This window comes from Pyxicephalus adspersus, chromosome 3, assembly GCF_032062135.1.
Source record: "Pyxicephalus adspersus chromosome 3, UCB_Pads_2.0, whole genome shotgun sequence".
Taxonomy (NCBI): domain Eukaryota; kingdom Metazoa; phylum Chordata; class Amphibia; order Anura; family Pyxicephalidae; genus Pyxicephalus; species Pyxicephalus adspersus.
In genome coordinates, this window is record NC_092860.1 from 154,943,601 (window position 1) to 155,015,689 (window position 72,089).

The following is a 72,089-nucleotide window of genomic DNA, read 5'->3' on the forward strand; positions in this document are numbered from 1 at the left end:
GCTGACGGAGAAGAAGAAGAAGGTGATCCCAGTAATAAATCCAAAACCAGGAACATTTTTTCCCAATGGCAAAAGAATAAGTTGATCCATTTTACTGGAATATCAGGTGAAAGAGGAAAGCCCATATTTGATTTGTTTCCCTTGTAAGATCTGTAGCAGTGTTTTAGGGATCTTCTACATTGAATTGCCAGAGGAGAGAGATCAGAGAAAACTTGGACCTGTTAGCGTTCCATAGAGAGTTCACATTGCATGCTGGCTGTACACATCACAGCCTCTTTGGAGGATTAGTAATGGAATTCACAATTACATCTGTTCTGCCTCTTCAGACTAAACCCTACAGTGTGATCTCTGTAACTTACAGTTGTGATGAGATGGCTGTAACTGCAGTCTTTGGTGAATTGGCTGACTGTGACTCAATCCAAAGGACACCTTGTAGATCTTGAAGAAGTTTATTCCAAACTGTGCAGATCATACACCGATGAACAGATGGATAGGTCAAAAAATCATGCTGTGAGCAGCTAACAGGAGCATGCAACTGAGATGAGGGTAGATGACAGAATGAAGAAGAGGGGAGGAGACAAGAGACTGAGCAGAAGCTAGGGGAAGAGAGAAGGGACACACATAATGAAAGGCAAACCATGCATGTGTAACATGACAACATCCCTGGGGGGTTGTGTCTTTTAGATATAGTGAGAGTCTTATGGACCCCGTTAACTTCCAAGTAAGTGTCCGGACACTTGGCCAATAAAATGCACGCAAAACATTTAGTAACATCCTCCAGATCCTGAACAGACTCAGACCCTGGATGCAAAAATTATTTTGTCTGGAAAAGTTTTGAAGATCATCCAATTTCAATATTAGTGAAACTGCATATCTAGGGCAAACACATACAATGGTGCCACCGAGCTTCTGTTCTATTGTATCCACAGAAAATCTGGGCCCTGAAGATCTTCTTTTGTGCAAACAGTGAAGGATTTTCATATGAGTGCCAACGTGCATTAGCTGAATCCAGCACAGGATATCATTGGGATCTATTAATAAAGCTTATATCTTGCTTGGATAGCGGGGGAGAGTGGTCACAAGAAGCTGATGCAGTGACTTTGGTTCTGGTGGGCTGCTAATTATGAATAAACCCCCTTATCTCTGCATTGGCTACTTCCAGAGAAATGTCATTTGTAGGTCAGATAGCCAAAGGGGGAGATGCATGTACTCTTCATTTTTACCAACATCTCCCAGTTCCAAGGAAATTGGTATTGCACAGCTTATGTATGGTAGGTATCATTTTTTTATCTTGTGCTGCTACAATGATGAAAAATGTACACGTATCGAGACACAAGTGTATTGATGAGATCTATTAATGGAGGAAAGCTGATATCTTGCTTGGCTAGCGGGGGAGAGCGGTCACCAGAAGCTGATGCTGTGACTTCCATTCTGGGCTGAGAATCTGGCATGCTGGGGCTGAAGTCTGCAGCACATGGGCAAATTGGAGGAGCCCTAGTACTGACCTAGCAATCCCTTTATACTACTCTAAACATGGGAACTCTATGAGGCTTGAGGGGATCCCTGGTCAATGCCATCATAGTAGAGCTGGGACCTAGTGCCATGGTACTGCTGCTTAGATCCATCATGGGGGGAAGGTGTAGTTGCTTGTCTATTCTGCCTGAGAAGTAGCTGGGTACTGCCTGGCTTAATGTGTCCACCATCAACGTCCACGCATGCACACCCAAAAGAGAGTTTTTATCTTTTTTTCACATGCTGTGCAGGCCAATACTGTACAATCAATAAACAGAGATGGCACAGAACTGTATGCACAACATCTGCTGCATGTCATAAGAACTTTAATTACAAAAATAAAACCATAATCATGCCATGGTATGGTATCCATGCCTGGCCTTCCGGCCCATTTTATTAGGGAGAATTTAATTTACAAGGCGATTATAAACAGGACATTTAAAGTAGGAAAGGTCTAAACAGAAGACCACCAAGACAAGATAAAATAGCATATGCAACATATACAGAAGTGATATTATTATGACAAAAGTGCAATAATGAAAATATGAAGTATTCATACATAAGACACAAAGAAAACTAAAACACAAGACCCAACAAGTAAAATGATCTCAACAATAAAATTCACATGATTTTTAGGAGATAGACTACATTTAAGACAGAATAAATATATTTAATTAGAATAAATAATCTTTAATAAGATTTAATAAGAAAACGTACAGTATCATGTGTAGGTATAACAATGAAAACCTTACATTTTTGAGGTATCTGTAAGGATAACATAAAGAAACAAGAGTCATATGTTTAATAAAGTGAATTAGCAAATTTGTGGTAGGAGCACGCAATGTTCATATAACTGGAGATGGTGGGAAAACAGGTAAAAGGTGGGAAAAATGGGAAAAAGAAAGGATAAAAGGGGATAAAGAAGTAGGAGAAAGAGTGAGGAAATGACGGGAAGAAAGGAGGAAAAAAAAGAGCAACATAAATTGCGAGAACACGAGATATATGATTACAGGGACAGAGAAGGTGACTGCAGGAAAGTTGTCGAAGTGTTTGTATTTATTCTAGAGGGCCAGAAATGTATCATAAGATTCCAATAAAATGCTATTCAACTTTTTTATTCAACCATGATAACCCCTAGGCGAGCAGCCCGAGCATGTAGCGGAGCATACCATAGATCAGGAGTAGTTTGTATGACTAGTTTGGAAATTTGATTATAAATAAAAGACCAGTAGAGTTTTATTTTGGGGCCAGACCACTATATGTGCAGCATATCACCTGCAGTATCCACAAAACTGCTTGAAGTGAAGGTCTGCAAAGGGGCCGAATATTGGATCATTAGATACCATGAGTATGGATATTATTGGAAGATATATTGGACCAGAATACCTTCCACCTCTCAGAGGATAATGTTCTACCTGAATCTCTTTCCCAATTGTTAATATAGGGTAGAAAGGTAGCTGTTGTATGAGAAGGGTATAGGTGGTACAAAGAGGGGTAAGAAACCAAATTACAAATTTAAAGTGCGTATGTGTATAGAGCAGAAGTAATCTGAATGCACGAAAGGGAAGAATAATGGCATCATTCTGAATCCAGAAGGTCACAAGGCAATAGCGGACCTGAGTGGAGAAATGGAAGTAGTGGACAGGTTACCTGTAAGTGAGTAAGGAGAGCTTGTCAATTTGTCATGGTGCTGAGGTCCATCAGGATCTGATAGCAGTATCCCTGAAACCGAAGGTCCCCCCAGTTATAGGCAGCTTATAGAATTAATTCTTTGGTGCCATAGAAGTTAGGTTTAGGATTACCATTGCAGGGCCTTCTGTCAGAGCCTGATGTACACAATTCCAACAATGCCGTGACAGTAGATGCTAAGTCTTCAACAGATTCATGGATGCCCCTATCTCTAATATTTCCCCCTAAGTGCTCTGTTTTTAGCATCTCCAAGGTGAAGAAGGATGGAACCCAAACAATTTCCAACAGTGGTAAATTGTTGCTCGTGTGTGTTGACTAAGGAGACATGGTAATCTGTTTTGTGGCCGAGGTTGTATGGTTGAGTACCTTGATCTCTTATATATTTGGTAAATTGTGGAGCTTACTGGGCCCCGTTTGTAACACAAGTCTATATGTGTTCAGGAGAGCCTGTAATTCATTATGTAAAGCCAAGTTCATATCCACTAAACTGTCATTAGAGTAGCAATCAAAAATGTAATGGCCTGAAAAAGATGAGCCAGAATTACCTCTGGAGAAAGCCGCAGCCATATTGGTTTCCCTTGGTGGGGGGGTTTTGAGGAGTTTAAGACTATTCTGCAATCCCGGCATTTAGCAGGCAGCAATGAGAGTCCAAGGCTGTCAGGAGAGCAATACAATTCGATAGACAAGCAGAGGTAGGTGTTCTGAATGAGATATTGTGGTGCCCGAACATTGAATCTGATCAATCTGTCCGAAGAGACAATCCTGGACTGTCCGCCATCTTGGATGTGCATGCACTTCCCACTTGCAAGTCTAAAGTGTCAAGTTGGGACATCTGTAGGAACAAAACCCATTTAGTTACCAAAGGGATCTGAGAAAGACTTTCTGGAGATGCTATTGTTGGTAAATGTTTGACAAGGGTTGACATGGGGGGTAAAATTTTATTGATATGATGATGAAAAACTTAGAGATAATAGGAAGCTTTTTAAGTGAGCATATTAAAGCATGTGGTAAGATGGAAGATCAAAATTACAACTAAGATTATCAAAGAGAAGTAAAGTACCATTGCCATCGAGCAGCTCAGTCAGTTGGCTCATTACCCGGTCCTTCAGGTGTATGCCCTAAACTTATAATAGGTGTAGTTTGGCTTGGCATACCTGGGGACAGCACCAAGTTTAACAAGATTTCCACAACTCCCACCATACTATCAGAGAGTCTCATGATACAATATTTTTCTTAAGAACCTCTGATATATATGCAAAACATTTTGAATGTAAAAAAAACCCAGTGGTGACCATAATCCTGTTACTCAGGTCAGTTCTGGAAATCTGTGTAAAGGAGGTCCCATGCAACCGGTCCCTAATGTATGTAAGTAAGCAGGCAAAATTATACCTGCAAATGTCTGGGATATTAGAACCTGATCGATGTTTGACCTGAAACCTTTGATTACACTAGGTTTTTTCCCAAAGCACTCCTAGACACAAATATTTATAACAAGGTGATATGATGAGATGCAAAACGGAATGACTAGGCACCAAAGCTGATAACATCCTGCAGCCAGAATGAACCCTGACGTGAAATCTCATTCGAGAAGTGAATAGTAGTATTGCCAGTTGACGGTTAAGCATTTCACCACCAATCTCCCTCAGGTTGCAATAAACTTTTATACAACCTCTTCCCCAGGTGTGCACAGCACAAGGTGTTGGCCTGACCGATACCTACATGGGAATTAATGTGACTTTGCTTAGCATGGAAACAGAGGTATCCACCATTATTTTAGACATTTATTTTTTAGTAAATGCCTTCTGTACGGGAGAAGGACAATGATTTGACAAGGTGAATGCCCATGTACAAAGCGTTCCCTCTTTGCAAATGAGCTTATCTAATGAATATGACATACATGGAATACTTAGGTTTGTGTGCCATAAGGCAATAGATTGGGTTAGGGAGAGAGGACGCTTTGCAGGGGAGCATGGAGTAAGTTAGAGAATGTTCAATGCAAGAAACAGAATCCAAGGATGGGATATCACCTACACACTAGGGAAAACCACACAGACATAATGGCAAGGCTGAATACAGCTACAAGTCACAAAGTTATCTGACTGCATGGAAAGAGATTTCAAGCAGGACAAGTGGTTCCAGACAAGAAAACAGGCAACTTAAAATATAGCCAGGCAAGCAAACATGAAAGGCTCATTGGGCCCAACTTAATAAAACTCTCCAAGACTGGAGAATACAGACTTAGGAGAACTGTGGGGATCCATCCAATCTGTAATGGATCTAGTCCAGGACTAAAATCATTAGCCAACTAATAGAAAATGATTTTTAATAAAGCCATTCCAATTGACATTGCCATTGATGGATCACCCAGGTTAGCCCATGACAGTATATCTTCTCCAGGCATGGAGCGTTTTTATGAATCGGGCCCATTGTGCTTTACAGTCTACTTCCCCGCATTATTTCCATTCTTCATGGAAGACTTGCAGATGCTAGTATGTGGCAGCAGTTGCTCTGGATTTGGTAATCTATATTTGTAATATTTGACAAAAGTCCGTTGGTTCAACAGAGAGCCATGTGAGGAGAGTCATAGGCTCAGGGGTGAATTTCTGTACATGCACATTCACACACACCAATTACTATACAGTATAGATAAATGTTTTCCATACTTACCTTCATATCAGAAAGACACCATTATGCAGGAAAAAGAACATTAGAATAGCAAAAATAATACAAATTTGATTTCCTCCAGACTCTGTGAAATGAATCGGAAAAGGACATTGAGGTTATACTTATCCCCTTATCATTATAATGAATAGCAGAAAAGTAAAGGAAAAAAGTAGACATCACAGATCAGTGTTTCTCAAATGTTTTAACTAGTGTTGGTGTTCCAACTCGGGTTGTCCTTATATTTGACCCGCATATGGCTGTTTGAATTCGGATAGACCCAACCCGAAAAACACGGGATTCAACTTTGCAAATTCGTGTGTAAAAAATGTGATAATAAAAGAGGCTTTAAAGTAATTTTAAGTAATATTAATTGTTATTTATTAATATAATAATATAAATAAAATATAATATAATAATATATAATAATATAAAAATAATATTAAATATTAATAATATTATTTATTGAATGTGTGTGATTTGTGTAACTAACTTTTATTTTTTTACAGGTTATCCCACAATGGCAGGATGATTACTATGAATCCTCCTGTCAGTGTGGGATCCCCGGGCACTAGAGGCTAAATGGGAACAAGTTTCCCCATTTATTCACCTCTAGTGCTCTGTGATTGGCTGAGGATAGGTAAACCCTGATGACAGCTCAAGCGTCATCAGGATTTCCCTTTCCCCAGCCAATTACAGAGCAATAGAGGTGAATAAATGGGGAAACTTGTTCCCATTTAGCCTCTAGTGCCCGGGGATCCCATGGGACTCCTGTGTTCTTGAATAGAGAATCTCTATCCAAGAACACATACTATAGTTATGCTAGGGGTGCAAGAGAAATCAGGGGAGCGGAGTAGTTAGCTCTGCTCCCGATTGCTCTTGCAGCTCTGCACAGTCCTGAAAAATAATCCGAATTTTCCCCTCATTGACTTTAATAGTGTTCGAATTAGACGTTTGATGACCCGAACAATATCTCCCCTATTCGATGGAATAGCTGTCGAATGGAATAGTGAGATATTCGACCAACACTTCAGGAGCCTCGACTTTAATTACTATATCCACAGCTCATAGTATATTAGTGTGGGTCAGTGAGAAGAATGCCTTTGCTGACCTTTGGGAAGGCTGCCACAGATGGCCAAAAATATCTTAGGGATCAGTTGAACTGACCAGAGAGAAACAAACTGCTCATTACTCAAGGAAGCCCTAGGAACCCTAGAGCCAGTATATCTTAATATAATATCATTTATCTGGTTTGTTGGATCACTAAGGTTCTCCCATGAACCCATTTACTCATCTAGCTATACTAACAAAACTTTGGTGCACTGTACTCCATATAAACAGACTGGAGGTGTCAGTGAGTATTGGCAGTGACATTGTGTGGCCATGTGTCTCACCTGGGGTATTAGAAATTGTTATAGATTTACTATCCTCAGACCACGCGTCATTTACAGTACAGATCAGAGCCACCTTCTTTTTTGGTCTGGGTGCAATGAATTTCTGTTCAGTAGACAAGATTTCGTTTCCCAACTTTTGTCGCCATTTGTAGGTCACATTAGGTGTGGAGGATGTACAATGCAAGGAAATCTCCTCCTTCGTACTCTGGTCTATGATAATGGGTTTTGAAACCCGATCTGTAAGAAAACAACATGACGTCAGATATTATTCTGAAAATCAAAGGCCCATTTTAATAAAATGAGAAAAGAATAGTTCACAATAACCAATCACAAAGCAGTTTCAGGGAAAATGCTGGGCCAGACATTGAGTGAGCAGAGAAGGACCAATGGGAAGCTTAGAGGGGCTCACAATTACTTTCTTGTTTGAAAAGTGTGTGATAGATAGGGAATTGTGATCCCAAGCCCACTACAGAATAAGCTCTCTTTGGGGAAGTAAGGAGAAATCTTTGTCTAGGAATAAACAGACAGGCAGGAGGCAAGTTATAAACACATTTATTTTTTAAGGTGAAATTGGGTATTTGCCCATTGATGTCTACCCTTGGATTGAGTTTAAAACTTCCCCAACCAAGAGAGAGACACTTCAGTAGGTTTAAGGAAGCCAAAGTATAAGTTCTTTCCCAGATAGACATCTTAGCAAACACATACCTACCCAAAGGTCTACAGGCCCAAGAAGAAAGAAGGCAAAATGTTGTTAAAATGTAACCAAAACCATGTCAAAACACAAGAAGGGACTTTTAAGGCCCTTAAAGAAAAAAACATAACTTTTAATTCTAAATTTAAAATTGATACAATTTACAATTACATATAAAAGACATTTTGACACAATAGCAGTCTGATTAAATTTTGACGCATTTCGCGGAAGTATCCACTTCCTCAGGAAACAATTGCCGAGACCTAATAAATACAATTAATATATATTTCAAAAAGCAATACTATCATCTTCAAATTTGTACAATTATCTCAAAATAGATACATTTTTTTGAAATTTCTCAATTTCCACTTAATGTGGACATTTCCTCCTACCAAATATTGCGCAGACTCATCAAGCGGGGGGTGGGGGGGGGGGGGGATAGAGGGAGCAGCCCTCAATGTAACAACTCCAGACCTGTGGGGGGCACATCGAAAATTAATAAGACTGCTATTGTGTCAAAATATGTTTCTTATATGTCATTTTAAACTGTATGAATTTTAAATTTGGAATAAAAAATTATGTTTTGCTGCTTAAATATGTTTAAGTGCCTTAAAAATCCCTTCTTGTGTTTTTAAGATGGTTTTAGGTATAATAAATTGGGATGTATAATAAATAATAAATTATTATTATTTATTATTAATAATAATAATAATAATAATAATAATGTGGCACATGATATATAAGTGAATACGTTTGTTTACCATTTGCCTGACCAATAGATGATACTTTGTGGTTGTTAACATGTAGTGGATAACCTCTTGATCTACGCTTCGGGGTTGGGACTATGCAGTCATGGAATACCAGTAGTTGAAGTACACAAGAAGCTGACCAGATTTAAAGTGCGTTTCTTGGAGGAATATAATGATTGTCCTGCTTTGTTCCTACCATATTGTACCTGTGGCCACTTGGAGGGGCATATAAAATCCTTGGCATTCAGTGCGCACACCTTCAATTGAAGCCCACCCACAGGGGAACCAATCATGACCGATGGGAGAGTTCTTAGAGAGAAGAAAAGGAAAAGAACCCCTAGCAATATCTGGAGGAACCCTAGGGTTCCATTAAAATCTGCTCAAGAAACACTGGAGAAGAAAACCTGCAATATAAACACATCATAGCAGACCTGGAACAGGTTTCCTAAAATCATTTGCTAATACTTGGCAGATATATTCAATCCTTGACCAGATCAATTCCAGGTTTACTGGATCAATCAGGTTCTCCCATGATAGTCCATTTTCTCTAGTCTTAGACAGCTTTAATAAATCAGGCCCATAAAGTGCACAACAATGATGACACTGTACTAATCCAAATACCAGAGATATCAGATGTCAGTTGTTTGAAAATCCCTTTCCATACTGCCAACGTTTCAGGACGCAGTGGTCGTCTTTATCAAGGCTACAAACTGAACACTCCGCAAACAAAAACGTGTTAACAATTAGAAACATCTTAATTTGAAATGGTAATGGAATTCCCCAACTAAGGGAACTCCCAAAATCACCATCTCTATACCACAAACTTCAGGGTTTTCTGATGCTGAATACATCAACGTTGGATTTTCAATATTTCCAGTTATTTCAGGTCTTTGGAAGATTCACAAAGTGTTTAATCCTGTGTTTTTCAATCTCATTGTATCTAGGGGTGCTAATAACATTTCTGTAGATTCCTCACTCATTTCCTTTATTGAGGATACAAGGCATTCTTTATGCAGGCTTAATTCAATTGAAAGACATCCGTTCCTTGTGCACCAACATTCCTAATGCAGAAAGTCTGACAGCAGTGAGATGATTCCTCTGAAATCACAATTTAATCATTCTTGAATGTGGGTGTGATGACATAATACAACAGTCGTCAAAGTAAAATTCTACTTTTTTAACATCGGGGAACCTTTTAAATAACTTTCAATTCTTTGGAGATCCCCTTCTTTAATTCCTATATCCACAGCTCACAGTATATTAGTGTGGTGGTCAGTGGGAAGAATTCCTCTTACATTGCTGGCCATTGGGAAGAATGTCACCCTTACAGACCCTTGCAAGAAGATCATTGGTGTCATATACACTGACCTGAGAGATTCAAACAGCTCAACGCTCAAGGAACCCCTAGCGCCCTCTGGAGGAACCCCATGGTTCCATGAAACTTTGGTTGAGAAACATTGGTATGTATTCATAGGACCTTTTTCACAGCCTGTTATGTTCTTGTTGCTCTATGTTTGGCTTGAGTAGAAAATACATTCCCTGATCATTTTCAGTTTTTGGGGTCCCTTCTGGATCCCGGGAGTGCACACCTTTCCCGTTTTAAAATAGCAGCAGGGATAGACATGTACTACTCACCGTTCACAGGGGGGAACAGAAATATAATTTTGTATCATTAGGGACCCTTGAGGCTCTGTAGAGGGATGGTAATTTAGGAAGTGACCTTAAGTCTATTATTGTATTGGGAAGTATATATTTAGGTAGAAGTTTTCGTTGGATGTTCATTGTTCTGTTGATCAGCCTTGGAAGATCTCAGTATTATTGTGCAAGTCTGATGTCACAAACCAGAGAGAAGCAGAACTTACCGCTCACAGATAATTCCACTCTTTTATCTCCATGATTTTTTTTATTGGCAGCTCGGCAGTAATAAACCCCCTGATCCTCCACGGTGACTCCCGTCAGGGTCAGTTCCAGGTTCCCCTGTGAGATGTTTCCTGACAGATCTGCCCGTCCTCTAAATTGGGAAGCTTGTATGGAGAAATCATTCTGACTATTCCAGAACTTGAAAACCTGCAAAAACTTTCCAATTTTTTCTTCTTTCGCCCAGACTACTGCCAGGCTTTCTAATCCTTGTATAAAAGGGAACTGACATGGAAGATGAGCATCTTCATTGATAAAAGAGTTTATTCTGACCTCACCTGAAGGAGAAAAAAAAATTCCAATAAAGTTTTTGGGAAAGGTAATTTGGTATTTAGACAAGCAACACCTAGTAGTCACATTTCAGCCACCCTTTGCTATCTCCAAATTAAATGGTGGTGGTATATCACAGTGATGCTACTAAGATAATTTCAGTGCTAACCCTCAAATATATAGAAAAGTCATAAAACAAAAGAGAGAAATTGAGCAGGGTTTTAGGCACAAACAGTGTATTTACATCACAAAAATGGTGAAACATAACATACAAAAAAGGCCACTATACAATCTAGTGGTCTATAGGAAAATAATTAGAGCCCTAGAGGGCAATGGATACAGAGAATTTTAAAATTTAGTTTGGACCACAATAATTTCTTGTGGTCTCACTTAGGCCCCAGAGGGCACTAGACATGCAGCAACTCATCAGGCATCTAAATTTACTTGCCATGTACAATTTTTGACCATAGAGTCATGTTGCTAGTAGTACCCGACGCGTTTTGCCAAATAGCTATCACCCAACCAATCACCTCTTGGCCACTCTATCCAGATACCATCTGACCACCTTATCCTCCCGCTTCCACCGCGTATAGAACTTACTGACTCCCCTCACCTCTTGTTTATCCCCTTACATTGTAAGCATGGAAGGGCAAGGCTTTCTCGTAGTGTTTCCAGTACTGTTGTATATATATCTATCTACCATTTCTATGTATTAAATACTAGGTGAGATGTTTGCTGCTTTCCGCCTGTAACCCCCTCACATACAACTTTCCAAAATCTTAGAAAATCTTGCATATATAAAATAAGGAACATCTAAATACACTTTGCAGGGTGTTTACCCAACTGGGTATTGCCTGTCTGTGTTTTGAAACCCCGGAGAAGAGAAATATCATCATCCTTTATGTAGCTAAGTGCCAGAAGAAGTCTGAAGGATCTTTAATACCCAACACCCCAACATGGGTTCCTTGGTATATGCAGTGCAGTTCAGTAAGGAATGCAAACACTGGAAAGACCAAACAATCTCACATTAAATAGCTGGCCAACACAGGAAGGAGAAATGCAGGTCAGGATTCCGCAGTCTTCCTACATCTTAAGTTGTGGCTTAACTTTGCATTCTTGCTGAGGATCATTCAGTCCTGCCATTCCCGGGATACTACACTGAGCTTTGCATGCACAAAACGTATCAGTTATAATGTAAGGAGGGTCCTAGCTAAAAAAAGACATTTGGGACCCATTGCATTTGATGTACCTTCTCCACCCGCACCCTAATCACAATATCAAAAGATGCTTCCATTGCCTATATGTCAAAAAGTCAAACAATATGGGTTGAAAACCTAAAGTCATGAGTTATACAAAGAATGTATACATAAAGCAAAACAATTACCCATCATAAAGAATCAATAACTATTGAATAGTTGAAACTATGTATTAAAATATTGTATTGGTAGAAAAGGGGTTTGGAAATGATTACGTGAACAGCTGAGTGGCACAACTGAGCTGAATGATAGAAAAATCTGAAAGCAGTCACACATCACTGCAGCTTTCTGCCTGTGTCAGAACAAGAAATAAGAATGAGAAGCTGAGAAACTGAATACCAGCACTGTAACGTTTCCTATAATGGAAATAGGAGATATCTGACAAAATACAGCATACCTATAAAACTAGGTGGAGTTAACAAAGTCTGGTGCTAAAACGCTGTACACACAGTCATAGAAAAAAAACATATAACATCATCCCATAATGAGCCAATTAAATCTTCTGATGAACACCAAGACATGCTATATTCACTGTGTTGTTATTTATTTAGCAAGGATTAATGGCTTGTTCAGGTTTTTGCAAGTGTTATTGAGCAGTTTTACCCACAACATCGGCCATGTGGTGGGGTAGAGGCCCTCTTTCCTAAAGACGACCCTTGGTAAGGGGGAATGGTTTTTCCAAAAGGGATAGTGCCACACGCTATTTTTCCCCTTTCGTTTTGGGACAACCATATAACTGAGGGCCTTTTTTTAGATAGGAGAAAGGGCACACTTGCTCTTTGCTCCATTTCCTATCCAGGAAGGTCCCAGACCTTTTAAATGCGTCTAGTTTCAGTATTAGAAGGCCACATTTGCAAGTGCCTGCAAAAAAACAGGTACAGATGTTCCTCGCTTAATGATCACGTTCCTTTCATGCTAGTTAAATAAGTTGTTTGTTAAGCGAGGAGCATAGGAAAGACAGGCGTGCAGGGGATCATGCAGGAATCAGGAGAAAGAAGACAGCTAGGGCCTGGAAGAGGAGATGATTATTATTATTGGACTTCTTGCATCCACATGTTGTGAGCCCCTTGCAGTCATTGGGTCGACCATGAACTTTTCAGCACACCAAAGTATTCTAGAATCAAGTTTGAGACCATCTGTGTGACAGCTAAAGCTTGGTCGAAGCAGCAGAACAATGATCCCAAGCACACCAACAAATCAAAATGGCTCAAAAAGAATCAAGATGCTGCAATGGCCCAATCAAAGCCCAGACTTTAACCCGATCTAAATGCTCTTGTAGGACCTCACGAGAGCTGTGCATAAGCAAACGCCTGCAGACCTCAAAGACCTGAAGCAATGTTGTTAAACAAAAGTGGGCCACAATATCTCCACAATAATGTGGGAGACTGATAAAGTCATTAGGAAAAATATGAAGCAACACAGCACATTACAGCAACTACTTAAAAATTCCATGAAAAAAGTAAGACCGTTTTAATGCATTAAAGGCCTTGTCTTTCCCCTATAAATTAATGGACCTATTTGCTCAATGCTTATCCCACTTAACTTTCCTTAAGTTGTCCCTTGGAGAGAAGATTGATTTCTTCTCTCCAAGATCAATGAGTATTGACCCTTTTGTATCATATCCACTAGTATAGAAACAGTGAAATGCACATTCACTATTAAACATTGGCATATAATGCCAGCTGATATGTATAAATATGCCATAGACCAGTGGTCACCAACTTTTTCGGGCCCACAGACCACTAAATTTACCGGGTCCAGAACGCACATGTGCGGGGAGCTGTGTGTCACTCAAAGGGGAAGAAACTTCCCCCATACTGACGTCATGATGCCAGAAGCTGCCCACTCAGACTCAGACCTGCAATGGGAGAATGGGTGAGTTATGTCGAGAGACACACCCCGGCCCACTTCCCTAAGCCTGCAATCCGTACGGGGGACATGGTCCCTAGCTGGTGCACCCTCCCAGCGGGGTCCTTCTCCTGACCCAGCTTGGGGTGCACCGGCCAGGGCAGCACACCACTGGTTGGGGACCTCTGCCACGGACCATAGAACATCAGTTAAGTGCTCAGCTTCAAGCTCTTTCTGGTTCCGAGACATCAAACTGCGGGCATAGCAGTCAATCAATAACAAGGGGTAGCTTAAAAGGAAAAGGGAGCTTGCAAGATGGAGGGAGAGGGTAGGTATCTCTCTGTTGGATGCCCTGTTATTGTAGAGGGGGAAGCTACTAGAGACCTCCATTTTTAGCTAACTATAGGCAAAGCTGTATACAATTTGCTTACCTAGCATTGAACAAAAATGGCAGAAAATACCAATGTTTACTTACCTTTAGAAAATTGTTCTGTCTCTTCCCCTCCCTCTGACATAACCAGAGCCCAGTGCCTGCTTTTATTCTTTCTTCTCAGTAGGTAACCTTAACCCACCCCCACTGTACATATGGAAAATATCATAGTAGAGGTATACTATGGGTATATACATATACTCTATGGCACACAGGGGGCGCTCAGCTTTCCATACTCACCCATACATCTGTAGCCCAACAGTAGGAGGAGCAGAGAGTTGCAGGGGAAAGTTCTGTTGGGGTCCGGTGTGCTGATCTTCAGCCACAACATCTCCACAGAATGTACAGGTCACGTCACCGGAGAATCTGTCAACAGATGATACAAAGCATTGGTTTTATATACAGTCAATAAGTATTGAACACGTCAATGTTTTCTCAGTGAATATATTTTTAATTGACATGAAGTTTACACTAGATGTCAGTTACAGCACAATGCTAAAAATAAAATGATGGTGGACATTTCAGCAAGACAATGATCACACGCAGCCAAAGAAACTCCCAACAAAAACGCTGGTAGAATAGCTCAGTCACCAGACTTGAATCTAATGAAAAAATATAGAACTGAAGATCAGAGTTCATGTAAGAGGCCCTGGAACCTCAAAGATTTGAAGACAGTTTATATTTTCTACTTACTCCCTAGCGGTAACCCCCAGTGTGACTTGGGGTAGAAAAAACTTGCTGAAAGCGGTAACCCCGAGTCACACTCGGGGTAAGTAAACCTATGGGAGGTAATAGTAAATACAGCACTTACCTGATCCGCCAGCGTCCCACGCCGCCCATCGCCACGATCTCCTTCTTTTTCCTTCTTCCTCCAGCCGGCTTCTGCACCCCGTGAGTCACCAGGGAGTTCCCGGTGACGTCCGTGCGTGTGTACATTGGCGGCGGGGTGGGGCAGGAAATTCAAAATCCATTTGTATTGTATTCAATACAAAATAACTATTGAATTCAATACGTTGGATTTATATGTGTAAAAGCAGTACATTGTTTTCAAGAACATTTATTTTACAGTATATATATTAGTATGAGTATATTTTGTATAGATTATATAGATAGAGATTTTTTAATGTATTCAATTTATTATTTTTACATGATTTTATGTTTCAAACTTTATTATACTCATATTATTATATTATACTGTAAAATAAATTTTCATGAAAAACAACGTACCGCTTTTAGACATAAAAAAACGAAAAGAAATAAACCTCTAGGGAAGTTAAATACATTTCAGTAAGCGTTTTAAATACTTAATCCCTGTACATGACTGTGATAGGGCAGGCCCGCAGGCCGTGCCCCACTCACACCTCCCCCCACCCCACCTCTTTACCCCAAACACACACTGAGACAACAACTTGGTTAAATGGCCCCTTTGGGCCGTTTATTAACAAATAACTTAAAATTTAACTCTTTTAATAAATAACCATAAATAACAATATATAAACACATAATCAACAAATAATAACAAATAACTGTAACCAATACATTCATAAAACATCCTTTCCTAAACACACCCCCTGGTTACTGGTCCTCGAAGGCCCCACTATTGTAACCCCTTGCACCTAATGGGTCTGCACCGCCCTGATATGTAATGCTCCCAGCCGCACCTCAAGCTCGGGAACGATACCAGCAGCACTCGCAGCCCTACCACAAAACAATTTAACACTCCCAACAACAACCTTACCGAGGGTCCCATACCATAGATGAGACCCTCACCCCCACTGAAACCGTCCAATACATCACCTTCCCTCAAGGACCTCACCGAAACACCTAAAAAAAGGGCGGGTGGGTGGGAAAAACTTCTTTCCTTCTTTCTGTCAAGCTGAAAAAGAGCCTCCCTTTCCGGCTCACCCCCCTTTTCACTTCTCTTCTCCTTCCCCCCTGCATGTTGTCACTTTGCATACAAATGGAGCAACTCCCCTCCTCTTCTCTGTGCTAACTCCTAACCCTTCCCCTACCCGCTCCCATCCCTTCCTAGTCATGCAGGCCCTTCACTGATTTTCACTTTTTTCACTTTGTTTCCTGCTCCAGGCCTCACTTTCCACTTTATAACACGTAACTTTATTTAGGCTTAGTCTACACGGACTGTTTCCCCAGCGTTTAACCTGAGGCTTTTAAAGCCCTTGTTTAAAGTCCCCATGCATTCCAATGCATTCCAATTGCTTGCAACGTTTAAAAATTTAAAACGCTGGTAAATCGCGGGAAAACGCGGGAAATCGCGGGAAAACGCGTCCATTGATTTTAATGGGAACGTTTTCCTGCGTTTATGCATGCTAGAAATAGTCAATAAAAAAGCTTCCATAGATTTCAATGGAGGCTTTTACAAACGTTTTAACAATGGTCTGTGTCCTGTGTCACTATTCTATGTGTCATGCATGATTAATTACATGTACTATGCTGTTAGGAATTACCACCTATGCCTGGCACGTGTGAAGATTGTCTGCCATTGTGTTTGCTTTTGGTGCTTTTCACACCTGCAAATGATGTCATTCATTATCACTTGTGTGTAGTCATTGTCTTTAATTGTGCTTCACTTTGCACTCTTTTCACTCTATTCAGCGTATACTGTTACATTAGTCACTGTACTCTTGCATGATCACATTATCACATGTATGCAGAGATGTATGTACTTCCTGTACTTGCAGAAATCACTGCCCAGGGTTACAATTTGCATTTCTACCAAGTGCTAAAACGCTTGTAAAATCGCGGTAAAACGCGGTAAAACGCGGATAAACGCGGCATAGACGTTTTTCAGCTTTTCCCAGCATTTAAAAAAAAGTTTTAAAACGTTAAAATAAATGCATAAAAACGCTTATAAACGCAGTAGGAACGTTTACATGCCTTTTTACAAAACGTCCATGTAGACCCAGCCTAAGTGCATAAAAACGCTTATAAACGCAGTAGGAACGTTTACATGCCTTTTTACAAAACGTCCATGTAGACCCAGCCTTATGGACATATTTGTTTGATTCCTTTGTATGTGAGGAGGACTTGGGTTGTAATCAACATCTAATGTAAATTTCATGTCAATAGCCCTATTAGGAATATATTTACTACATAAAAACATTGACGTGCTCAATACTTTATTTCCCCTGCTGTAGACAGTTTAATTCATGTATGACACGTGTGGTGGGATTCTGGAGGTACAGAAAAGAATTTCTGGGAAATGTTCCGGGGCTTTAGGAGAGCATCTATTTGGTGATGTGAAGTGTTGTATTTGTGCCAAATGCATTTTTTTTCGAAATGTGGCCAAAGAGTTCAACATTGGCCTTCCAACACATATTTAGGAGAATTGATGTATTCTTTGCCAATTTTAGCCAGGATTGTTTCTTTTTGTAGGAAAAGTCTTCCATCTTACATATTTCCCCATGGTGAGGCATGGTGGTGGCAATATTATTCTTTGGGGTTACTTTTCTTCAGCTGGAACTAGAACTTTATTTAGGATGCAGGGAATTATGAACAGTTCCAAGTACCAGTTACTATTGGCCCCAAATCTTCAGACCTGTGCAGGAAAGCTGAAGATGAAGAGGAATTTCAACACGACATTGACCCCAAGCATTATTATTATTATTATTATTTAACAGGATTTATATAGCGCCAACATATTACGCAGCGCTGTACATTAAATAAGCATACATCCAAATCAACAAATAAATGGATTCATCAGAAGAAATTAAAGTTTTGGAATGGCCCAGGCAGAGTTCAGACCTAAATCCAATAGAAAATCTGTGGGATGACCAGAAGAGGGCTGTGGACAAGAGATGTCCTCACAATCGGACAGATTTGGGAAACTTTTGCTAGGAAGAGGGTGCAAATATTACCAAGATGTGCCATGCTGATAGACTCCAACCCATGTTGTAATTAAATCAAAAGGTGCTTCAACAAAGAATAAGTTTAAGGGTGTATAAACGTATGCAACCAGCTTATCATACATTATTGTTTATCTTACAGCTTATCATACATTATTTGTTTGTTTTTCTATTTTTCCCTCTAACAGATTTGTTTTTTTTTCAATAGCATTGATTATAGGTCACAATAAATGTGGGGAAATTATTAAAATGATTTATTGTGATCTCATCACAAAAACAGGGGTGTGTACTCTTTCTATATCGGCTTTCTTTCTAAATTGCCCTGTGTCGTTTTATCACTATGGTAGATTGTGGGACCGTCAGTGACATGACTATGACATTTTTGCTGAATAATATGTAGATGCTATATAAATGCAATAAAATAATAAAGATGATAAATAGTAAATACTAGAACACAGACAGTCCATCTTCCATAACCTGGCTGAGTTGCAAAGTAACAGAAAGCTGCAGTTTTTCAGTTCATGAATCGGCTTAGGAAATTGTGCTGAGTAAGCGGGCGTATTCAAAGATGTCTTATGCAGCACAGCATGATAGCTGCGTAGTGTAGAATAGAATGGGAAGGAAGGCTTTCCCTGCAGATCATCCTTTTCTTCTTTACCTAACCACATTTTATATAGCCCCCTCCATGCACGTTATTATCCCTCATTCTGTGCTCCATTCTAGGCTCTGCACAGTATGAGATAGAAGGGAGTGGCTGGAGGAAAGTAAAATGAAATAGAATGAGATAGATCAGGTTAAAATACAGAATACAACAGACAACACTTTTGTTTTCTCTAATTGCATACAAGAGTGTATTGCATCCACTGCAAGCTGGGGAATTCTGTACAGAATGGAAATTTGCAGGGCTTTTGCATGGGATTATGTCAGCAGAATAATAGATAAAATTGTCATGCCCTCTTGTCATCCTTTTTAGTAAATGCTTAGGGAAATATTGCTTACCTGGGATCTGTTCATAGCCCAGATGTGTGTAGTAGCAGAATGTATAACAGAAAGAGAAAGGAGATCAGTGCTGACGATTATCCATTCTCTTCCCCTCCCAACTCTACGACACACCAGGACTGGAATTATTAAATTGTCCGTGCACTGCGTCACAGAAAGATAAATATTGTCTGCTACTTGTCCTAATCCATGTGTCCTATACTAAATCAAGTGCGCTGAACCCAAATCTCAAGTCCGATTTTGCCCAGGATTTCAGGATCCTAAGTTAATAAAGATGCGATTAGCTACATTCTTTTGTTCTGCAGTTACTTTGTAATCTCTGTACATAACTAACTTTTGCCTTATAGTTCCATGACATTACAAAAATGTAGTTTTATGCTGCAACAACATATACAATGACACATAATTCACCTTCTACACCACACATGTATACTTCAGAAGTTTTTCAGACACTTACTTTTGTGTTTGTGGCTCTCCGCTGTCTCCCAAAACCCAGCAGTAGTCACCCATCGTGTTGGGGTTGCACCGGCCTTGATATCTTGTTTCCATAACAGAAATGTCCTGGTGGAACCTCTCCTCTTGTTCATCACTCACATCACCCAAATTTTGTGGAAAGATCTCCAGATGGGAATGTAAGAAATTAATTTTAGGTGACATTCGGCAGCCAAGTTGATGGTATGCTGTTTGATGAGCATGTTGTTGTTCTCGTGTTCAGCATGGTTTTCAGCTCGCTGGTTGCCCAGAAAGTTTTGTTTAACTAGCCCAAATGAATCCCAAGCAGCAAGTTCAGTGGGTTGAGTTTGTCTCTGAATGTGGCATCACACATAAAATTGCGGATTTGAGGACCAACAAAATAACTGATTTCAGTTTACCATCTAATATAACTTTTCCAAACTTGTCCTTCAGACACTGAAAACCAATATCATCACGATCCATTGCAAAGACAAAGTTTTTCATTAATCCAAGTTTAATATGAAGTTTCGGAAGGTAAACTTTCTGTGGATCAATGAGTGATTTATGCTTCACGTTGTACTGGCCACCTGTGTGTTCAGGTCTGGGTGGCCATTCTTTCACCTTGTAATGGTTGCTGTCATCACGACTGTTCTACAGGCACAGAAAGCACTTATATTTTGTATATCCCAATTGTAGGCCAAGAAGGAGTGCCACCACCTTCAGGTCACCACAAACGTTTCAATTTCAAAATGACCTCCATGGATTCGTATGTCTCTTTCATTCCCTTGGCAAAAGCAAGAGGAACAGAAGGAATTTCCATGCATTTTTTTTTTCCTTTTTGCATGGAAGTTTGGAAAGAATTAGAGCACCCGGTGTTTGTGTAAATATCCCCCCAAAACAAGGGACAACTGAGGAGGGGGATAGGGAGACAAAGGGGCTTAAAAAGAGGGACAGTCCCTTTAAATCACATTTGGCAGGTATCTGTAAATTTATTTATACTTATAAATACACATATCAATAATGGTCTCAGGAGGAAATATAAATTCAGTAATAATAATTCTTTAAAAATTGTCTGTAATCGCTAGTGTTGATGTTCGAATTCGGGTTGTCCCTATATTCAACCCAAATATGGCTGTTCGAATTCGGGTATACCCGAACCGAATTTTGCTGCATTCGACAGCAAAAATTTGGGAGGGAAAAAAAAAATAATTTTTTTTTTTTAAATTATTTGTTTGTATGTGTTTTTTATTTTAAACTTGTTTTTTTTATTTTTTACAGGTTATCCCACAATGACATTATGAATCATAATGTCATTGTGGGATTCCTGGACCGTGGGAACTTTGCGGTCACAGCTAATTGAAAGCAGGTGCCTTCAATTAGCTGTAACCGCAGGCAATAGGAGGGCAATGAATGGAAATACTATGTCCATTCATACCTCTACTGCTCTGTGATTGGCTGAGAAATAGACCAATCACAGAGCAGTAGAGGTATGAATGGACATAGTATTTCCATTCAACCTCTATTGCCCTCGTATTGCCTCCAGGATCAGGGGAGCAGAGCTGTCAGCATAAAGCTCCGCTGATTGCTCTGCTCCCTGAGTTGCTGAGGAAAGGGAAATCCTGATCAGGCTTTCCCTTTCCTCAGGGAGGATTACACTAGTAATCACCAAGAAGATGTTTTATTGTCCTGAAGAAAAAAGTGGCGCAAGGAAATCACGCTGACATTCTGCAGCAACTTGAGGTGGAGCCGAACCTTTTCCATAAAGTCATCGCTTGGTGCCAAAACCCGGATCTTCCAGTATAATCCTGAAACCAAACCACAGTCACTGGAAACACCTTCATCACCAAGAACCAAAAAAGTCCAAATTCACAGCCATGTCATTGTGTTTTGTGACATGAAGGCGTCATTTTGGCAGAATGGGTTCCAGAAGACACAACAGTGACCCAACATTATTATAAGGAAGACAAAGCTGAGAGAGTCAGGAAAAGACGGCAGGAATGTGGGAAATGGTTTCATTCTTCATCAGGACAATGCTCCTTCTCACACAGCGCTATCTGTGACCGACAAACACATTACTACGCTGGAACATCCTCCATATTCACCAGATTTGGCACCTGGGGAATTTTTTCTTTTTCCTAAATTGAAATCGGTGAATAAAGGAACATGCTTTGTGTCAATGGATGCAGGAAAGAGAAAACATCAGAAACTGATCTGCTCCTCACCTTCCACCGGTGGGAAACAAGACGACATCGGAGCTTCATTGTGAATATTGAAGGGGACAAACATTACAATTGTCATAGAAATAAATAAAAGTTATTATATCAGTCTCATTATTTAATAGACAGATCTTGTAATTTAGTAAGCTGAACATACAAAGTCATATCAGTGCTGTGTAATATGTTGGCACTATATAAATCCTGTTTATTAACCACCTGGGTGTTACACTGAGGTCTAGATTTCTGTACCAAAAGCATTACACTGTTTTTCATTAAAAATTTTTTTTTTTAACTTGTAGACCTGTAACTTACAGAAATATGTCCGAATAGGGGTCTAGTAGATATACTGAATATAATAAGGTTTGAAACACACAATCGTAAAAAAAAAAAAAAAAAAAAAAAAATTAAAAAAAAAATTAAAAAAAAAAAAAAAAAATAACTTTAATAATAAAATTAAATAAAAAACACAAAAATCAGCTTAAACAAGAACACATAAATAAATGAAAAATACTGAAAATGCGATAATTCGGTATAATGTATAGTAATATATTTTTCTAAAACACCTCCCTAGTGTCCGTCACATACCTATAGACAAAACCACATAAATATATTTTGTATTATTTTGTATTGGATTGGATACAGGACTTTGTATTGAATCCAATACAAAATATTTGAATTTCCCGCTATGACCCCCATCGACGGGCGCATGCACGCACATCATCAGGAATCGCAGAATGACAGAGGTAATTCCTATATCCACAGATCATAGTACATTAGCATTGGAGTTCGTGGGAAGAATTCCTCTTACATTTCCTACCAATGCGAAAAATGTCATCCTTACAGATAGGCAAACAAATCATCAGGGAAGAGAATATATATCCAATATAAATAATACGCAAAAGTGTGCACAAGTCTCTCCTAATGCTTAGCGGTACATGTATCAGACCCATTTGTTTTACAAAATACAAAATATATTTCTAAGAACTTGTGTATATATCCATCTTAAAAACAAACGCCCTTCTGAATAGATTAAAAAAGAATACAACAAAGAGCAAATGTACAGAAATAATTCTAAAATGTATGTGGTGCAGTTTTCTAAGTGACCTCCAGATGGCAGTGCGAGCAAGTAAAAACATAACACTAAATGATAAAATAAAAAAGAATAAACATAAAAATGGAAATATGGAAAAAAACAGAATCATACGTACCTTATATAAATATCGCAGCAAGCTATGAAATTTAAAACCAGGAACTCTTTGTGTTTTAAAAATTAAATATATAAAGATTACAAAATACAATATGTAACACAATAATATAATATATTATTAATTATTACTATATATGCATATTACTTGTTGAAAAGGTGATTTATATCCAGCTCAAATGTCTTACTGTTTTTTTTTATTTTTTAAATGATTTATATGTTCTGTTTTATTACTAACTTCCCTAACAGCCACACGATGTCAGTGTTGTCATATAAAAGGATTGAAGAGATAAAAGATTTGATTCCAGATTAAATTAAAAAAAAAATAATTAAAAAACAAATCTAAGGATTGACATTTTCATATCTACATTATTTAGGTTCCTGATCATCAAATTGATTGGTTGGTTCCTGGCGGTAACATATTATTATTAAACAGGATTTTTATAGCGCCAACATAATACGCAGCGCTGTACATTAGATATTGTCTGCTGAGTCCCCCACCTCCTAGATTGCAAGCTCTTTGGGGCAGGGTCCTCTTCTCCCCTATTTAATGTACAGCGCTGCGTAATATGTTGGCGCTATATAAATCCTTTTTATCTATATATATAAAATTAGATGTGTGTATGTTCCACCATCACTCGGAAACGCATGGAGACATTTTAACCAAACTTGTCATACATATGACTGAGACTCGTGTGAGTGCACCAGACATCTTTGTACAGTGCTCTGCTATATGTCAGAGCTATATTTGGATGTGTGTATGTCATCACTAGAAAACGCATGGAGACATTTCAACCAAACATGCCTTACATATGACGGAGACTTATGTGAGTGTGCCGCTGATCTTTGTACAGCGCTGTGCTATATGTCAGAGCTATATTTGGATGTATGTATGAGTTATATATATAGATGTGTGTATGTGATAACTAGGAAACTCTAGGATCACTAGAGGTATATTTGTATCTATGTATGTATGTATTGCTCAGCACAGTGTGCATTTTGCTTATATTTTACAAACTTTTTTTGGACTATAATATAAGATTGCAATAAATAAATCTCCGGGCAATGCTGGGTAATCAGCTAGATAATAATGATAATAATAATAATAATAATAATAATAGGAGCAATTCACACCCACAGCTCCCTGCAGCTCGGGGCAGACAAGCAGCTTTCAGAATGAGCAGTGGCGAAGGGCCAGTGATAAGTATCCACCAATCAGCCCTCTCTGTAATTACCCCAGAAGAGCTCAGCTCAGTACCACGGGGGCAGATTCCCCAACAATGAGTCCAGGGAGCAGACCAAGCAAAGCTCCAGATCTGCTATAAAAGCTTTTAACCCTGAAAAACTTTAAAAATCATTTTTAAATCTTGGTAAATCCTGGAAAAACCAATTTATTAGTGAGCGAAAAGCCTTCTAAATCAGTGGCCAGTATAGTGCCCCCTACAGTAATGGCTACAGTAAGACATGTGAATGGCATGGTGATGGCTTTGTGGTACCGGCCTCAGAATAGGAAATCAAATAACCACAGTTATAAGAACCTCCATGATCCTCTACAGAAAATAAATGATTAATGTGCAAAACCTTATGTGTATGGCTGTGAATGCTAGAATGAAATGTAGGTTTTGTCCACCAGATGGCGACATTACAATACATTTGATTTCTGCAGTACTTTCTGACAACCTTTAAGGTCTATTTATAAATGTTTTCACTCAAGATTCACTCAACATTGCTCCAAAATGTACACATTTTTCACAATTTTTTGTTTTAATTCCTACATTTTATAATTGAAACAAATGTAAAATATGTGTCAATTTTAGACAAACCGAGTGAATTTTGAGTGAAATAATTAAAAAATAAACCCCTATAAGTAAACAGAGTAAGAACAAACATCAAGGGCTGCACACGACATATAAAAGACATGAAATGATGTTGTATCCTGTACCTGAAAAGAACATAAGCCGAGGGTCCGGCATGTACAGAGAAGTGGCATCATGCACTGTCATGGGAAAGTGTTTTTTTTTTTTTCTTTAGCACATGCACATTGATTTATTAATCATAAAGGATACAAATACATGAATATATAAATAAACCCAAATAAAAAGGTGTGTGTATAGTGGAGGGAGTCAGACTCAATAGGATTGATTTAACAATCTCTCCAAGACCGGAGAAGATGGGCTATCATGGAATGAAATAGATTTAAAAAAAATCATTTATTATTAGTGGTGAAATGTTTTCAATCCTGAACCAGATCCATTCTAGGTTTGTTGGATCACCCAGGTTCACCCATGATCATGCCCAATGTTCTTTGTTGTCTATTGCCGCTCAATCCCTGAGCAGTGATTGGTTGAAAAGAAACCAGAATGTAACAATATCGCCTTCTGATAATGTACAAAACATCAAAAACCATAATCTTTCCTGATCACTCAGAAGAGGTAATACTTGATTAGATGTTATATAGCACTCCCCTCTAACAATAATAAAAGTGAACCGATCGGATTGGAATTGTCCAGCAGCAGAATGTTGGGCAGTAACATTTACTAGATATCCAGCAACACGTGCTATGAAATACAATTTCTAATAATACATGGTTCATAAAGACACATAAATCCATATGCTCTGCCAATTATAAATAATCAATTTAGTTGTGTGGGAACTCTTATTTACAATGACATTTACCCTGCAATTGGGACGAATCATCTTTGGGGTAAAAGTTTTTTTTATTAATCTAAAAGTAAATATGGATAGACATAATAAAAAATGTGCATTAAATAGAGATTTTTTAATATACTTTTAAACCATAAACATGAATACAATTTTTCTTCTCTTGGTCTTCTATGTAGAGTTGTTGAGTTTCGTGTTGCCTTTATCTGGCGGTAGATGCCCCACTCTTGATCCAGGGATTTGTGAGTAGGTTTTAAAACGTATGTACTTGAAAAACAGTTTGTGGACTTTACATGTTTTTTCATGGGATTTGTATACAATTACATTGATATATATATGTTATTTTCATTCTTTAAATGTTTTTATTTTTTATGCTCTTCCACTACTCCTGAGGAAGCAGACAAGTTCTGCGAAACGCGTTGAGAAATTGTTAGAGCCTCGAGAGGGTCACGGTATGATATGTAATTATTCCGCTAATAGGGAAACTTTTGTTTATTATAAGGATTTTATATGTATGTGGGATTTTAAAATAGTTTGAAATAAATATATATTTTATGTCTTAAAATACTTTCTTTGTATTTCATAGCTCACTTAAATTCCCTCTCTTTTAACAATTTTTGATGGCTATCCAGTAATTGTTACTAAGTGTCCAAATGATTTGGGCTGTGATACCCTAATTGATAATCTTGGGGGTCAAAACTCTTGTATGTTTCCCAGCAACATAATGTTATTTGTTATGATTGACCTAAAGGTGTGAAAGTTAGAGAAAAATGAAACAAAACTGAAGATTTACTAGTAAAAAGCAAAAATTCTCAGAGGAAAGGAAACTAACAAAACCACAAGACCCAGAAAACCGAGCGCGTCACAGGATGCCTGCAAGGCCGAAACAGACTCAGCGTGGAGGTTTTACTCGGAGCACAAAACATAAATCTATAGAACTTTTACTTATATGGGGAAGAAGTATTATAAGAATTTATTATATAAACTCCTCATCATCCAACAGATTGCAGGATTCTGGATATGTGTAGTTTATAGTTCCTTGAAAGTTATGATTAGGACTAATAAAAGTAAAATACTAATAATAAATAAATCAACAAAGGGACAATAGCAATGCAGTGCAGTATATAGGGTCTATGGCCAGTTACAAATCCACTTATATCTAGGTTTATACACAGGGTGTCCTATAAAAAGCACAAGACAATATAATGTCAGCAGTAGAAAGAAATTCCATATCCAATTGTGATAAGTCAGGAAAGTAGAGATGTTATGTTTCAGGGCAGCCATGTGAGTGATGTATGAAGTGCCGGTTGCTTGAGAGTGTCGGTTGCTTGGGTTCCGGATAACGGGGAGTTATCTTGAGTTTGAGTTATCCTGCGTCCTGGCATGCAACAAGCTGCGCATGCATGAGATTGGCATCTGTTTCCCCTTAGTGTAGGAGAATTCCCCTTCTGTGCATCCCTGATTGTGAGCATGTGTAGAAGAAACAGCCAGGAGCCTCCGGGGATGCATGACATGGGTATCCCAGGAGGCTCTCCAGGTGATCAAGACAGGACAGGAAGGGTGCTTTAAAAAAAGGGTATTGCAGTTATTAAATAAATAAATATATATATATCTATATAGCCTTTTATGTAAAGTAAAAATTTGAATTAAGTCCCCTTAATGTGGCAAAAATAACACTGAACACAGGAGAACCGGGGGGTTGTTAGATTTAGCCACAGCATGATTTAGGGCTCTAATTATAAAACTGTGAATCTGACATTCCCCCAAACACTCAATTGCTGCCATTGAAACACATGGACCTGGAAGATTCCCACAAGGGAATGTCTAATTCCCTGTTTTATAAATAGAGCCCCTAATGTTCCAATCCTCGTTACGTTCTCTGGTAATGTTTTGTTGGACAGCTTGGTAAGCGGCATGTGTTTTCCTGGTAATATTTCAAGCATTTCCTAGACCAAGAACCTAAAATATTTACCAGTTGGGATGAGGACAGGGGGAGAGGCTGAATTTGTACTTTTTTTCTCCCCTAGGACAGCTAGCTTGCACTCAAGGGATGAATATGGGAGGGTGGCCATGATGATAGTGGAAAGTCATTGGTGGAAGCCATGTTGGTTGTTGACAGAACATGTGTTATGCTAAGCAATTTTATGTTTTATAATGATATTACAACCACAAAACCACTTAGTGGCCATGGCATTGGTGGCCTTGTGTGGCCCTGCAGTAAACTCATCCAGTGAATAGAATATTCTCCTGGCAGTATATGTCTCTCTATATGCACAGCCCATCATTCCTACAATGGGAAAATAGTGATTCTGCCATGACAAATAAATCTGGTCACTTATGATAAAACAATGTATTTGTTATGAATAGCAATGTGTCCCCTTGACCCCGGCACTACCACAAAGTCTGTAATGTTACTTCACAAAATGGGGAAAATTAGCCTAATCCTTCACCGTGAAAACAACTTTTGGCAGCCCATTCCATGGCTTTGGGCAGGGATGGGATGGCAATTTTTTTTACAAAATTGAATATAACGCTCATTTTCACCATTGGTGGTGGTTGGTGATTGTATTTTCCAAACTTTTTGTGAATATAATCACTTTTGCTCATTCTAGAGTATTGATAGCATGGCTGTCTTTGTTCTAATATTGGACAATAAGCAATGCAACAAGGTTAGACCATTTCCTTCCTGCCCTGAGCATGGAGTGGAGGTGTTTTGGTGCATAAAAAAAAAACCACACAAACACAATTTTTAGTAATAAACAGTAACAAAAATAATTTTATTGTGTTAAAAAAATAAAGACGAGAATATTTAATTTGAGAATTTTCAGATCCTTACACAATAAACTGATTGGGTAATCTGCATGGCATTCATTTCTGTATGGAGTTATTGAGTCATCTTCAAAAACTTTCCACATCATTCACAGAGAGACGTTTGATGTCGTGTCACAGAAGCCAAAGCACATTTTATGTCTCAGTTTGTTTGATCCTCTTTACGGGGGGCTCAGAAGACGTCAACAGAGGGGCTGATATGAATCATAGGTGGAAAGAGACTTTCACCTGACATTTGCTCAGAGACAGTATGATAACGGTCACACTATTATTAATGAGGACAAGTCTCAGATATGAAGATTTCACATGCTGATTGTACCCAAGCGGGATCAGGCCACCGAAGGGCGTCATACAAATATATACATCTAAAGGATACATAAACCCTTATAATGGACTTGGTTCATTTTGGTCTGGATAATATACAATTGAAGAATATTCTTCTATCTGTTATGTGAAAATTCAAAAGAAAGGTCCAATAATCCTGGCTTGAAAATGGTAATCAAGGACTTTAGTACATAAAAGTGGATAGATAAGGAAAGGGTCAAACTTCTAGGATGGCATGGCCGTCGGGTTGGCATCTAGCTTCCATGTCCATTGGCTATGGAAATGGATAAGAATACTTTCTCCTTCTACACACAGCTAAGACATGCCAAGCTCCTATTCCTGTTGATGAACCACCCAAAACTCCATCACCTCTCCTTGCTAGAGAAAGGAGTAGGACATATATCCCATGATGGCGGTGTCTCGGAGATTAGGAAAAGGATACACAGTGACAGGGTTAGAGGGCTGTAAGTTTCCAGACCAATTGTAGGGTATGCCATTACAGTGTTGATTGTGTCTCTGCGGACACTTCTCTGAGTTTTCATTATGTAACTGATTGTGTATCTGAGGACACTATTACCTAATAATGACAATTTATTACCTTTTTTTCCAATTTATTTATTTGCAAATGTGTTTATTGTCAAGAGGACAAGAAGTGGGAAGGTCTAGTATTTCTGCTTTGGACCATGATACAAGACTTCCATGGTGCCCAAGTATTATGATTATGCAATCGATCTTAGATATAGCCAGGAGGGAACCAGTCCACCATTTTACATGTGAAGTCATAGACTGGCTCCCTGGATTATCCTCACATGCATATGAAAATCACAACATCTATATCTAACGATATTTGTTAAGCCGCGATAACATTCTCTGCCTTTCAGTTCTTTTACTTCTGATATGGAGACCGAGGCAGACTAGAAGAACGATGAGAATGGTGGACAGGCGGCTGCTGAAGATGATCCATGCCGAGGTGGGAGCATCTACACTACTGCTGTTGTTGAAGCAAATGCATTGTCTTCCCGAAAATGGCTTCCTGTCCACAAAGAACCCCTCCATCAGGCCTAAAAAGAAAAATATTTCTGAAATAAGTGTATAGCTAATAGTCATCCAGTCTTGACCCTTTACTAAAAGATCACAGAGTCATCGGGCCATCAGAATCTGTATATTTATAAAGCCAAAAATTTCTTTCTTTGCTTGGAATTAAAAATTGCACAGCTTTGTTAGAAACCATGGCATTGATGGTGCCATTAGATATTTTTTTTACAATTTCCAAAAAGGAAGCTGCAAGAAAAGTTTCCTATTTTATGCACAACAATGCGTTACCACTCCGCACACAAGATCCTCTGTTTAACAATCTGCAACATCACCAGACTCCCTTTAGCCGTGAAGTTCCACCTTTCTCAGCATCCCCTGCACAGACACTGAGGCTGCGCTGAAAGCGATTTTGGAGTGTGCGGTGCAGCCAATAGGCAGAGTGCTGGACATAATCCTGTCCTGCTATTGGCTGATAGCCCTATTAAAACTACCCTAGTTTCAGACTCAGGTTGCTGCATCCTCAGCTTGTTGTCTGTGACTTGCCAGCTTGACCATGACCTTGTATCATCCTGACTCTGCTATTATCTGCTGCCTGCCCTGACCCTGGACCCTGGACCCCAATCTGTTCACCTCTGCAAGTAATAGTGTTACTAGGAGGTTATTTATAGTTACAATGAGGGTTAGTGTTAGTTTAAAAAGTTTGTTTTGGGGAAGTAGGGTTGGTGTTGAGGTTGGAAGAAGGTCACCATTGAGGTTATTAGAGTTGGGGTGACAGAGAGGGTTGAAGTTAGGGTTTCAGGGAGGTTTGGTGTTACGGTTATGATGTTAGGTTAATGTTATGGCTACAGGAAGCATAGTAAGGTTGGTGTAACAGTGGAGTGCCAGTTTCAAAGTTTTAGAGAAATGCCCCTTAAAGGGGGCTGTGCCAACCCCGATTGTACAAAATTAAAAATAAAGAGGTAAACAGCTGGAGGTTAATTGGCAAACGTGTGTGTTGTATTCAGTGATGAACTCTCCATGTGCAAAACAGCCAAGGACCCAGACTCAACGCGTTTCGCACTAACAAGGGCTTCTTCGGAGGTGTCTGTGCGCTCAACAAAGCAATTGTAGGTAGAACACCATCACTGACTACAACACACACGTTTGTTAAAAAAAACAGCTGTTTTTCTCTTTATTTTTGAATTTGGCTACAGGGTTTAGCTTAAGAGGGCAGCACGGTGGCTCAGGGGTTAGCACTCCAGCCTTTGCAGTGCTAGGTCCTGGGTTCGAATCCCACCCAGGACACTATCCGCATGGAGTTTGCAGGTTCTCCCCGTGTCTGCGTGGGTTTCCTCCGGGTACTCCGGTTTCCTCCCACATCCCAAAAACATGCAGTTAAGTTAATTGGCTTCCCCCTAAAATTGACCTTAGACTACATTAACCACCTATGACTATAGTAGGGACATTAGATTGTGAGCTCCTTTGAGGGACAGTTAGTGACACAACTATGGACTTTGTACAGTGCTGCGTAATATGATGGCGCTATATAAATACTGTATAATAATAATAATAATAAGAGCCTTAGTGATGGTTAGTGTTAGAGTTACAGGGGCATTAAGGTTGCGGGGTAATGAGAGGATCAGCATTAGGGTAACAGGGAGTTACTGTGGGGGTTACAAAGAGGGGGAGTGTTAGGATCATGGTAAGCATTTTTTAGGATTACAAATATAATGAACAATAGCATTACATGGTTGAGTTACAGATTGGGTTACAAGGTGGTTTAGGGTTAGTAAAAAAAGGGAAGGTAAGTATTAGGTTTACATGGATGGTTAGTACCAAAGATATAACAAGGATCGGTACTGGGGTCATTAAAAAGGGCTATTTTGAGAACTCTATGGAGGGTTAGGGTTATGGGGAAGGTGATGGTAGGCTTTTAGACTAGGATAGGTTACAAAGACAGTATGAGGCTAGTGCAAAGGGTATTTGGGTAAAATATCACTTTTTGTGCTTGGAGCCCCCTGCTTAAATCTTTTACTCCCTTTTTTCTGAAAATAATTTAAGATATATATGAAGAAGAAGAAAGAAGAGAATATATGAAGCCAAGGAGATCCATTGAAGAGAAGTGTCTGATGCTATATTGACCTGCATGTCTCATCCTTTATCTATGCACTGACAGTACTGCAGCCTGGGAAGCATGGGTTAATACATGAGCACAGTAATGAGCCATCTCTTAGATGTAGGCTGTACAGAGACTCCTGAAAGTGGTGCTCAGGCCCCAATGACCCCCTGTGTCTGTGTGAGCGGACCCCCACTGTACTAAACTGACTCTACTCTCAGCAGGAGCTCTCTGCTGTCTACCTATGACTATCTACTACTGACAGCTCCTGGAGGCCCCCAAGGGCCCCGCTCTCCTTGTGTGTCAGCTTTTATACTGTTAAAGAGCTGTTATTGGAAAATGTCTACAGCTGTAGTTTCATCTCTAAAGTAGTCAAAAAAATAACGAAAAAAAATTGTACTGTTATATGAAAAATTTCAAAGTAGTGTCAGAACTGACATATTGTGTGTAGTTGCGGTTACTAAATTGGCAAGTCTTTTTTGTGGTTCCATTTTCTCACATCGCCTTTACAAATTTTCTTACCAGTAGACTTTCCCCGAAGTTTTTATCTGCATATCAATGAATGCAATAAAGATTGGTTAAAGGGCTTCATACCAAATTAGCCCTGGGGTTGCTGGATTGGAGGTGAATGGCATTAGAGTGTCAGTTCCTCTGTACAGAGACTGAAACTGATAGGAGTGGCTTAGTGTTCTCTGTACAGCACTGCAGTATATGTCAGAGGTATATAAATGTATAAAATAGTGCGTGACTGCGTAAGCTCTGCTGTACAGAGACTGAAGGGACCGACTCACTGTTTTCTTTACAGAAATGCAGCATATGTCAGAGCTTTATATACTTAAACTAAAAGTGTTTGCAAAAAAATTAATAAATAAGCATAAGAAAACTCAAAAACTGCTTTAAGGAAGTTAGAAGTAGTATGTAACAATTTCAGTTTATTTTTTGGGGCAGTTAAGATTCCCCCAGGCCTTCATGAATTGTTTACTATGTCTTGTGTGGACCACATCTTTAGGTTCAGGATACTCTTTCAGGCTTTTACCTTATATACTCAAATATAAACCAATCACATACAAGATTTCTCATTGCTGGCACTAACACCAACAATGGAGCTTATTTTACACCCACAATATATACAGTGTTCACACAAGCCCTATTTTGTCTAAACCAACTTCTCTCAAACTTTTCTTTACCAAAGGGAACCCTTGAAATAAAATTAGGTCATTTGGAATGCTGCTTTAATTACTATATTCAAGCTTGCAGTACATGTGCTTGCTATTGCTCAAGGAAGCCCTGAAAACTTCTAGAGGAACCCTAAGGTCCCCCACAACCCTGGTTGAGAAACACTGCTCCAAACTATACCAAAAAGGGAAAGGTGGAGAATTCCAAGCCATGTGCCATGAGACATCAATCATTTTGTTTCTTTCACTGATTTCCAGTTACATCCCTTACAGAAAGCTTTGCAACCATTATTTTGTATGCCCCCCTCCCTATTCTGTGAAGACAGAGTTGTCCTCTTTATCTGGTATTACTCTGTGTTATGTAGTACTGAACTTTGTGGTGCTTTTTTCTGATCTCTTAACCATGGAGTTAAGTTCAGATTCGTCACATTTCAAAAGATTGTCAGAACTGTCAGAATTTTTGAAAATAATCTTTAGGCTTTTCCTATTAACCCCCATGAGATCCTTCAAAATTCTTGTGGAAATATAAACGTGTATCACGTACTCCCCGACTAAAGAGTAGTCAACAGCCTACAAGAGAGAATAGAGCAGTAGTAAGACATTTCCTACCTTTTTCCTGGATGTGATTGACAGTAACATTGATTTCAACATATTTAGTCTGGTTGGAGTCCAACATGGAGACTTTGTAAATCCCGCTGTCCTCCATCTTCAAATGTTGGATAACCAGGGATCCAGTCTCTGGATTAACCATCATCCGCTTTTCATAGCCATCAAGAGGGAAATGTTTAATGGTTTTCTTCCCATTCGTTTTAGTTATGGTACAAATAACCAGCTGGACCTTTGTTGGACTGAAGAGATCCCATCGAATCTGAAACCAATTGGTGTTCTTGTTGATGTTGGTGTAGGACACAGATAGCAGGGCGGATTTATTCTCATACCCCACCACGTGTGTCTGGTTTGCATACATCACAAAATCACCGGCAACACCTGAGATTGGACAAAATAAAAAGAGCAGCTATTTGCATGTGACAGCAAAGACCTTAAGATCCAGTCCACCCAAAACTGATATTTTAAATGGTAGATACTAGAATGTTCAATAACCCTGATGGTTTCTTGGTGGGATCCTGGCCTGCATACTTACTGGGATTCCCTGCTGGGGTATTTGTTTTGTATTATGGAGAATGCAATACAATCTGGAGTTTGGTGGTGAGATCTGATGGGAGACATAAGAAGCCAACTGGTGACGCCATCAGCCCACCAGACACCATTCATAACTGGATTGCTAAAGGTGCTATTCCAATACCTAAATATAATATTACATTGCTATTTTATAAATAATATTTTGCTTAAGGCTCATTCTGAATTCAACCCCAAAGTTGTTTGATAGAGATCATAATCTGTACAAACTACCAATCAAATGTTTGAACGAGACATCATCTATGTTTTTAGATTCTCCATAGTAGCCACCTTTTGCTTTGATGACACCTTTGCAATCTCTTAGCATTGTTCCAGTCAGATTCATGATTTTATAAACTGGAATGGTTTTCCAATAATTTTTAAAGAGTTCCCAGGCGTGCTGAACCCTTAACGTTGTGATCCAGCTCAGCCCAAATCATCTCATTTGGGTTTAGGTTGGGTGATGGCAGAGGCCAAGTCATCCGACACAGCACTCCATCACTCTCCTTCTTCTTCAAATAGCCCTTACATAGCCTGGAGGTGTTTTAGGGCCATTGTCCTGAAAAACAAATGATGGTTTTACTGAGGGCAAACCATCTGTGATGGCATATCTCTGCAGAATGCTGTGATAGCCATGCTGGGGAAGTGTGCCTTAACCTTTGAATAAATCACCATGAAAACACCCCACACCTTCATACCTCCTCCTCCATTCTTCATCGCAGAACCACTTATATGGAAACCCCTACTTTTTTTTTTTTTTGCATCTCACAAAGACATGGTGGGCGGAACTAAAAATGCCGAATGTAGACACCAAAGTTTGGATTTCCACTGGTCTAATGTTCATCCCTTTTGGGTTTTGTTTGGCCCAAGCCATTCGCTTCTTGTTCTTCCTTAATAGTGGCTTTTTTGCAGCAATTGAACCATAGAAGCCTGATTCATGAAGTCTCCTCTGAACAGATGATGAGACATGTCTGCTACTTGAACTCAGAATTAACTGGCCTTCATGTCTATAAGTAACGATATTCTATTGTTTCTCTTTACTTAGTTGAGTGGTTCTTGCTATAATATGGAGTAGATTAGTAGTCTGTTCACCCTGCTTTTACACAGCACAACTGATGGTCCCAATAAATTAGGAAGGCAAGAAATTCCCGAAATTAAATCTGGACAAGGCACACCCATTAGTAGAAATCCAGGAGACATCCTCATGAAGGAGATTGAGAGAAGTGTGCAAAACTGTCATCAAGGCAAAAAGTGGCTACAATGAATCTAAAATATAAAACAAATTCTGATTGTTTAATATTTGGTATGTTTCAAACATAATTTCATAAATGTTCATTCATAGTTTGGATGTCTTCAATATTAATCTACAATGTTAAAAATAATACAAAGTAGGATGAACTATTGAACGAGATGGCGTGTTCAAATATATAAATAAATATATATATGTAAATATATATATATATATATATAAATATATATATATATATATATATATATATATATATATTGTGGCATAGCACAGGGGCAGCAGACTCCAAAAGTCCAAAAATACAGCAGTTTTTATTTGTTTAGGCATGTCTCCAGCACTTCACAACAAAACAATAAACATAGCCAGGCGGGGCATCTGGCTACCACACTTAGGTGCCCTCTCTTACGAACACATATATCAGTACTGTTCCACTCACAGTTTTGTAGTACTGTTTGGCAGCTGGCTTTCCTTGAACCCTCTGGCTCTCTCTCAGCCTGGAACCCTCTTGCTCTCTCTCAGCCTGGAACCCTCTGGCTCTCTCTCAGCCTGGAACCCTCTGGCTCTCTCTCAGCCTGGAACCCTCTGGCTCTCTCTCTCAGCCTGGAACCCTCTGGCTCTCTCACAGTCTGGAACCCTCTGGCTCTCTCTCAGCCTGGAACCCTCTTGCTCTCTCTCAGCCTGGAACCCTCTGGCTCTCTCTCAGCCTGAAATCCACTCTGGCTCTCTTCTCAGCCTCTTGCTGATGAATTCCCTTCTTTTCTCTACAGCTGAATGCAGACGCATATATCCCAGTCAGGATTAGCTTGGGCCAAGGAACCCACCCTTTCACTCCCTTGGTCGGCTCCAGGGCACTAAAGAACCTGGTTTCTTTTCAAAAAACCTAATTATCAATTAACTCTTTCTATTCCCTGGAGCCATTAATGCACTTTCCCTGCCATTTTTGGAACACTCTGTCACAATATATGTTACCTCTAGAATTCTTATTGTATCCAGCACAATGTCTACAGTTACTACTTTACACACTATTGCCATAAATAAATAAATATTGGTGTGTGCATTGGCAGTGGAAGTCGACAGTCTTGCAGAAGTGCTAAGCACTGTTTGTAGAGCTGACATACCTCAACTTTTCCTATCGCAGAGCGTAATCATCTTATCATCTAAGGCAGAGACCACATCCTGCCCAAACAAGACATTAATCACACTAGATACATTTCATATGATTAATAGTTTAAATTGCAAAATATGTTTCACCACTAAGTATTACCAATAAACCAAGTCGGCAAGGCAGACATTTAGGGGAGTTTAAAGAGAACCAGTGCCAAGTAGTAATATTGTTTCTTTTTTGTTGGGGAAACCTAATGTTCAGGAATAAAGATCCCTTGCCTTTGCTTATTAGAAATGCAGAGCTCACATCTGAAGGAAGCCTTTATTGCAGCCAAATTGACTTTGGCTGGTATCCCCTCAGCAGTTGGGAGCAGTTCTGCTCAGGCACTATTATTAAACCAAATGGGGCTGGGAGGTCATAAACAAATGCCAATGTTCCCATCTAAGTGATTGACTTTTTAATAGCTAGCTCTCAGACTGTTCATCTTGCCAAAAGATTTAAGAAAGGTGCTTGCCAACCAACGGGTATGCACAAGCTCCCAACAGGTCACTACAAAGGGATCAGTGGGGCTTATGAATAATGCCCGCCATGTATGTTAGTAAGCAGTGGAAGTTGCTCACATAAATAGCGGATAGTATTCCCTTTGGCTGGTGGTTGGTTGCCTGCTATTTTCATTAGCCATTCAGTTCCCAACATTTAACTACAGGATAGGCAGCATTGGGTGGCATGGATTTGCAAGAAAAGGATTTACAACCCATCCTGGCCATGTTCATCAATCATTAAAATGATTTTCTTGTGAACTGCCCATGAAGATGCATTATCGGCTAAGGACTGACAATGCTATTTCCCTACTTCTCATTTGTTCTCCTGCATTGTAACCCTGTCACATACTCGAAATACATACACAAAATTCACATTACCCGATGGAAACATCCAGTGTAACACATATTGCATGAACATGGTCCACTGTTGTCATTATCAGCCGTGTAGCTATTGTTGGGACTGCATGTAGACAGAAAGTGGCTGCAAACAGGCTGCTGGAGATTTTAGGTAATATACAATGCTTTATTAAAGATAATTTCTCCTGGTATTATTGGCTGGAGTTCAACTTGGACTCTCTAGAATATAGGCGCCACCTGGACCTGATCTTAGGATACCCCAGGCCCCAGTTTCACTTTTGTGTCTCGGTGTAGGGTGGCTTCTGTCTAATCAATTTTTAATAATTGCTGCAATTTCACTAAGAACACGCGTATCATCAGCGGGGTGGGACCCAGCCAACAATGCAGAATTGTTTTTTGCCCACAGCAGATAAAAGGAGCGCTAACCGCCTTGCCTTTTAAAGAAGTGAATCCCGTAAACCTCAATCATACCATAAATTGACCATTTGGGAGTAAAAGGCAAATTATCAAATTGGTGAGTTTGGATGTAATGGGTCAATTGGTACCAGAATGGATTTATCACAGGGCACTTCCATAGGTTATGACACATAAGAGATACCGCGTGTGCTCCACACCGATGCCTCGGATAATTTCTCAACCTTTTTAACACGGGGGGAATCTCTTAAGACTTTTAGCTCTTCAGGGAACCTCTGCTATAATTTCTATATCCACAGCTTACAGTATATTAGTGTGCTAGTCAGTGGGAAGAATTCCTCTTACATTGCTGGCCAGTGGGAAGAATGTCACCCTTACAGATAGCCAAAAAGATCATTGGTGTCAATGGGAGTCACAAATTGCTTATTGCTCAAGGAACCCCTAACAAGCTCTAAAGGAACCCTGGCTGAGAAACACTGACGTAGGATTATTAAACAGCCCTCAATCTTATAACATTAAAATCTGGAAGCTACAAAACATGAAGCATAGGAAGGAGAATAGAACATTTCTGACTTACCGACAGTGTTGGTGAGGATGCACAGGAGGGTTGTAGAGAATCCAAGTATCATGGCAATATCAGTGGGATACTGACACGGGACACTGTACACAGCACAGCAGGTATCTTATAGACCCCTTTGCAGAGGATGTGGATGTTGTAAACTTTATAGTCTCTTCTCCCCCCACCTCTCACCATTTCCTGAACATGTATAGGACTCTAGGTGTAGATTTTATTATTATTATTATTATTATTATTATTAATAAACAGGATTTATATAGCGCCAACATATTACGCAGCGCTGTACATTAAATAGGGATTGCATGGTGCAATAAATTCATCTACAATGGGAGACGTACCATATACAATATCAGATGAGGGTTGCAGGGGAAAACAATTGCATACACAGGGCTGAGATTTGGCAGAGTGGGAGACGTACCATATACAATATCAGATGAGGGTTGCAGGGGAAAACAATTGCATACACAGGGCTGAGATTTGGCAGAATGAATTTGATTTGAAGCATGTCTCTGCTATCATGCGGCACGCATTGCACAAGGGCTGAGCACTGCTTTGTTCTAATAAAACTCAATAATTACCTAAACTGAAATGCAACAAACAAAGAGGAAATATAGAACACGCTAAGATTTCTGCTTTCGCTGTAATTTCACTTTCACTGCTCTTTCACTTCGCTAAAAACATTTCCTTGGTATAATCAGTCACATGTAGGGTTAGAATGGCACCTACGATGCCTCTCTTATATATTGGGCCTGATTTACTAAATTAGGATATGTAAAAGAACAGGGAAGAATCCAGAGAACTGGTAGTAGTGGTCTGGCTACGGAAAAAGCCCCCAAAATTGTTTTTATCAAATTATATAATATATTATATTATTTTTGCTAATTTTGTTAATTTATATTGTTTATTGCAAAGCCTCTGAATGTGATATTGTCACCGTAATTGGGAAAGGGGGCTAGGGCTTGACTTGAACATGTCCCTGGTAGTTTTGGAAACCTCAAACTATTTCTTGGAGACCACTTATTGGGGCTGCTAAGTCTCTCAAGCTGCCCCCACTTTTGCTCCCCGGGACATTTGTTGTTGATACAGGTAACTTTTGTATTGCTCCTCACATTTGCTGTACCAGCCTCCACCCTTAGGAACTAGGGTTTTATGCCACCAAATAATAGTGTACACCAGTGTTTCCCAACCAGGGTTCCTCCAGAGGTTTCTAGGGAGTCCAGCAGGGGTTTAACCTCTCAAGTCCATTTACCTGACCCCAATGATGTTTTTGGCTATCTGTAAGGGCGACATTCTTCCCAATGGCCAGCAATGTAGGAGGTATTCTTCCCACTGACCACAATGTGATTATACTGTAAGCTGTGGATATAATAATCATAGCAGAGGTTCCCCAAAGACTTAAATGCTATTTCAAGTATTCCTCAATGTTAAAAAGGTTGAGAAACACTGGTTTACACCATCTCAAGTGGCTCTGCTTCTTGCTCCAGAAACCAATCATTATTGACTATTAATGATGATATTGCTAGTTGCTTAGCTGTATTAATAATCCTCTGGCCTCCTAAATACACAAATACTGAGCCGACAGATATGAACTTTGTGATGCAACCATTAACCATGACAAGTGCAAGCTTCCTGAAGATGGTTCATGGTCCATTATGGAACTCCGAGAGGACCGCATGATATTAGAAAATGTGTAGCAGCGATTTGTGTTTCCTTCTCCTGGTGGTGATTAGTGAACAGCGTTATGGTTGCCATTGTGATGCCAGAATTAGCATCCCTTAATTAGAGAGAGTCATGAAGTTTTATGCTAAACAGGTCATGAGTCTCAAGGACTCAAAACATTCACCGGTGTGCAATGAAGATAGTGATCATAAAAAAAGACATGAGCTGCTCCAACCAAGCTTTTTCCTATGGTCCTTCCACACCAACCCAGCTCCTCCTTAGGATGTGCTCACCATTCTAACTAAAAACCCATAAGAAAGAAGTGATGACTTGGAGACCTCCATAAGGAGTACAGTCAGCTTTAACATATTGTAGGTAAATGTACTGCAAAATCCTGTTTTTGAAAGATCTGATACCAATCTCCTAATGCCATGCCACAGGAAAAAGCCAATGCTCGGGAAGAATTCATGTCCAATAAAACATTCAGAAATATATTCTCCATCACACATCTATTCTTCCTCTGGCTCCATAGTGGTGTCCTCAGGTGGTGGTGCTGGGGGCCATGGCAGTTCCTGACCCTCATAATTGATGTTTGAGTCCCGCTGGCACCCCAGAACAGCTGTAAAAATGTTTTTGCATTCGGCTTGCCAAAGCAAACATTTCTGCCCGGTGCCACTTAGCTGATGGATAAGAAGAGCAGATGTGTGCCACTCCAGTGTCCTGGCATCGCTTACACAGTGCAGGTGGCAGCAACAGGTGGCAGGGGAGGGGGGTAAAAGGGGAGAGGGGGTATTTTTATTTCTCTAATATTTTGTTTGATAATTAAGAATAAATCATCCCTGGCTGGTATGGAATAAGTAGCGGCAGAATGTTCGCTGAAATGTACTATTGTTACATGGGGGATAAGCCCCTATTTTTAGCTAGGTATTATTATTACATTATAATTTAAGATTTAACTGCACCTTGTACAGCCAATGGTTACTATTATTTTATATTTTGTACCATCATGGTTGTACAGCACCTTGAAGTTTCCAATGTGCTCAGTCAAGGATCAAAGGATCAAAAATTGTAAGAGGGGCAGATATGCTGAACAAATAAGCTGTGACCATCATAGGGATTTCTATCCCAAAAGTGTCCTGAGCACAAAAAACTATGTCAACTATGTCCCCTTTTTTAAGAGAAACACCCCTCCGAACCTCCTTCCCCACCTTCCCCCACCTCTAATCCATATAGATCAATACAAGGACCACAGAAAGCTATTAAGTGAATGAATTAGATTCCCTTCTATTTAATGGGATTCACTCAAAATATCCCCACTGAGATCATCCCGGTGGTGAGAAATAGTGCTGCCCAGGCAATATCAGTTCTAACAAGATTCACACAGTGAATGTCATATAATACTTAAAAGGAAACCTGTCAGAAAATGCAGTTCCTCATTTGTGCAGCAAAATTTTTTCTATATGTAAATGTCATTAGAAAATCATTGCTAAAAAAAACCTAAATAAAGTATAGTACCCCAAAACTATAAAATATATCCTCTAATTCACTGCCATACATAATAGAATAAACAAAGTTTGACAGTTTAATTATAGACATGAAGAATGTCCAGGAAACTTTGCCCAATGAATATACAAGTTATTGATGTGCCCCTGAATACAGAATTGCCACCAAAACTGCTGGTGGGGGTGTAAGTGTTTCTTGTGTGTTGGGGAAAGCAGGATGCTGTGGGAACATGCACCAAGTAAAAAGGAATGCTAAAAACATGTTTTTTGCACATCAAAGTTAAAATGTACTCATGAAAAACTTATACAAAGCTACCTGCCAACTTTTAACGTTAGGTTCAAAGCCACTGAACATATTATTGTCACCAAAATTGGGATGGTCAGGGTAGGTATTGGGAACATGTCATTAATGAAAAAAATAGGAAATCATGTAATTTTCCAGGTCTAATATGTATTTATGTTAATAAAAATAATATGGCTTCTCACAGACCCACCTGACTCCCTCACCCCATCCATGTCAATACTACACTCCGGGATTTACAATTCACTCGAAAGTTTTCCAAAAATGTGTGCAAAAAATAAAATTCTCCTCCCCTACCCCGACTATTGAAAGTCAGCAGGCACCTAAAACAACAAAATTTCAGAATTTGGAAACAGGCCATCCTCCCAGCCGGACCAATTAAGATGGACAAAGGTCAAACCAGGAAAAGATGAAGATGGCGGCACTCATGATGGAACAGGGACTGGTGAGTGTCGCAATGACTTCTTCTAGAGTTTACTTTACGATGCCCCCAGAACAAAGAAGCCGAAGCACACAAGCACTGCGGAGAAAGAACCAGAATTGATCATTTTTCTTAGCAGGGCCCAACCACCTTTCCATTATCACCCGGCCAGTCACTAGCTGAGCAGTTCTGGCCGGGGGCCCCCATGCTGGTGACAGCGGCATGTACAAAGCAAACAATCCAAGCAGAGACAAGCGCTGAGACTCATTTACAAGGTTTAATCAATATCTAGTCGGGGCATTTTTCTCTTCCTTTCATCTGAAGATAATTATCGCCTCGTAGCATCAAAACAGCCAGCAGAAGTCGGAGCAGAGGATCCAGCGCACGTGGGGAGATAGCAGAATCTTTTTAGGTGTTATAGAAGTCCCGCTGGGAATTATCAGCAGGCAGCAACGTGGTTTACTGACCAATGGCAAAGGGACCCTGTCATCACATTGAAACCACCATAGAAGAATAAGATCAGTGTCACGTCGGCCATCTGAGGGCCATCTCTTGAATTTACTCTTCAATGGATACCAGTGCTGCTGCGATCTGATAACTTGTCCAATCACGGGAAATGAGGTTCCCTCAATTGGCTGTTACATCACTACAAAATACAGTATAAAGTACTGACTGAGGGTGCTGGAACCTGCATACATGGAACTTAAAATTTACCAGGCAATTCCCAAAAATCTAATTTGTATGAGTGTGTGAAAGAAAAAGATAGGACAGAAGAAGAAGAAGACATTTTACAGCTGTTGGAGGTCCGGTTTTCGCTATTGGGACTGTTGTAATGTTGAGTCCTTTTGGAGTCCCTGTAAACATAAATCATTAAATGACTTTTTGGGTATTTTTGAGACATTTCGGCCAGTTAGGGATGACCTTATCTGGCCAGACTGTGGGGATGTATGATGCCTGGAGCCAGAGAAGCTCAGCAGATGGTATTAGAAACCAAACATTTATTGAAACCCCCATGAACAAAGCTCTGCTGATGTGTTTTTAGGGATATGCCTGGTTCCTGTCCATGTGTGAAGGGGACTTCCTTGTTATTTATAAATGCTGTCATCAACAGGCAAAAAATAAAACTTGTAAAACTCCAGTTGGAAGTTTCTAGAAAGGGGAATTTGCTTGCCGATACCACAATCTATAGGCCATCCTGTAGAACCCTCAGCATTCCCAGGCAAGGAAATCTCACAGAACTGCTGGTAAGAGGAATTTCAGTTTTGGTGAAATCCCCCAAGGGTTAATGACAGTAGAACCCTGGTTATCGGGAGCGTAGATAAGCGGAAACATCAGATAACCGGCACCCGACAGCTCTGCTTCCTTGATTGCTCCGGCAGCCCTAGCGGAGCTGTGGTTTGTATTCTGCATCCAAGAACCATACTACAGCTATAATAGGGCTGCAGGAGCAATCAGGAGAATGGAACTGTCAGTATAGCAGAGTTCCATTCAGTCATTCACCACTAGAGGTGAATAGGGACAAGTCTCCCCATTCAAGTCTAGTGCTGAATGGCTGAGAAAAGGAAACAGGAATTACCCTCAGTTAACCGGAAACTACACTTATCCGGAATTGCCCATCCCCGTGGGTGCCAGATAACCGAGGTTCTTTCATACTTCTAAAGGTTGCAGACACTGCAGCTCTCCTCGTTGGAGCATGGGGGAAAGCACCAGCCAATTATAATGAATTCGACACCCCAGTTCAGGATTATGTAGCAAATACATTGGTGAAACTTTTTCTGCAGAACATAGAAAGTCATGAATCTGCTACGAAGTTTGTTGAAATTCTTTTGTTACTGGCCACCCTCAGGCAGATGACATGGGATTACCTGAGACACCGAGTCTAAATGGCTTCTGGTCCCAAGGGGTGATGGGCTGGTAACCCCAGTGGCCACCGGACTACTTTGCTGCAGGTTGTGACCTCCAGGCTCTCCCCACCAAGGGGCAAGTGGAGTCAGACAGCTTCAGTATAGGAATAGCTGAACAAGCGGGTGTTAAACAGACCAGGAACAGGGCAGGCAGAAATGAAGTTAAAAAACATGCTGAGGTCATGGCTGGGGGAAATAAGAGACAAAGTCAGGGTCAAGCTGGGTCAGAACCCCAAAAAATTAAATGGAAAGAAAGCTGAGTAGAATTGTGAGCAAACCCTGAAGATCCATCAACTTCTTCCAGATTAGAGGAGACTTGAAACGCTTAATGTACCGGTTTGACATGTTTGTACACATGAGCATACCGTGTTTCCCCGATGATAAGGCAGGGCCATCAAATAAGACAGCCCCCCCTTTTTAGGTAAAAATGAAAAATAAGCCCCCCCCCCCGCAAATAAGCCACCCACCGATTACTTACCAGAATCGCGTGGTGCGGTGGGTGACTCCGTGTGTGGTTCCTCCGTGCGTGCCGCGCCTCTTCATGAAGAGGAAGTGACAGGACTGAAGTGACTCCGCCCACGCAAACACACGTGACTCCGCCCACGCAAACACAGGCAGCTTCCCTCATCCCTCCCTAACGGAGACTGCAGGAGTTTGTTCAGGAGTTCAGACAGGTTTTTTTTTTGCTGTGAGCAATACCACTCTATATACGGTAAGCTTTAGAATGGGACATTAAATGGTACAGTATATTATTGATTACAGTAGAAGGGGACAATGAATGGATCAGATTAATCAGAAGGGGACAATGATTGGCACAGATTGATCTGAAGGGGACAGGAATGGCACATGATTGATCAGAAGGGGACAATGATTGGCACAGATTGATCAGAAGGGGACAATGATTGGCACAGATTGATCAGAAGTGGACATGAATGGCACATGATTGATCAGAAGGGGACAATGATTGGCCGTTATTACCATTATACTGTACCATATACAGGTAATAAAATTCTGTTTTTTTTTCAACAATAACTGTGTACTGTAGTCTTCTTCATGGGTAAATAAGGCATCCCCCTGAAAATAAGCCCAAGAGCATATTTTGGCCTTCAAAAAAAAATAAGACAGTGTCTTATCATCGGGGAAACAGGGTATGTGCGCATGTTCAATCGTGTGCATACACATACTCTAGAACGCGCAGGTGCATGATGCTGGAAATTAGCAAAAAGTCTTGTGCATGGCCATGCAGTCCAATATGTGGAGTTACACTTTAAGTCTTTATCAGGAACTTGGAATTTATTGGGGCAACCCTAAACTCAAGAACAGAAATATTACAGATTACCAGTCCTTTAAAAGCAGTCCATTAAAAGTTCCTTTTCAGGCTAATTTCAGAACTGATGAACTATGAAACATTATCAGCGTTCCATTTTATGTAATAAGGATGAGGAGAGGGTGAGGTGTTTGTAGTCCAAATCAGAAGAACAAGCAGCAGTGACAACATTGCTCTTCCATAGATACAGTACAGTGAATGTTGTCACCATAGTAGGTTTGGATACGCTTTAGATATAAATTGTAATAAATTTAATTTATAACAAGGCTATCCTGTGGATAATGATTTTGTTGAATCCGTCGCTTTAGTCCGGCCTGTAGTGGTCACTCGCCATTACACTTGTCACCCGGTTGGAAGCATTGGTGACCCCGAGTGCTTCTTGTCGCCATGATGTGGAATAAACTGCGTGGTAATTTGTTTAACCAATTCCTGCCTGGAGCTTGTACAGCGCAGAGAGAGCAGCATCAAAGAGAGCCTATCAAGTGATCTCTGTGACAATCTGCAGCTTGGGGGTGACACAACTAAGCGGAGTGCTTTCATGTTTCCTGCCTGGGAGGGCCAATTAATCTCTTTATCCCTCTGACACCACTAGAGGCAGCAGTAGAGGAGATTTGCAGTTGCTCAAACTAGAATGATGTTCTTTTGCTTTATATTATGCATGCAATGTTTTTTTTTATGTTGTGTTGTTTTATGTTATTTTACATTTAAAGTATCTCTTTTATATTTTATGCACAACTTATTTTTTTTATTTAATATGATGTTAAACATTTTCAGGGGTTCTAACACTTCCTAAATATTATTTGCCATTATTCATTATTTGAGAGATTTCCCTTTTCCAGTCATAAAAGTTAAACTTAATCAGGAAGGCGTTGTAAGACTTTGGTCCTATGTCAATGCTTAGCAAGTCACCAGTCCCTAACCCAGTCTTAGGAGGTTAATTGGTGTCATCCTAGTGGTTGGTTGCCCCCTGGAATTGGATGAGCAAAGGATTGCATCTGGGGGACAAGCATTGGTGGAGAAATAAATGCCCAGGAGGTCAAAACACCAAACTGAAACATAGAGGAAGAGAGAGTTTGGAGCTAAAAGTCATACATGGGGCCATCCAGCCAGGCAAGGCATTGAGAGGCAGAAAGAGTTAATGGTCAAAGTTAAGGAAAAGGGTCAACAAAATAAGTCGAGCTCTATACTAGGTAAGGTGATTTTGTAAGAGGATAGCCTTTTTTTGATCTCTGGCCAACGAGGGGTTAGACCCAGTCTGTAAGCTGCACCTAACTCATAAATGGTGGCCCACCATATCTAGAGAAAGCATGGCGACACATTGGAAAACCAAGCAGTTGACACTTAGAAGGCCTCATCGCTGGAAGGTGTGGGAGTGACTGGAACCAATCAACCCATTCATCATATTTCATATTAAAGAATGTCCAGGTTGGGGGCAAGTAATCCAGGGCTGCCGATACCCATGCTGGTTGGTTCCCAGTGGTCCCCTTGAATTGATGTTATCAATGGACTGTTCTTTTGGATCTGGAGAGGACAGCCAATCTGAAGTGTTGTACGTGGCAGTGATGTGGACACTGAAAGAAGGACTTCCTGGAGAAGAAAGAAGACTCTTAGGAAAGGAAAGTTTCATGATGGGTTTCGTTGAGTGAAAGGGGGCATTTGGGTGGATTTCTACATATGCTGTATGCTAACAACTGCAGGGGAAAAATTCATTGTAAAAGTAAGAACAGGTTCACCAAAACGAAATTCCATATGCAGCACTCGTTTATTTTCTGTTCTTACCAGCCTCTCAATGTGTCTCAATGTACTTCACTGTAAACTTTATCCTCCTGTTACAGTCCCTTTTCTGCATATCTCAGGCTGGGTGAGGATGAAATGGTGCAAGAAACCAACCAGTTGATGTACTGAAAAAAATTGTGTTGATAGGATTAGAAAGCAGCATGACAAAAAGATTAACTCATTTTGCTGTGGCTCCATTCACTGTACAGGTGGGGGCAGGAGCTGGATGACCTGGGCTCAGGAACAGCTGGTTAAATCATACAGGCCATCAAACTGAGGACATCTAGTGGAAAAAATCTAGTACTGCAGGTAACTCCCTAAAGGTTTTTCCCATTATAGGATGACAACGCCAATCATGTCACCTTGTTACATGGGCTCCACGTGTCACCCTGGTTATAGCTCACTGTGTTGTTGTTGGAGAACAGATTGTTTGTCAGTGTTGGATGTAAATGTCTCTGCATGTGTATGTGTGTGGGTGACATAAATAGATGGCAGAGATATAACGATGCCGGGGCCTATGAAGTGTTTGCTCTGTCCTCAGGCATCTCTTGAAATGTCTAATTAGTTTAACCCTTTCGCCCCTCTTTATCATCAAAGAGCCTGCACAGAGCGACGCTGGTGGTGGTGTCGATGACAGTTTGCGCTTTCATGTTTCTTTTCGGAAAGCAGATAATTAATTTTCTCTCTGCAAGCCGAGCGCCTCTTCTCCTGTCGCAATTGTTTTAAGAAAGACGACACTTAAAAAAAACCTGTATGAACTGAATTTTAATCTGCTCATTTTTTGCCTTCCCCAGTTCCTCCTTCCCTTTTTAATAACTTTTTTTATTACATACTTTATTTTAGACTTAGTGATACGTTGACTTTATACAATGCAGAGAGTGAATGGTTGGTGAGAGGGGCTGCTACGGTGAATACTTGAAAACATCACCTTAACAAATCCTCATAAAACAAACCTTATACAAGCACTGGGCACCTCATGGGAGGAACTATGCAAATACCAAAATGATTTGATAGGTGGATGTTTGCCTGGAGGAGTGGACGTTTCTAGTCAGGCTGTATTTGCATGCTAACTGCCTCTGCGATGTCCAAACTTATAGCTTAACCTCTATAATTGACAGATCTGAAATCCTGTGAATGGAAGAGGGTGACCCAGGGACAGTCAGGTTTAGGAGGGAAAAGCTAGAAGGGAGAAGACCTGATCCAATGTGGAAATGAGACGGGCTCTACCTGACTTGCTACATCTTCCAACATACACTGAGAGGCTCACAGTGTGCAATGAAAAGAAAGATCCGTACAAGAGAAGAGACTGTACAAGTGTATGAGACTAAAAGAGTGCAGGGCAATTTTATTGAAGAAAAGACTAAAGTTTAACACTAATTTATTTTTTTCAAAGATTGCCACCACATGTTCTCTTTCTTCCTTATGGCACTTTGTGCTTTCATTATGTATCTATCTCTATGACTAGTTTTTGACTGTCCATAATCTCAATAAGCAGTAATATGTCCATAATCTCAATAAGCAGTAATATGACCCATGGTTTAGGCACCGACTCCTGTAACTAGGAGGAAGGTGATGGGTTCTCTAGGAGAGGTGTCATAAGGACGGTGGCTACAATAACTTTAACTGAGAAACTCTTCTCTATATAAACCTGATATTATAATAATAATTTTATCCTTAGAAAAATACCCGTCCACTATGTACACAAAGGGCCTGATATATTAAAGGAGAAGATAGACTATCATGGGTGAACCTGAGTGATCCAGCAAACCATCTTCCTCAGTCCTTTAAGAGCTTTGAAAAATCAGGCCTAGAGTTTGCTGTGGGTAATGCCAACAGGGCATAGCCTTCTCCTGCACCCCGTATATATATATGGTCCACTTCCTTACCTGATGGCATGTCATAGGTCTACTTTGGCTATATACACCCCAGGTGGACATCATCTGCTTTGCCAGCCTACATTCAATCGTATCATTAGTTCACGAGATATCTGCAATGTGCACTTTCCTGACTTTATCCTGATCTCTCGTATGAATAGCCAATGCCTAGAGATGGACTTCAGATTTTGGACCGGATTAGCAGTAGCCAGTAAAATGTACATTCACCCGTCACTGGGGACTTACATCTTCAACCAATACTGAAATTGAAATACATTGGGTCAATGTCAAAGTTTTTTAATCTATTTTGTAAGCCCCATTTAAGGGGAAACCTTTGAACCCCCAAAATGTATCGACTATTTCTACACTTGCTTGAATTTTTGATTGAAATGGGTTGTTTTGGATTCAAACACTTCTCTTTCTCCAAGATCTGATTGGCATTTTGGGGGATGATTGGTCATGGCTCATTTTCCTGATATGGGGGTATTGATCTTGGTCTTGTTGCAGGGAATGTTAGATGTGCATGTTTATGACACCTCTACTACCCAGCCGGTCACATATTTTGCACCTATCCGGCATTGTATAAAAACAGTCTATAACTTGGTAACAAGCGTCGTACCTCCATTGCATTCCAGCCTTTCAGGCACAATAACCCAATCTAGCTGAAACGATTCTCAGAGAATTGTGCACTTTTCAGCACAGAATAGATGCTGTCAATTATTTCTGACATCTGTTGAAGGCACACAGAGCCCATTTATAGGTTTCTCATTCACACAGCAAGAAAAAAGCAAAAATCTTCCCTGGAACATAAAACAAGTGAGAAAATTCTTTGTAGTGGTTCCATTAAATTGTCCTTGTCCTTATCATCTTTATTCGAGATCATGACTCCCTTTCACAAAGCGTTGCCCATAGTGTGTGGGGTACAGACATCAAACTGTCTGTGAAGAAAAATAGCACCAAATTATAGGCGAGATTACTCAATCCCACAACAGAATGGGGCACATTTATTAACACTTTTCTTAAAGCGGACCTATACCGGGTTGGTCTAATCTCCTGACTGTCTTCATGTTCTCCTACCCATAGATTTTTTTTCTTTGGAAATCTTGCCACTTTGTACTTCAGGCTATACCATGTCAGGGAGTCCCGGCTGGTCGCTACTAATCCCAACCAGCTGAATTGGCACTGAAATCAGAAAGCCTGGAGTCATGTGAGTAATGGCTAAGACCTTCCAAGGAGAACTTCATGAAGACATGGCGGATACAACCTACAATGGGATATCACTAGATTGCCAAAACAATCCTTGGGACAAAAAGTTGTTCCAAAAGTTGATTTCCCATTATTCAGCTTTAGCTGTTGCCTGAGCATCGTTAGTTAGACTGCCGGTGCCACCAGGCCCACCATTTGTATGATAGTAATGTTAGTATGGTAGGAAAAGCTTGGCCTGTTTTTGGGCCCATTATCTCATTAGGGTGCCATGAGCTTCCCAACCGTTATGCATTATTTCACAACACTGTAATAAGCATTTTATGGAGCCCAGAGAGACTTCCAAATTTTATAAATTTGTACATTTTCAAAAATTTCTCTAAACCAGAACTGATGAAACTTATCAGCAAACAATGGTAAAAAACTAGACATCTGCAATGTGTACTCACCTGACTTCAATCTAATTGCATGTTTAAATACCCAACATGTTTTAGGGGTGATCAAAGGTTCCTCCTTCACCAGGGCTTCAAAAATTGATGGAAGGTCTAAAGCAGGGGTATCAAACTCTGGCCCGGGGGCCAAATCTGGCTTTCAACGTCCTTTTTCTTAGCCCCAAAGGAATCCTAAATATGCTGGCCCGCCGCTGCACTGAAATAGCACCGCTACTACAATTCCTGGTATCACTCGCGTCTATAGACCAGCGGGCTCTCTGCCTATGTGTGGCCCCACATTGGACTGTTGTATAGATACAAATATTGCCGGGAACTTTAGTAGCGTCGCTATTTCAATGAAGAGGGAGGTTCAGCGGCGGGCCACTCATAAGATTTAGCTCCGCATTGGCCGCGTCTGGCATTTCCAGCACTCAGCAGTACTTTTCCTTTGTACTCCAAGGCATGGACTTGAATGATTGGATTTTTATAGGAGAATATTGTTATTAATATTGTTAGCCCGTGCAAAAAGGTTACCATTGAAATTTAACTCAGAAGGCTACAAATAGAGAAAGAGGCATTGGATTTTTTCCTAAATAAATTAAAAATCTCTATTATAAACTTGTTCCAGTTTAAATGTGAAGCAAAACCTCTTTGTTTCCATATGAAAAGGGTTTATATCTAATGAGAAGGAAACATTTCAATAAATTTCAAGGTTGGCCTGCGACTTTGTCTACATTTTTAATTTTGGCCCTCTGTGTATTTGAGTTTGACACCCCTGGCCTAGAGAATGAATATCAGATATTTATATTTAATTATATGGACCACCATGTCCTCCTTACTGTCTCTGGAAAAATGTAATTACCATTTAAGGGTTCAATCAGCTCTTCTATATCTAATGTATATGTATTATGGAAATGTTTCAGGCACTCACTCATGCTCCTATTGCCCAAAAAAATTAAAATTGCTAAAACATTTTCACTTTAGTAATTTTCTTGACATGAAAGAAGACACAAGTCTTGGCCTCCATGGAACAATTTATCTCCTTCCTGCTGAGAGATTTAACCCCTTTTTTCTAATTAGCAGCGCATTGATTTTAGTGTGAAACCCCCAAAGTGACCAGCGAGCACCGAGGATCACCCGAGGATCACATCATTGCCACATGAAATAAATGATGGGAAATTCCAAATATTTGCATTTTCATTGGAAAAGTCTTCAACAATAGTTTAGGCATGAAGCACCAAGTGTTACTTATCATTTTTGGTGAATGCTGTCAGGGTTAAACCACCCAACAATCCTATTTATGCCTTGGGGAAATCTATTAACGAGTTTTTGGCTCTAATTTCCAAGGTCTACATACCTGCTGTGCCTGCTATAAGAGCTTTTATTATTTCTGCTAGGGTTTTATTTTATAACATTGAGGAGTAACAAGCTAAGGTGGGCACCCAAAAAGTTAAAGTGAACAAAGGTAGAATCAGGAAATATGGCTGGGAGATTTCAGTCCATTATCCCAAGACTGGATGTTTCTCTGCCCCATTTATTATACTAATAATTACAGCATTATAATTAGATGGGGCAGGGACATGGCACCAGTGCTGGTTATGGTTGATCAATACTGCCCTGGTCCATTTGAACCAGATTCATTGAAATTGCTGGGCAGGCTTATGGTAGAATTTAGTAAGGGTCTACTAGACCCCCCCCCCCCCCCAATAGAACGAGTACTGGGGAAGACAGGCAGGCACCAGGCACAGGCACCACATTTATCATTATTAATTATTAGTACTTCATGTCAATCACACCAACCAGTGATAACACAAACATGATGATCTAATAATAACATATGCTGCACTCTCATCACTTTTTTATTTACCTGGCTACTGTCATAGCACATGGGGGAATCCTGGGTGACATAATTAACCAAATTTGGTCCTAGCCTTGGAGAACTTTAATAAATCAGGGCCATTGACTTAACCTGGGATACCTGGTGTTAATTAATAGTGCTGCAGTAACTATGATCAAAACAAAATCGTCCCGACCCTCTATAAATCTATTGGATTCAACAATCCTAGAAACAGCAAAATTCCACTCAATTGCATGGTTGGATGATCCCAAATGTCATCCTTAGTGCTGATAGCTTTGAGGTTGGCAGAAGGGGAGAGATGAAAGTACAAGGACTTGTTCTGTGAAAAAGCTATCATTAGGTACTACAGAGATTTAAAATTGGACAGATCCCAGTAAAAGCCCAATTTTGGGCTCACTAGTAACCTCCATACTCACCTATGTATCTTCTGGTCTTCAGACCAAGCGTATGGCACCACGGAGTCCTCCTCTCTTCTCTCAACCAGGCAATCCTTGCAATTCCCATCAGCACCATTATCTGCACCAAAATATGGTGAATGTTGGAATGATAGATCCTTTCCATAGGGTGGGGAAATGATGCTCTACATTCACAGAAGACCTATCCGACCTTCACGTGCCAAGTCAAAGGACCAAGGACAACGTGTGGTGAAGAAGCATTGCCAGAGGTTGTGGTACATTTTCCATAAATATAAATCCTCCCTGGAGTTGGACTTTAGGCTGTGAATGAAATGATGGAACCTGGGTTAGGGCTTCAATGTAGAAAAATGTTTATTATCACATTGCCTGGGTGAATCATATGAAGAATCATTTAGAGCCTCGTGAATATCAGATCATTTTTTTTCCATCACTGACGCAGTATCCAGGAATAATGACTCTGCCGTGGAGGTGGGAGAGCCGGACAGACGCAACAGAGAGAGAATTAAAACTAAAGTGTTTCTATATATGCCTCTGCTAATAATATCAACCTGATGAATATGGCCGTGAATGTGTGCAGAATTATTTCCTGACTCCCATCCATCAGCAAAATGAAGGCACTGACAGTTTCCAGGGGAACTCTGCTCCATTTACTGCCCTTAATAATTATTGTAACATTTACCAGAACAACATTTTTTGATGTGACATTGATGTTCACGCTGACTGTGTAATCATCACAATAAAGGGCACCTGTCGTGAGAGATATGAAAAAAAAACCTCAGCTTAATGTTGGGCTATTGTGTTTTTGAGCTGCAAAGTAACCAGTGGAGGCATTTATGAATTTAGTTTAGTTTGAGTATTTATGGCCATTTAGAGCCCTTTCTTCTCCCTCATATCTCTATTTTCTGATCTTCTTTATCACACATACAAGAGATTGCTTTGATTTACTTTTGCTTGAAAAAACCTGCATAATGCTGGGTCTATATAGATGTGTCTTGTACCCCCTTCATTTCAAATACCAGCTCTTGTCAACTCCACAATTAGAAAAAAACAAAACAAAAGCAAAAACATATTAGAATGCATGCTTAACTTGATTAAATGACATTCCTTTACATCATCCTAGATGGTCATTTTGAATTATGGCTTGTCATCCTTGAAATAAACGAGAGAGGGAATGAAAACAAAGATACTTCATGTTGCCACTCCACCTTTAGATCATTTGCTCAGAAAGCTGCCACATCACCTGCCTCCCTTAAGCTGTGAATTTTCCACTGTTCCCGGCATCCCCTGCACAGAAACCGGGGCTGTGCATGGCTAAAGGGGATTCTGGAGTGGGTGCTGCAGCCAATGAGCCAATTATTCAATTCTGATTGACCAATATCAGTCACCTGCCCTGACCTCAACCTGTTACCTGACATTGCCTTGTCTATCACCTGCATTGAACTCGGCCTTTTACCTGACCTTGCCCTGACCTCTGCCTGTTTAACTACCTCGCCTTGACTTGCTGTGTTCAGGCCTGGTAGCCATTCCCACCCTGAAGCCATCTAATCCCTGTCACCCCCTGGTGGGTAGAGCCTGGGGGCAGTGACCTGGTAAACTCCTTGCAGCAAAATATACTGGTGGGCACTAGGGTCAACAGCCTATCACTTCTTGCAGGGTGGGTAAAGACCAGGGGGGGCCGCTTAGATTCTGTGCCTCAGGTAATACCATGTCACCTGCCAGGAGGAGGCAACCAGTAACACTTCAAATGTGGACACCTGACCATCATGCCTACCGATTTGGCTAAAATGATGAAGTCCACCTTTAAATGACTGAATTTGGGTGTCTCCAGTTAAGGATTTGATACATCATACAAAGACTTTTTATACAATTGATCAGTTTGGTGAAGGCCCTTTTCTAATCATCAATGACTCTGCCCTCGTGCACAAAACCAACTCCATTATGACATGGAATTACCAGCTTGGTGTAAAGAAGCTTGAGTATCCTACAAACTTGATCCTACATACTTGACTGTAATCCAGATCTTCTCATTCCCCATGAGTACCTAACTTCACCAATGGACTTAAATTTCTACAGACACCCTCTATTAAAGTGGAGTGGAGGATGCTACCAAGGAGGACCAAGTCCAACCCCCTATTTAATGTTTAGCGTTGCGTAATATGTTGGTGCTATATAAATCCTGTTTAATAATATTAATAATAATAATAACAAGATTAATACCAATGGCCATGGTTTTGGAATGGGATGTTATACAAGCTCCCACAGATGTGATAATCAGTAGTTCCCCAACTTTTTGCTGTACATATAAATGCTGCTGATATAAATCTTGGTATGTTACTTTCCATTTACTTTAAAGAACAGAAAGGAAACCTACCAGCTCTATAAAGCAATTATATCCACATGGCCCATTTCCATCAATGTCTCCTGTAGAACTTCATCAAATATTAATCACAAGTGTAACTGGAGTAAAAGGTGTCTGAGACAAAGCTTTATGAACAGAATAAAAAAAATAATATTCTCCTTCGAATTGCTTGGTAACGTTTAACAAAAAAAAAGTGAATTATTATAAATGAGATCGGAAAAAGTGTCGTGTTTATTGAATGTTCTGCATTTATACATGATGCTGTGTAAACTGTTTGGGTCAGTGATACGGGTTGTCGATGGAGGGGAAATGCTGGGACCTTGTAGTTCTTCCCATTCAACATTGAGTACTATTTGTTTTCCGGGTCTACAGGAGAGACCAGTGGCTTATGTTGGGTAGTAGTACAGGGAATGAGTACACAAGTGGGGTGTTCTGGGATTGGTATTTGTATAGGACATGATGAATTAATTCTTAGGACCAGCAAAAAAAAAAAAAGGCTTTCACATTTTTCATGAATTGTAAAGAGTCTTCTAACATTCGCTGCATTCCTTTCCACCTACAACCTCTAAGCTGTCACAGCAATCACAACTAGTTTGTACAGTCAAGGAAGGCTTGAGCAGTTCCCTCTATGGGTATCCCTTCTTCTTAGAGTTCTCCAAGGGATTGTACCCCCAGATGCTTAAAAAATAAGATAAACCTTGCTATGATTTGGATCCTTGGTGCGCCCCCTTTGACCTTGTCACTGACCTGGATGGTCTTGACATTTATTTTTGCGGTGGGTGTTGACTAGGACAAGTTACAGAGTGGAGGGACCATTTCTGGGGAAGTCAACGGATGTGTCTGGAGTTTATGGCCATCGTGGTTGTAGAAATTAGATTATGTTGAATGCAATAATATCCCTGGGCAGTGCTCAGGTCATTGTATTACATGGTTGAGAAAAATGTTTCATGACAATGACCTTCATTCAGATATTTACAATAAACCAAATGCACAAGGAATCCTAGATACAGCTCAGTCATACATTGTGGACATCACAGTCTGCGACATTTCATTTCTTACAGACCCATTTCATTTCCCTTATTGAAATTTCCTAAAATGAGTGTTTTGGAATGATCTAGCACTGCATAAATGTCAAGCTAGTCATTACCAGGGTAGCTCAGACCTTCTAGCCCACCCTTTATCACCCCATCAGAACCTCTGCCTCCCCCCGACACCCCACCTGCTTACCAACCACTCCCCCACCAATAAATACCCAGATACCAATATTGGATTTAAATTAGCTGGCAAGCAGCCGTTTATTTAACCACCATTAAATCAATTACCCATTTAGGTAATTAGCCAACAAATATTCAATAATAAATAAATTACAAATAAATAAATACATTTCACACTTTTGATATGCAAGCATACATTAACATAACGAAACACGCCATTATTATTATTATTAATATTAAACCGGGATTATATAGCACCAACATATTATATTGACTATAGCCTAATTACCGAACAACCTAATTCCCCCCTTTTAATAATACCATAACCACAATATCCATAATGTTATCAAACTCCCCTTTATACACCCAAACAACCAGGCTGCAGGCCTCAGAAGGCAAAGTCTGCACCCAACAGGAATTTACCTCTTCCAACATCTCCACCTTGGCCACCAGGGCACCCAGCACCGCCTCAGGAGCCATAATTATCCATTCACCATAATGGAGGAGACCCCACCAAAGAGGATCGCCTCTGCCAAAATCCACCACTTTACCATGCACTGGATCCATTCCTTCCAAGACCCTAACCGCTAAAACGTACCAAACTTCCAAATTATAACCAGAACAGAAAAAGTGGGTGGGTGGGACACTTTTTTCTCTCACTTCTGTCCAGCTCCTTTTAACTTGTCCTATGCCCAATCTCCTCCTACCCCACGCTCCACACTAGCACAGCCCCCTCTAGCATCACTACATTTTATTAACCCAACGCCCCTGGGCTAGGCCTAGCACCCTGTCATGTAGGCCCTGCGCCTAATTTCTTATGGTCTTGGGCCTCTCCTATAAATTTAGGGTTTTATTTATAAAATAGGGAAGTTCTCCCTCGACGGAATCTTCCAGTTCCATGTGCTTTAATGAGAGAAACTGATTCCCACAATGTGGGAATGTTTGAGAGAATGACAGATTCTCTGTTTTATAAATACTAGACAACAACAATTGTATATGAGGACCAACAGAATTTGTACCCAATCAGGCAAGTCTTTGTGCTACATAGTTGTTGGTAAAAAAGGTTGTACATTAAGACTGGATTATGTTTGGTCAACTTAGCATACAAGGCCAGCTTCACAGCCCACACACTTTTGGTGAGGTCAAGCTATAATCATGTTGTGGAAAATGCAGATTTTATGGTAAAGTTGTGGATGAACTGACCATGCCATAATGAACAATGACCATGGTGATGGTCATTAATGGAAATGCCAATGACTATGGTGATGATGATGGAAATGCCCACTAGAAATCCATTGCTTGTCCATCTGGTGCATGAAAATCTTTAAAGACATTGGGATTGCTGGTAGCCCTGGTCAATATCTGGCACTGAGTGGAGAACTGTGATAAAGACCTGAACAACCATTCAACAAATGAAATATCAGGCAACCCGATATGCACATACTCGTTCCACGTCATTGACTAAATACTAAAGCAAGGATAATCATGACAGATGTAACATGCATCTTCTATTACATGTAAGCAATAGCCGACCCCAGATTTACCTTCAGGTGATCCTTTATGATTACTTCTATTCAGGTCTGATGCTTTGCTGTTAATTACCATGATCATTCATCCTGATATGACTGGAGGCCATCTGAAATGATAAAAAGATCATGGCAACTATCCAAATGTTCTGGTGGTGACCATTTGGACGCCATTGTTAGTATCAGTGCTGGAACAAATGGGGCCACAGCCCATGTGTATCCAGACATAAACAGCCAATGGCAATGGACACCTTAAAATATACCTATACTTTGCTCACCCAGGAATGGGTTCACATTAAGATTGGGCCCCATCGGCAGCATATTCTTTTTCGGCTTCCTGAGGATACAAATCGGATTCTTTCAGGTATATGTATCAAGTGACCTACGTCTCTTTTCCTATGTGGCCATAATAATGATTATCTGCTATGGCACTCACATGGGGCAGGGGGAGTCCTCAGTTTGTAAAAGCTTCAACTAGGATTAAAAGCTTTCCTTCTTCACTTTTGGAGGATGAATGAAGCAGCAGGGGAGTAACGGAAAATTCGATTTTGCAAGTGATCATTTTTAACCTGTTGCTTTGACCTATTCAATAAAAAATAGTTATTAAATCTTGTGTCTTCTGTCCTGAGGATGGCGGAACTCCCTGTGCGTCTCAAGCATAATGGGCCCCATGATTGGACTCTTGTGATGTGTCATTGGCTTCACTCTTCTCCTCATCTCACGATTCTGACTCATTTCTACTTTCTGAAGATAAAAAGGGATGTGTGTCGGCCGGCCCGGGGAGAAGCCTCGGTATTATTAACACATCACTCTCACATCTCCCCGCAAACACATAACAGAAATGATAAATTAATACTTATTTACCGCTGCAGAGCAAGAAATAGTGAAAGCTGGGAAAAAAATCCAAATTACCGTATTCTGCAGTTATTTAGACAAAGTCGCACAGTGAGTTAAATGAGAAATGAATGGCAATTTGTAATGATTATGGTGACAAATTTTTGTAAATGTGGAATCTGAGGAGGCAATAATATGGCTTTAATACTCTGGGGAGATATTCTCTCCCTTTCATCTCTAAGATATAATTACAGACTACTGTTGTGTCTAGAACCTACACTCTCCCATCCACGCCTGTATTTTATGTGTATCTAAAGCCCCAAACTCTTGTTTTTTCGGCTTTGCATGAGGTTAAACAAAGGTTCAGGTTGTTTTTGGGTCATGGGAAATGCCTGCTGAAACCACAGCTCAAAGCGATATTTTTGATGATAAAAATTGGTCAGATCATATCTGTAAAATTAATATTAGAAATGCAACAAGTGAAAAGACTGTCTCTTACCACTGGTGGATTTTGGACTTGAAGTGACCCCCCATATTAGTAGTCAATGGAGTATATACCCTGGAGGTCAGTGTACGAGAGTGATACCTTCACATTGGTAAGCATGGAAATATTTTCTGCTTGTATGATGGGTCAGTGTAGAAGTGACCCTTTTATCTTCACAATCACTGGAATATTATCTCTTGTATTGGTGGCCAAGTCAATGTAGACGTGACCTTACTTGTTAGTTAGCAGAACATTTACCCCGTGTAGTGGAGGTCAGTATGAAACTTATTCACCTAAACTAGAGGTCACATCCCCCTTGTATTGGTGGTTAGTGCAAAAGTGACTCTCTTACATTGGTAGCCAGTGGAAAATGTCTCCCTTGTAATGGTGGTCTGTGTAGAAGTGATCCCTTTAAATTTGTAGTCACTGGAACATATCCATCTGATACTGGTGATCAATGAAGGTGTGACCCCCTTACATTGGTTGTCAGTGCAAGATACCTCACTTGTAATATTTATCTGTGTAGAAATGACTCCTTTAAGTTGGTTATCATTGAAACATACCCATCTGGTATTGGAGGTCAATGAAGGTGTGACCTTTTTACATTGGAATTGAGTGGAAAATGTCTTCCTTGTAATGGTGGTCTATGTAGAAGTGATCCCTTTAAATTGGTAGTCACTGGAACATATTCACCTGGTACTGGTGGTCAATGTAGGTGTGACCCCCTTCTATTGGTAGTCATTGGAACATTTCCCCTTGCATTGGTGGTCAGTGTAAGTGGGAAATCAATTCCCCTTTACAGACATGCCCTATAAAAGGGGTTGATTAGGAAAAATGTTACCTCACTTCCTGTCTAAAGACAAATCAGGGAGTGAGAGAAGATCAGGGATTGACAATTCCTTTGCTGCATGTTTTCTCAATTTTCAATGTAACAGATGTCCCAATTTTAAGATGTATTCTCCATTCCCTATCTAACTCCAAATTTTGAATTTTCCATTAATATCAATAGAGACAATGGTCACCAGGGTGACCATTTAGATAGGGTCCCCAGCAAGAATACAGACAGTAATAAAAACCTTGCGTGTATGGGGTGGAGAAATAGAGACCTGGAGAGTTTATGGGCTCTAGTTGGGTCTAGGAGTGATAAATGCCTAGGCATTGGGTGCTATGGTCTGAGCACTCAATGGGGTGTAATTGGATGTTACACAGATAAATGCTCGGTAGATGTAGAAATTGAATGCTATGGGCTAAGAGCTTGGTGGGAATAAAAATTAGGTTCCTAGAGGTAAGAGCTTGGTGGGGGTAGTCATTGGGTACTTGAACAATGAGGGTATATTGGGTGGTATGAGCTAAGTGCATAGTCGGGGTAAGTGTTAAGTAAAGAGAGCTAGGTGGTCTATACTCCTCAACATCACCTCTACCCCTAGATGTTAGTATAAGTATACAACAGCAATGACCTCCAAAGGTTCTGCTCTTCTGATGCCTTTAATGCAAATATTGCACCTAACCTGTACTCACAACCTGGTACTTGCAGACAATTGGCAACCTGGTACTACAAACCTGGTAGTGATGCCATCATGCAGGACCAGCTGTATTTCAGGATGTTTAGAGCCCATCCACATTCCAAAAGTCGAGGGGATAATCACCTTTTGCAGGGGGGAGGACTAAGGTATGTATTCCACTATTAAACTTAGACTAAGCAAGCATTTAGGCTTTGGTATTGGAATTGGGCTAGTGAAATCTTGTGGTTGACTGGAGCCAAGCTTTAAACTAAATGATTTACATATATGTTTTCCTTTTTTTTGTAGTAATAAATGAATGGTTTGGCTAAATTGACTTTGCTCTGAACCTGTCTGATCCAAAACATAACCAATTACTTTTCATAAAGTAAATAAAAGGGCAACAGAGAGTGAAATCCACTCCACCACCTGTATACAGAAACATGAGAAACCAATAGATTTTTTAGCTCTTCACCATTAAGACAAGATTACAAAATCAGCTTCGAGGGATTGACCCTTAATGTGTAAACTGTTGGAACGGAAAGCCTTGCACAAAGCATTATACGATAATGAACTTCACCATTTCAGCCTCTTCAAATATTAAACCTGTGTCATGTTTCTTCATCAGTAGAGGGTCTCATCTGTGTACACAGAGGGACTGATTAGGGGATGTGGAGTATCAGTAGTTGATTTATCCATTTCACCATCTGGCTGAGGACAGAATCTTCTCTCCACCATATGTAGATCTTATTATCTGCAGAGGAGCTTCCAAAGCAATATTGTGCAGATGATACCCATGCCAAAGCAGATTTGATCTTCTTCAGCTGGATCATTTACGTGACTTGAGAGACTTGGGATTTAACTTAAAGGCACACTCCAGTCAATTTTAAAACAGAGGTACCATGCTACATATCGGAAACACAACTTACTTTTCAGAGAGTCAACTTTCATCCGGCCAAGGTTCCACCTTAAACTTATATGTCGGCAGTATACCAAAGATCTAGGATTTCCATCACCATTGGACACCAAAATGAGTCTTCACCACTTGGACCTTCATTGCAGGACTGCCCAACCTAAAAACTATACTATTACCATGCTTATCAGTTTCATTTTTTTCCATTCTTCTTTTGTAGATGTTCCGAGAAGGATGTTTCTGGAATTCTATGACTCAGGTTTAGGTGTATACAATATATTGTTCGAGCCATGCTTGAAATGTAATCCCTGGCTACGTTATTAGTTCTTCGCTATCTATTATAACTGTACAATGAACAATGCTGGTTACTCGATTTGGGTTTTGCCGTGTGGAAAAGTGCAATCTTTGATACCACCACGGGGTAAGATTAGCAGCAATGCGGTCATGGCAATTATAGGACTTGTGAGGATGGGAAGGTCAGGGCACGGTAGCAATCCAGCTCTAGGCTGAAATAATACCTGCAAATAATTTCTATCTCAGATATCTTATTCCATACAATCCATCCTGACCCCATGACCCTTATAGGAACAGAAGAAACCTCCAGCTGGACTGCGTACATGTGACCCTGAATAAACTAAATACAGTAGCACCTTGTTAAAGTTTTCATTACAGTTTTATATATTTTATATTGCATATACTCAAATATAAACCAATACGAATATAAAAAGGGATACTTACCTTTAGCTGAAGAAAACAGAAAAACGACATTAATTTAATCATTACACTAAGGCACACAAAGTGTCCATCACTACTTGTCACACTTACCTCTTCCTCACTAAAGTGCAGGCGTCTCTCCCCTGAGCATGCGGGCAGTTCTGACTCTGGGCGTGCCTCTGTTCCTAAGCCTTATAAGTTTTGCCCAATCCGCTGGCCAATCAGGAAATAGCCTCTTAACCATCTGTGGCCATTTAGCTAGCTCAGACACAGCACTCGTGCAACGTGTCTCCATTGTGCCGAGCCCCTAGTTAGTTCCTATTCACCTGGTGCTTAATTCAGTATTATTAGCTTATTCTCCAGTCTGTTAGTTCCCTGTGATGTTCCAGTGTTTCTGTCTGTAGATATTTCTGTGTCACCTGTGCCTCCTGTTGCTTCCAGTGTCTCCTGTACTCCCTGTGTCTGCAGTGGCCGCTGTGTCACTGGTGTCTGGCTTCTGGATCTCTGGTAATTGACCCCTGGCGTGTGACCTGACCTCTCTTGTTTGCTGCCTGCCTCTACCCTGGCCTTCCTTTACTACTCTTCTGCTTTGTGATTTGGTACCGTGTTTCATTTTGCCCACCTTGGTGTGCCCAAGGACCGTAACCTGGCAGTAACCAGCGGCACAACATCCCGCCATCAGAGGCTCCGGAGAAGACCTGGTTACTGCTTAGACTCTGTTCCTTGTCTCTTTTCAGGGCTCACATCACCTCCATGCAGGCCATAGCGCACCCTAGTGACCCTGTCTCCCCAGGCATGACACTACTAACATTTAAAACAGTTCCCAGCAAATTTGGCAATACAATTAATGTGAATAAATGCATCCATAGTGTGTTTTTTTTTTAACATTTATTTATTATGCAAAAAAAAAAATCACATGGGCTCAGTCTGTTTATCTTATTCTCCTTTTTTACGGTAAAAGTACTTTGTTCTTTTGAGTTGAATATAAAAGGTTACCTACTATTAAATAATCTTTTATGCAGTATTGTTGGCCACCAGTAGATGGTGATATATCCATATGTAAAGTGTGTAGCAAACTCAAATAATGTCTTAGATAAAAATAATTTGCTATTCACCTTGCATTAAGAATTAACGCCATCTAGTGGCGTTTAAGCCAAGATTATTTTTTTCTCATAACAGCCCAACAGTCCAGCTTTCCCTATTCCTGGGCTGGGTTCCTGGGTCTGTACCCCTGCTGTGCCCATTATAGGGGTTCCCCCATTCCTGGGCTGGGTTCCTGGATCTACACACCTGCTGTACCCTTTATGAGGACTTTCCACCATTCTTAAGTTAGAAGGGTCTCTACATACATTTGACCATATAGTGTATAACATTTTTTGCTCCCTTTAAAAAAACAATTCTTTTCCATCTCTTCTCACTGTCATTGATTTATTAAAGCTCTTCAAGGCCCAATGAGCCATTGGGCCTGATTTATTAAAGCTCTCCAAGGCTGGGGAGAACTCACTTTCTTTGGTGAAGCTGGGTGATCCAGCAAACTTGGAATGGATTTTTTAAATGTTATTTGCTATTTGCTAGCAAATGCTTTGAATCCTGGACCAGATCTATCCAAGTTTTGCTGGATCACCCAGCTTCACTGGTGAAAGTGTATTCTCTCCAGCCTTGGAGAGCTTTAATAAATCAGCGCCGAAGTGTCTTCTCGCACTAAGCACAGCTCTCTATCTCCGGGTCACACTCTCGGTAAATTTTCATTTTCTAGCACCAGAAAAACACAAACCAGCGGGGAGCCAGAAGCTTTTAGTGAGCTATTTTCCTAAGAAAGTAAGCACCGGTTTGGATAATCTCTGCCGAATCCCCTCTGGGCTACAAACTGTATAGGAATGCCAAGGATCAGAAACATTTCAGCGTTAGGTTGTGAATGTCTATTATCCATTTTTTATTCCTCAATCATTTTCTGACTGAGCTCATCAACACAAACTGAGAATTTTTCAGAATTTTTAGCAAAACTACAACTGGGTTCCCTGGGTATTAATTAGCAGTTTAATGTAAATCAAACTTAATATGCAAATTTAAAGTAATAATCACGCTGGATTGAATGAAAAAGGAGAAAAGATTCACTGAACTGCTCACCTGTGAAAGAATTAGTCACTGATATGCTTTGAGAATGATGACAGCAGTGTTCTGGTTTGCCCAATCTCGTGTTCCCCAAATTCCTTATTATTTATTATTATTATTTATTATTATTTATCATTATTATTTATTATTATTATTATTATTATTATTATTATTTATTATTTATTATTATTATTTATTATAAAATCTTACAAACACAAGCAAAGAGTGAAAACAGAACAAGTTCTAAATCTGATGACAGGAAAGAACATTTGGGATCAACAGCAACAAACTAATTGGAATTAAACTCCAGTGTTCATTTCTGTCTGTGCTAGGAATAAAGTTATCCCAGATTCCCATTCCAGAGGTGATCTCTAGTTACTGGAGGAATATAATGTGATTATGGGTCAGACTATTTCCCCTAATTAGGAGGTAATACAACTTATTGGGTAATATATATATATATAATGTATACACCCAGAGCAGCCTGTATATAGACCAGATACATCCTAGTATAGAGACATTTATCCCACTGTACACCCAGGGCTGCCTATAGACCGGATACATCCTAATATAGAGACATTTATCCCACTGTACACCCAGAGCCCAGGTGTGGTCCATGCAGCAGATTAGCAGCAGATAGACAGGGAAAAGAAAGCAATTAACACAGAAAGGCAATTATGATGCAGAGTGGTTTAGCAAACTGAATGTCATCTTGTTAGGGTGTAAGTTTGTATTAACCGCTATCATCATCATCATCATCAGTAGAAGCCAATATGGAAGGGGGATGGCTGGTACTTGTAGTTGCACAGTAGCCCAATCCTATTCACATTGAGAGTAAGGCTAGGACTCTCATGGCTGGGCATGCAATGAATCGGATAATGGGCAGCTGGGGGTAGCACTAGCTACGGAGGGGGATTTATATGCATGCCACCCCCACCCTCCAACATCCATCTACTCATTATCCTGACCATCAGGGGCCCACACTATAGACCGGAGGGAACTCCGCCTGATTATTCCCAGGGATTAGTGTTAGCTGGGGGATTAATGAAGATTTCTCATTAATACAATGGGTTATGTAGAAGAAAGGCATTAAGCGCCATGTCCTTGTGTTCCTGTGACAAGGGATGAGGGGCGCACGGAACATTTAATGTTGCTGCCTGATCAATGCTCAGTACATTTACTACGCAACAAATCTGGGGAATGGGGGTACCATTAGTTCGGAGGGCAGAATATTTCCACACTTTATTATCAGAGATGAGATGGGGATGATCCCCCATATAAAAGTGACACTGCAACCAAATGCTGTCTTTACATATCTATAAAATCTGATTGGTAAATCTTGCCATGTGTAGGAATTTATGACAACTTTCTGGAACTATCAAGACAACGGTATGGTATGGCCCCATCAGGATCTCCATTAATTCTTTTATCAATGAATACAGACTGGTGCTCATGATACACAATTTTCAATATACATAACAAGGATTTATCAAAGTCATACTTTAGGGAGATAAAATACACCAAGAGCAGGAATGTGTAATGTTTTGGTTATAAGTCAATGCTTCACAATGTGTCAACCTCCCAATCTAGCACCTATATTAATGCCCCCAGTAAACTTTAGGAGGTTGTCCCGGAATTCTGTTACCCCCAGAACTTGGCTGTGCAAAGGATGGCATCTGGGGGAACAGGGATTGGTCGAGGAACAGAAGACTATAGGGCAGGAGAGGTCCAAAAGTAGTCACAACGTCAAGCCAAAAAGTAGAGAAAGAACTCAGAGGTCTAACAGCTAAGGAGGCATCCAGGGGCAGAGAAAGTTGAAGGTTGACGGTCAGGCAAAAGGTTGGTCAAGGCAACGAGGGATGAGATGGAGCGTGGTCAACAATGGTGGAGAACGGTCAAACTGGGAAGCACACCCTCAGCTTCTAGTAAACCAATGCTATTATGGCTAAGCTGGTCTAGAAGATGAACGGCTTTTTGTGGCTTATGGCCAGTCAGTGGTCAGAGTGCAGATCCAGGCTAGAATCCTCAGGTGGCTCATGGGTAACAGGGCTATATTGAGGTAGATGGGTAGCACATTTCCATGAAAGGCTGTATTGTGAGAGCATGCCCGGCAGATACTAGTCACCCAACCTTGTTTTTGAATGGTACAATAATGAACGGGATCATGGTATGTGAATGAAGGTGCGGTACAATCATGGAAAAAGGTTGGTCTAGGTGCCATGCAATGAGAGGTCAGATGGAGCATGGTCAGCAATGGTCAGCAATGAAGAATTAAACTAGTAAGCATACCCTCAGCATCTACAAAACCAATACTATGACAGATAAGGTGGTCTAGTAGATATCTAGATTTTTATTTAGCTTATGGGCATTTAGTGGTCAGAGGGCAAACCCAGTCCAGCAGCCTCGCTTGGCTCATAGGCAACAGGGCCATGGAATTACCATGGAAAATATTGGTCTAGGTGGCAAGCCATGAGAGGTCATATAGAGCATGGTCAGCAATAAAGAATTAAACTAGTAAGCACACCCTCAGCACCTACAAAACCAATGCTATGACAGATACAGTGGTCTAGTAGATAGCCATTGGCTCACAGGCAACAACGACATGCTATAACCATGGAAAATTTTGGTCCAAGTGTCAAGCCATGAGAGGTCAGATAGGACTATCATAGGCAAGGTGGTCAGGTAAAAATTAATAGAATAAATCTGGCCTATAGTCAATCAATGGTCTGAGGACAAGCCCAGGCTAGAATCCTCTGTTGGCTCATAGGCCACAGGGTCATGGGGAGGTAGGTGGGTAACACATGTGAAAGCATGCTTGGCCAATGCTAACCACCCAACCTTGATGTTGCATGGCACAAGAGCGAACGGGACTTTGGTGTAAAATTGAAGATGGGGTACTGTGTAAAAAATGGTTGGCTGGGAGTCCTGTGTTCATAGATAGAGAAACTCTATTCAGGAACACATACTACAGGATGGCAACAGCGATCCTGATTGCTAGTAGTATGTGTCCTTGGATAGAGTTTCTCCAACCAAGAACACAGTCCCTATTCAACCTCAAGTGCCCCAGGGATTGCCTGCAGTCACAGCTGTGACCGCAAAGTCACATGAACTCTTCAGTTCCACTACGATCCCCGGGGCACTACAGGTTAATTACCCCTGTAGTGTCCCAGGGATTGCACACTCTTCTCAATGATTGCAGCTGGCAAGTATCTCTTACTCTGTAACATGCACAGTAATATGATATATTTGTCACATTTTTCTTGCAGTGGATAAAAGAAAATTGTAACAAATGTATCATAATATTACTATGCAGGAAAGTGTGTTACAGAGTAAGAGATATCATGTCATTGTGGGATAACCTGTAAAAAAAAATAGGTAAATAAACACAAACACTCAATACATTTATTTAACATTCATTTTTATTTTTTTAACACATTTTTTAAAATTTTTTAATCCAAATTTTTACCATCAAATCCCATTTTTTTTTTCGGGTCGAGTCTACCTGAATTTAAACAGCCATTTTCAGGTTGAATATAAGGACAACTCAAATTTGAACACCAACACTACTGCTAACACTCCATGTACCAGACCACTGACATTATGAACCCCCGGGGACTCATTCCCTACCCCTATCAGTCATATTACAGTCTGTGCCGATTATACTAAGCTGTCATTATTTGTTGCAACGTTATCACCTAAAAACACCCAATACAATAACTGTTTCTACTGCACGTACTCAGAGGACAATGTCCAATAAAAATACCAAACAATGTTGGCTTTCTGAAATGTCTAAAATATGGCAGAGAAATTGACAGATATAAGGAGAAAGGAGAGGAAAGGGTGACTCTTTAATGCTACAAATGTCCTTTTTGCCCCTCTGTCACAGATAGATGAACATGACTTGGACCAAGCTGATGAGACTCTTCAACCCTGCACCCAACTGGGGCCCCTCTGACTTTACTGAACAATTACCATTAAAGAAGGGTGGCTTTAGGGAGCATGGACAAATTGGCAGTCCCAGTTCCATCCCATAATAGTCCAAGTATTTTATGAGTATTCGGAAGTGTAACAGCTGAGGGGTAAGTGTATACACAGCAAAGAGACATCTATCTTCTAAATGGGAGATTCTACTATACTGATTGCCACCTCCGCCATGATACCCAAATCTTGTTCCTAGGTACTAAATCTTCTCATTCGGTAGAGAACCACATAAGAATATGTACCCACCATCGGCTATCCTAACAGTAACAGTGACTAAATCCACCATAGGCTATCCTATCTGTAACAGTGACCATACTACCATAGGCTATCCAATCAGTAACAGTGACTATATCCACCATAGGCTATCCTATCTGTAACATTGACCATACTACCATAGGCTATTGACCATACTACCATAGGCTATCCAATCAGTAACAGTGACTATATCCACCATAGGCTATCCTATCTGTAACATTGACCATACTACCATAGGCTATCCAATCAGTAACAGTGACTATATCCACCATAAGCTATCCTATCTGTAACAGTGACTATATCCACCATAGGCTATCCTATCTGTAACAGTGACTGTATCCCTCATAAGCTATCCTATATCCAAAAGTGCCTGTGTGTTTTATCTTCATTGGTGACCCCAAACACTCAGCCTTTAAAAGTCAAATTATTTCACTCATTTTGCCTCATTCTTTTAGTGTTATTGGCATAATTACCATTCCACAAGTTGTCCCTACTGAGTGTCCACTCCTTAGTCACCCTTGTCTCCATTTAGTGTTAATTTACCTCACAACTTCTGTCTACTGAGTGTCCACTCACCAATCACTCCACAGCCTTTTCCTTTTGAGTGTCCATTTACCAGTCACCCTACAACTTGACCCTGCTAAATACCCACTTCTCAGTCATCCCTACCACCTGCCCCCATTTTGTGCCATCTCGCCAGTCAACCCATAACAGCCTTTCCCTTTTGATTGCCAATTTATCAGTCATCTAACATCCTGTCTCTATTAGGTGTCCACTCCATGGTCACCCCTATCACCTGCCCCCATTTGGGGCCCACTCCTCAGCCACATCCATAACTTGCCCCAACTGAGTATCCACTCATTAGCATTCCCACAATTTTTGCCTTTTAGGTTTCCACTCACCAATCACCCCACAGCCTATCCCTTTTAAGTGTAAACTCAACACAACCCCACAACCTGTCCCTACTACGTGCCCTCTCAGTAATCACGCCACAACCTATATCTAGTTAGTTCTTACTCTTCACTTGCCCACATCTTGTCTCTGTTGAGTTCTCACTCATCGGTCACCCCACAACCTGTCCCTACTCACTAATTACCCCCCAATCTGCACCTAGTGAGCTCCCAATCCTCACTCACCCCACATACTCTCCCTATTGAGTTCCCACTAACCAGTAACCCCCACAGCTTTTCCCTTTTGAGTGCCCATTTATCAGTCAACCTGTAGCCTGTCTCTGCTAAATTCCCACTCCTCAGTCACCCCCTGCAGCCTGTCCTATTGAGTGCTCACTCATCAGTCACTCCATAACCTCTGCTCTGCTCTCTGCTCGCTGTCTCTGCTTAGTGCCAGCTCACTAATCATCACTATAACCTAGTGAGTTCTCACTTCGCACTTGCCCACATCCTGTCCCTATTGTTTTCCTACTCACCAGTCACTGCACAACCTGTCCCTACTAAATGGCCACTCACTAATCTCCCCACCACCTATACCTAGTGAGTGCTCACTCCTCACCCACCCCAATCCTTTCCCTATTGAGTTCCAACTCACCAGTCACTCCACAACCTGACCCTACTAAGTGCCCACTCACTGATATCCCCGCAGCTTATACCCAGTGAGATCTCACTCATCGTTCACCCCACATTCTCTCCCTAATGAGTTCCTACTCAACAGTTGACCTATGGCCTTTTAAGTGCCAAATTATCAGTCAACCTGTAGCCTGTCTCTGCTAAATTCCCACTCCTTAGTCACCCCCTGCAGCCTGTCCTATTGAGTGCTTACTCACCAGTCACTGCACAACCTGTCTCTGCTAAGTGCCCACTCACTAATCACCCCCCTAACCTATACCCAGTGAGTTCTCACTCCTCACTCACCCACATCCTCTCCCTATTAGGTTCCCACTCACCAGTCACCCCACACACTGTCCCTACTAAGTGCCCACTCATAATCACCCCACAATCTATACCTAGTAAGTGCTTACTCCTCACTCACCCACATCCTCTCCCAATTGAGTTCCCACTCACCAGTCTCCCCACATGCTGTCCCTGCCTGTTACTCCTAAGAGGCTGTAAAGCCTGAGGGCAGATTCCAGCTGGCAGTGCCAGGGCTGTGGTGGCAGACACAGCTGTGCATGATGACTTTAGGAAATGAAGGAGCTGACATTAATGGGGAGGTAGGAGAAGGGAGGGTGGCTGAGCTTGGTGCTATGTGCACTTTCCACGCCTCTCCCTATCACAACTAGAGAGGGGAGAAGATTCAGCACCACATTAGATGGACAGCTCCAGGGACTGGATAGCTCTCATCTCCTCCAGCGCTTCCTCTGAGCTTCTTCAATCTGCTGAGAGCGCTCAACAGGTAAATCTCATGCAGATGGACTGAAACTTCATTGTTAGAAAACTGAAGCAAGAGGTGCTGGTCCTGGGTATCCATTGGAGTGTGAAGAATAATAAAAGTGGGATTCTGGATAACTGGGTGGTATTAGAACCCTACCTTGTCCAAGATGACCAGCTTCTCCTTCACAACCATGAACAGCTCTGAGCCCTTGGCACTTTCCAGCGGGTTGGAGCCCTCAGAGGTGGGCATGGAGGTCACAGTGGTGTTGCCTTTGTTCCTGAGCACAATCTGCATGGTGGGCTTGGGTGGAAACTTGCTTCTCATCGCCATTCTCATCCATGATTTTAGGAAAGGGAAGTGTTCAGTGGTCAATTGCTTGGTCATTAATCTGGGGGTGACCGACCTGCTGCTCATCCTCTTCTGCATCCCAGTGCGCATTGCCACCTATGCCAAGCAGTCCTGGCTCTTTGGGAGTTTTGTCTGCAAAACCACCGAGTGGTACCTACA

At 40.5% G+C, this 72,089-nt stretch overlaps 3 protein-coding genes across 5 annotated transcripts in view; 1 reads left to right on the forward strand and 2 right to left on the reverse strand.

The window, feature by feature from the left end:
* Positions 1-1,873: 1,873 nt before the first annotated feature.
* Positions 1,874-19,372, reverse strand: LOC140327338 (programmed cell death 1 ligand 1-like). 2 transcript variants are annotated; one of them, XM_072406701.1, is made up of 6 exons: positions 19,280-19,372; positions 14,658-14,783; positions 10,559-10,891; positions 7,257-7,493; positions 5,869-5,950; positions 1,874-4,033 (listed from the first exon to the last, which is right to left on the reverse strand). In XM_072406701.1, the coding sequence occupies exons 2-5, from the start codon at positions 14,746-14,748 to the stop codon at positions 5,871-5,873; spliced, it is 741 nt and encodes a 246-aa protein (XP_072262802.1). In that variant the 5' UTR covers positions 14,749-14,783; positions 19,280-19,372; the 3' UTR covers positions 1,874-4,033; positions 5,869-5,870. The 2 variants fall into 2 exon arrangements, with proteins under 2 accessions (XP_072262802.1, XP_072262803.1); XM_072406702.1 differs by lacking the exon at positions 19,280-19,372 and having other exon boundaries at positions 14,658-14,887.
* Positions 19,373-28,566: 9,194 nt separating this feature from the next.
* LOC140327339 (uncharacterized) lies at positions 28,567-38,806 on the reverse strand. 2 transcript variants are annotated; one of them, XM_072406706.1, is made up of 4 exons: positions 38,692-38,785; positions 36,815-36,872; positions 33,881-34,258; positions 28,567-30,027 (listed from the first exon to the last, which is right to left on the reverse strand). In XM_072406706.1, the coding sequence occupies exons 3-4, from the start codon at positions 34,236-34,238 to the stop codon at positions 29,804-29,806; spliced, it is 582 nt and encodes a 193-aa protein (XP_072262807.1). In that variant the 5' UTR covers positions 34,239-34,258; positions 36,815-36,872; positions 38,692-38,785; the 3' UTR covers positions 28,567-29,803. The 2 variants fall into 2 exon arrangements, with proteins under 2 accessions (XP_072262807.1, XP_072262804.1); XM_072406703.1 differs by lacking the exon at positions 36,815-36,872 and having other exon boundaries at positions 38,692-38,806.
* A 32,942-nt stretch (positions 38,807-71,748) lies between these two features.
* The window catches only part of LOC140327573 (G-protein coupled receptor 151-like), a 1,200-nt gene continuing 859 nt past the window's right edge, over positions 71,749-72,089 (forward strand). Inside the window, exon 1 of the mRNA XM_072406961.1 lies at positions 71,749-72,089. This exon is cut by the window's right edge and continues 859 nt beyond it. Within this exon, the coding sequence (XP_072263062.1) occupies positions 71,749-72,089 (341 nt within the window).

Excerpts from the sequence above, each read along its gene's own strand:
- LOC140327338 (XM_072406701.1), bottom strand. The coding sequence starts at position 14,748 with ATGTTGTGGCTGAAGATCAGCACACCGGACCCCAACAGAACTTTCCCC. Across the intron at positions 10,892-14,657 it reads GTTGGGCTACAGATGTATGG|GTGAGGTCAGAATAAACTCT; the intron begins GTGAGTATGGAA and ends TTTCTCCTTCAG. Across the intron at positions 5,951-7,256 it reads AACAATTTCTAATACCCCAG|AGTCTGGAGGAAATCAAATT; the intron begins GTGAGACACATG and ends TTCATTTCACAG.
- LOC140327339 (XM_072406703.1), bottom strand. The coding sequence starts at position 38,743 with ATGATACTTGGATTCTCTACAACCCTCCTGTGCATCCTCACCAACACT. Across the intron at positions 34,259-38,691 it reads CATCCTCACCAACACTGTCG|GTGTTGCCGGTGATTTTGTG; the intron begins GTAAGTCAGAAA and ends GTCCAATCTCAG. Across the intron at positions 30,028-33,880 it reads CAATCACATCCAGGAAAAAG|GCCTGATGGAGGGGTTCTTT; the intron begins GTAGGAAATGTC and ends TTTTCTTTTTAG.